Source organism: Nyctibius grandis, chromosome 7 (assembly GCF_013368605.1).
Source record: "Nyctibius grandis isolate bNycGra1 chromosome 7, bNycGra1.pri, whole genome shotgun sequence".
Taxonomy (NCBI): domain Eukaryota; kingdom Metazoa; phylum Chordata; class Aves; order Nyctibiiformes; family Nyctibiidae; genus Nyctibius; species Nyctibius grandis.
Genome location: NC_090664.1, coordinates 30,333,177 through 30,405,265, shown reverse-complemented (window position 1 = coordinate 30,405,265; position 72,089 = coordinate 30,333,177).

The following is a 72,089-nucleotide window of genomic DNA, read 5'->3' as shown; positions in this document are numbered from 1 at the left end:
TGCCTCCCCGAGGAAACGAGCATCGTGCACACCGTGCGACTCAATGGTTTTCTCACCAGACAAGATCTGTGGTCAGTTGCAAACACAGATTTGCAGAGGTAGAAAAAGATAAAACAGCAAAATGTGTTCTTACAGTTCTATTTAACAAGGGAAACTCATCTCAGCCAGCTGGCGGGCTGTGCCCATTGCAAAAGGTGGTGAGCCATCCTGCCCTGGCATGGAGTGGAAGGAAACCTTCCTTTCCCTCCTTATCTATTTGTCTTTCTGTTTTTCCCTCTGACTGAACACAGGAACAGTATCTTATTTTACTGTAGCGGATTATATGATTCTTTTTTATCCTCCTCCTTAAGGTTACATGATTAGGCAGGTTACATGCCTGTAATATACTATAAATAGTTTTTCCCTAGTGATACAGAAAAATGATCAGCACCCAAAGAATGACTGGCTTTTTCTTCTCAGATGTGGTGGTAATTTCAGAGTGGTGAGATGGGGTGCACCCATGGGTACCATCAGGGCGATGACCCCCTGCACATCCCCAAACCGCCTGGTGGGCACCAGTGCTGGCAGGTTGTCTCCTTTGGCCAGGTACCACCATCCTTTTCAACCAGAAACAGAGATCTCAGAGCAAACGTCAGGCTGCTTTTCACCACTATTCTTCTGAAATAAAACCAACAGCTTTCTCTTGCTGCTCCCAATCATGCTGTGAGCATGTCAGCACTGGCCATGTCATATACATATATATGGTATATCTATACTTATATCTGGGTATATCTATTTTCATAATTGATATTTATTTTAAGTCACAGATTGTCAGGTGATTGTGCTGATCTCTTTACCTATCTACAGTTTTTAATCAAAATGGGTATTTTTAAACATCTACAAAAATAGCTGGTATTACCAACCAATGAAGGCAAAAATGAAGAAAAAAGATATTTTTTTGAAACTGTTCTTGGCTTTCATGTTAAATTTATTGTACTAGAAATGTATCAAGTGAACTTGATATATAAAAAAACAAAGACCCAACAAACCTCTGGTCACTTACGTATGTAAATATCTCTGTGTATCTCTATTTTGCACACATACATACACACAGGACCAGGATCATCTGTAGCTGTTCTCCTGTGTAATTTTTTTATGGTAGGGATGTGGAACTGCTGACGCAAAAGTGAAGAGAAGTGAGTGTGCTCAGATGGGGACAGGAGGCCTGGCTTTCAAAAAATTGAAGCTCTTCTCTCAGTAAAAGCACAGTAGCAGTAAGAGCCCATGCCAGCAAGTACATGCCCTGCACAAACAGCTGCTTTCAAGGGAACATCAGATTTCTGGGAACATCAGATTTCTGCAATATAAGTCCACCAAAAGGCATTTTGAAAATGAAAAGCTGGATCCAAATATAATTGTGATTTTTGCTGGTGCCTTGAGAGTCCTTTATAATGTGTATTTCTGAAAACAGCCCATTTTATCCTAGTAGGAGAGTCTGTCACCCTGTGCTGACTGGTCAGTGCTGTTTGCAGAAGGGATGCCTTTTTGCTTGGCACTAGCTGAGTATACAGAACAGGGAGAATGGTTTAAATTGTACCAGCTGTTAGCAACATCACGGTAATGTATCTGTTGCTTACCCTAGCAGAAAAAACTCCAGCCCTCAGTGGTTCAAAGTGTTCCTATTTTCTCTTCTACTTCTGTCCTATTGCCCTTCATGATCAAAACATCATAAGTCAGATGTCATAGATGGGCTGAAAAAGAGGTCTGATTTCTACAGTAAAAATCATAGTATTGCAAGCTAAATAAACTTTGCTTAATATTATGGTAGGGTGATTGCTGGGTCACTGATTCTACGTACACATCCCCTTTCCAAAAGGCAGTTTATGCTCTGTCCATACCATTTTTGTAGTACTTTTCTTCTTAACTAATATCAACTGGGAAAGCACGTTTTCCGTGAGAAAAAAGGAAGCTAATTTCCACAACACGCTCCTTTCTTTGATCAGAGGCATTGCTTGTAACAGCTCAATCACTTTTTACTGTGCCGTGCTTTAGCATGTAGGTCCTGCTGGGCCCCAATATGCAGGAAGAAGGCAAGTCTTAAATATCAGAGACATTATATTTGAAATAATATAGGCCATTACACATTAAGAAAGAAGAGCAGACAGTTTTTTTAAGAACATTTGTTCTCTCATCTTAGCAGTAATTTTTGTCTTTTTTTTTTCATACAGGTGAAAATCCGTATAAAAAGGATCAGATATTAACAGTTCCATGTCTTAAGTGCCTGTTATCTTGCTTATACTTAAGCAATGGCAGGAACTTTCATTATTTCTAAGACCTCCCCTGCTGTGAAGCCGTTAATTTTGACATTGTCAAAGAGGTGACAACCCCTTTGAACAACGAAAATCTTTTGATTCAGTGCACCGAAGAGTGAATCTCAGGGTGAGACACATTTAACACAGCAGAAGGTCTTGATGGGATATTGGTTGGAAAAACTGTTTGCATTGTCTAGAGAAGAAAGGGTTTTGGGAAAGAAAAAGTGAGGAACATCAGGCAGCCAGGATTGCTTGTTACCTTCTGATCCCCTTGGGCTCTGTTGGTCCTGAGATCTCAAGGGACAGAGTTAGTGAAGTATCTGAAATACGTTTTTATACTATATGTAAATTTCTTCTTACAGGGCTAAAATCACAGATTTTACAAACCTGATTTCCTCAGCATTTCTATTAATTTTTACGTTATCTCCATCATCTTGTGACTTAAATGTGTGGCAAATGCACACTTGATCTGTAAATCCATTAATTATAGTGTGTTTTGAGAAAACCTCTTACAAAAATGCCTTTTGAAGTCTGAAAGATTGAAACAGACTTGGTTCCTCCCAGTTAGTGAGATAAGTAGTTTTCTACCTGGTTAAAGTGTTTTTGTTTTTCAGAGGTGAGAGCGGACAGCACATTTGGTGGCGAAAAGCTCTGGGCCTTTTCCAGTAAAAAGTAACTGCAGTCTAGAGGAGAGGTTTGCAAGCAGCTCACGGCTGCCACGTGTTAGGGTGTTCCCAAAGGCATCTTGCAGATAAAACCTAAGGAGTACTGTAGATACAACAGCTCCACAGTTACAAGGGGTATATGCCTAATAGATATGTCTCTCATTGGACTTCCAAAGTTGCCTGCACTTCATACAAATTCAGTATTCACTCAGTTGTGTTTCACTGAAAAATATTTGTATCAGCAATGAGAAAAGGAATACGAAAAACTGAAACTTTGGTTACTAGATTTGTGCTAATTCAGTGTTTTCACGGAAACAGATTAAGGAGCATTCAGAATAACATTTGTACTTGCACATCTCAAAGGATGGATAGTCCTTGGCGGCCAAGAAGCCTTGTGTTATCCTACAGACATCCCTTTGGGAAGGAGCTCCAGAGCAAGAGCTGAAAGTCAGAGTTATGAATAGTGAGTCTGCTTTTGGCTTTCATCTGAATTTCAGGTCTGATCACCAGATAGCAGTATATTTTCATTACAGGGGAGAGGTGGCCAGAGAGACTTGGAGAAAAAACCGTGAAGAACATTATGAATGCTGTGTTAACACCGCCTGTCTCTGTTTCTTAACGTGGGTTGGGACTTACAATCACAGAATCACATAATCACAGAATCAACCAGGTTGGAAGAGACCTTTGGGATCATCGAGTCCAACCTTTGCCCTGACACCACCCTGTCAACTAGACCATGGCACTTAGTGCCATGTCCAGTCTTTTCTTAAACACATCCAGAGATGGTGACTCCACCACCTCCCTGCGCAGCCCATTCCAATGTCTAATAACCCTTTCTGAAAAGAAGTTCTTCCTAATGTCCAACCTGAAACTCCCCTGGCGAAGCTTGAGGCTGTGTCCTCTTGTCCTATCGCTAGCTGCCCGGGAGAAGAGGCTGACTCCCACTTCACTACAGCCTCCCTTGAGGTAGTTGTAGACTGCAATAAGGTCACCTCTGAGCCTCCTCTTCTCCAGGCTAAACAACCCCAGCTCCCTCAGCCGTTCCTCGTAGGTCAGACCCTCCAGACCCTTCACCAGCTTGGTGGCCCTCCTCTGGACTCGCTCCAACACCTCACCATCTTTCTTGAAGTGCGGGGCCCAGAACTGGACACAGTATTCAAGGTGCGGCCTCACCAGTGCCGAGTACAGAGGGACGATCACTTCCCTACACCGGCTGGCTACACTATTCCTAATAGAGGCCAGGATGCCATTGGCCTTCTTGGCCACCTGGGCACACTGCTGGCTCATGTTTAGCCGGCTGTCGATCAGCACCCCCATGTCTCTTTCCGCCGGGCCGCTTTCTAACCACTCTTTCCTCAGCCTGTAGTGCTGCGTGGGGTTGTTGTGACCCAAGTGTAAGACCTGGCTCTTGTTCCTGTTGAACCTCATGCCGTTGCTCTTGGTCCATCTATCTAACCTGTCCAGATCCCTCTGTAGGGCCTTCCTACCCTCCAGCAGATCGACACTCCCACCCAGCTTGGTGTCATCTGCAAATTTGCTGAGGGTGCACTCAATCCCTACGTCTAGATCATCTATAAAGATATTGAACAGCACCGGCCCCAGAACTGAGCCCTGGGGAACACCACTAGTGACCGGCCGCCAGTTGGACTTTGCCCCATTCACCACCACTCTCTGGGCTCGGCCATCCAGGCAGTTTTTAACCCATTGAAGAGTCCACACATCCAAGCCCCGCGCAGCCAGTTTGTCTAGGAGGATGCTGTGGGAGACAGTGTCGAATGCCTTACTGAAGTCTAGATAGACTACATCCACAGCCCTGCCCTCATCTACTAAGCGGGTCACTTTGTCATAGAAGGAGACGAGGTTGGTCAAGCAGGACCTGCCTTTGATGAATCCATGTTGGCTGGCCCCGATGCCCCGATTGTCCTGCATGTGCCGTGTAATGGCACTCAGGATGATCGGTTCCATCACCTTGCCTGGCACCGAGGTCAGGCTGACAGGCCTATAGTTCCCTGGATCATCCTTCTGGCCCTTCTTGTAGATGGGTGTTACATTTGCTAATTTCCAGTCAGCTGGAACTTCTCCAGTTAACCAGGACTGCCAGTAGATAATAGAGAGTGGTTTGGCAAGTTCATTTGCCAGTTCCTTCATAGGAAACAATGGGAAATAAGGAAAATAAACCTCTACTGGGTCTGCATTTTACTTTTGTCAAGTCATCCGCAGCATTTGTGCTCAGCAAAATCAGCACAAAACCACGGAGTAGTGAGAACATAAAAGGGACTGATATGGTGTTGGGAAGGAATACACAATAAAATGAAGATACGCAAGAGGAGCAGCGACAGCCAGAGCTGGTGAGAGTTTTCAGTGGAATAGCCTGGATCACGGGTGTGCAACATCTATATGTCATCTGCTCAGGTTCCTCTGCCTTTTGCAAGAGAGAACCATTATTTCTCAAGGTCTTCTGTGGCCACCCCTCATTTTCTGTACTACCTGAGCTCTTGTTGCTAACACAATTTATTTCTCAGTCTGCTCCATTGCATCCTGGTGTTATTAAAGGCTCCAACCAGGACCAGGGCTCTGTTGCACAAGGCTATGCACAGGAACAGAAGGGAGGACAAGCACAAATGTACTGATACACAATAGTACTTTCTCCTACTTTTTGGTTTTCTGTAACTTGAATTTATGCTCTCTATTTTATAGAAGCTTACCAGTTTTGTAGACTGTGTCACCATGTGACACTACTGAAATTTCAAAACATTTCTGGAGCTGTGTGAAAATATCCCATTTAGCAGGGAATACCTAAGAGTTAATTATCCATAGACCTCCAGGCCATGATAGCAGAAAAGATCTACTAGATACACGTTGCCTGCCTATCAAAAGAGGATATCCAAATACCACAATTTCATGTTTTGTTCCATATAGGTTCAAAAGCCCCAAGGAATACTGCTCTGTGGTGAAAAGGAAATCGCTGAGGATATTTTCATAGCCAACTGTTCACCTCATAAATTCATTCAAAGTGTTTTCTGCTCCGAGGATGCTGTTAGGAGAAAAAGCTCTTTGCAGTATTGATTCAAAACATTTTGTCCCTTCTGACACTAGACTGGCAATGAAAAGCAATTAATTACACCAGTTAATAAAGTGCACAAGGTAAAGCATAATCTCAAATTAGGTGATGAACAGAAATTAGAGAGAATGTCAGGATTTCAGATAAATAAACTGAATTCTGTTCCCACATTTTAAAACGATGAGGAAGGCTACCTGCTGCGATGTGTTAGAGGAGGCAAAGGCTTTGGAAGAAATAAAGTACCTTACCAAGCACAGAGATTACACCAGCTCCACTTCAAAGTTCATTAATTATTTTTCGCTTCTGAGGACATCAGCATGAAATACATCCTTGCTGGGATCCTCATCTGATATTCACTAAAAAGAAACCTTTGGAAGAAATGAATGTTAAGAATTTAATGTACTAAATTTTTTTAATTTCCTTGTGCCTGGGATTGTTATTTATTTCCCTTAAAGTATGTTCTGAAAGTCTGTCCTTTGATGTATTTGATGGGAAAAAATACAGAGATGGAATTGTTTATTGTTGTCCTAAAAAGTCATCACCTGCAGAAGAGAGATACGTTCATTACAGCTTAGTACTGACAGCTAAAATTTAGGATGTCCTGCTCATCTCACGATACCCACTCACGTGGTGACAAAGAGCATATTATCTCCTGAAAAACAGTGCTAGTGAAATGTTCCTGCTCTGAGGTCGTCTCTCAGGGAGCTGCCTGAAGCTCAGCCCTGGGCTTCAGTTACTGCGTGCTCACATGCATAACTCTTCCCTCAGTCAGTCGGTATCCTTTTTGAACTACCAATCCTTGAAAATAAATCCTCAGATGAGAATAAATTAATCAGGGCAGTGGATGCCCTGGCAGAGGGATGAGGCTATGGAGGGTCAGCAGCAGGAAGAGAGGAACCTGACAGGGGGCTACAGTGGCTCTGCAGTCAGTTTCCCTTGGCATTAGCTGCATCGATCAAACCAGGAGTGCTGCAGAGAGATCTTTTTTTCCATAAAGAGCTTGTGAGCATATGCATGGAAATGCATTCCCCTTCCTTTCCCCTGCTCCTGCTACGGAGGACGAGACAAAGCTCAGGTGCAGTCTGGGGCTCCTGGAGCTTCACAAGGTTTAAGCTCTCTTCCTTACCGCTCTATTTCAGTTCTGGTTATCTTTTCCAAAGCGAGAAAAATAGTACATCTGACTGATTGAATCTTGTGCTCTTTTTAGCCAATGAACACCTGGGTACAATGAGTGGGAGTAATTCCTTTGAGGTTTCAGGTCTAAAAAGGAATACAGAAAAGATGCTTCAAAGGTAAACGATCCCCAGTGATGTGTTGACTGACCTCTTCTTCACTGTGCTCATCCCAGTGACACAATTTTGCAGAAAAAGGACAGAAACATGACCATGACAAACCAGAAGCTGTTTGCCAAACTTTCTTGGACCTCAGAGTTTTAATTTAGCTTCTAGCTTTGGGTAGTGAGCAAGGAAAGGACAGCCAGTTAGCACCCAGGGAGAAAAAAGGAAAGAGAAGAAGAATTAATCTCCAGGGACTAAATACACTCACAAGCAGTTCTTTTCCTACCCTCTATTTCAGCACTGAGATGTAAATCTATGGATGCAGCCCATCATAACAGCTTCTCAGCACATTAAGGAGTCAAGGTTGCTGAAGAGTCTTGTTATCTCTAAGCTCCTTGTACATTTGGGCTCTTTATGTCAGAGATGGGATCACATGAAATAGGAGTGTAAATGCATTTTGTCCTATTTTCTCCTTGCCCTTGCTAGCCTACTTCTCTGACCCTGCTAGATTTGATCCCCTTGCAGTTTTGACCTCATGGCTGACACCTTGCCTGTAATCATGCATTCCTGCAGCTGAGTTTGCCAGTATGGATAGAGCTGCCAGATCCCTTAGGTGAAAGAATAGGGAGCAGCCCACACAACAGTGTGACTAGGATGCATCTTCCACATAGCACTGGCTTCAGGATGTTTAAACATGGTGTGAAAGAGACTGAAACACCATAGTGATGACACACTATAAGGACCAGCATACAATCAGATCTGTTTCTGGGTTTGTAGGCATCTATTGAAAGACAGGTATACAGTTACTGTTACAACAATTTTGTTTGCTGTTATTATTTCCATCTTAAAATGGAAAACTTAATCCTATTTCATCTTTGACTTGGTGGCTCTGAGCATCTCATGAGCTTCAGTGCTGATACGCTGAAGACTTTTGCAGGAAGAGCAAGGAAGATTCAAGGACATGGATTGAGCTTAATAAGCTGCTTTTGTGCTTAATAACCTGCTTAACCTGCTTTTCATGTTGTGCTTCCCTGATAAGCTACCCCATGCCTTCAAAGGCACCCTTCTGTCTGTAACTGCTTTTCAGGCCTCCCCCTTATTTTATTTTTCAGGCATTGTATTTAAACACTTTGGAGCAGGTCCCACAGGGTGCTAGGCACTTCAACATGCTCAGCTAGAGAATGGCAAGGCACGGTACTGAACACTTGAGCACAACTCTGGGCAAAAGCAATGTGATTTCAGGCTGTTTGGGCATTTTGGCTCTAAGATATGTATTTCATCAATAGCTGCACAGATTGGAGTTTATTTCCTTTCCATTATTCAAGTGCACTAGAGACAGGCAGCCTGAAGAAGGCTTATTGGACAAAACCCCAATGTGCGCAGCGTAGGAACAGTCTCCTGAGTGACAGAGGAGTATACAAATAAAGGCTTGGCATTAAGCTGAATTTTCTATTTTTTTTTGTTCATGCTAAAATAAAATGTGGTGGGATAAGGTGCTTTGGTTTTCTAAACAACAGTTTTAGGACATCCTCGTAGAATTGCTTTTTCTTTTTTATTTTTCTTATACTTTTCTGTTATTGCTGTTTTGTTTTCTTGTTTCTCAGTGGAGACACAGATCTCCTTGACTTGGGCACCTAGGAAGACAAAGAGGTTTATGACTGGACAAGATAACCTGAAGTAGTGAAAAATACATATTACTACACCAGTTTCACAAATGGGAATTGCAGTGGCCTGCCGAAGGCTGTGCAGAGTAACCTAAGTCAGGAGCAGCTCTTGGGGTTAGATTTCAGACAAGTCCTCGCAAGGCATGTGTTGGTTATTGTCAGTCTGATGGGCCACATCCTTATCTGGTTCTGTCTCCTGAACATTAGAGAGAACTTCAGGAGAAAATCTTGCAAACCCTGTTGTCAATGAGGATTGTCAAGGTGTCCCTCTCACCACCTCTTCTCCTGTCTTTGTTCATGGACAAGACGCACATTCTTTTCAAAGACCACAACCCGCTTAGTGTTTATGCACCGAGGAGGCACAGAAGAGATGTGAAACAAAGCTGGGTGTGGTGGTTCCTAGAACAATCTCTAGCAACCTAGAAAGGAGGCTTTAGAGTACAGTGAACCATAGCTGTTTCAACACATGGCGAAGCATCCGTTTTCTCTTGCACAGCACATGGAGTCTGTCTTTAGCTACAGACAGCATCGTGTCTCTGGGACATGGGTTTACTAGATCATTTGTAGTTCAAACTAAAATCTCTAAATCATGTTACCTAAAGACAGAGCACATAGTTGCTCTATTCAGTTATTAAGAGCTATAAACTATTATTAAGTTTCTAGATAATTTTGAAACTTTCATAAACCTCAAACCAGAGAGGTCTCATTTCCTGCAGCTTCCATTAATTTCTTTTCAAAGTGTTTACATTCAGCAGGTCTGAAATCCAGGCCACTTTTAACTAGAAGTCAATGCAGGAGCCTAAGTTCAGGTGTTCACTTCAATTTCATGTCATGCAAAAGATAAACCTCTCCCTTGAAATCTCCTGGTTGATAGTCAGATGAAGCCTGTCCCACTAAAGTAATTTTCTTCTACATAGTGTTAGAAAAGGTCCTCCTTTTCTGTCTAGAGTTCTAGACAAAGGGCAAGCTCAAATGTAAAGCACTCCTTTCTCTACATCAAAGTAAATGTGACGAGAGACGCTATCATTCATCACAGTTCCATGTAAAAGAATTTCTTTACTAATTTGAGCACAGGAATCTTCAAATGTCTGGCAGAAATTCCAAATTATGTATTATATTTTCTGCATATATGAATAAGCACACAAACTGCTAAAAGTGATTTAGAAATATTGTTAGCAAGTCAGTAGGAGCTGTTATTCAACATGATCTTGTCCAACTTGCATGCACATAAGGTTTCAGCTTCTTCCCAGCTTCTGGGCCTCACAACTCTTTATGGCCAGTAATCTCTTCATCAATATTTCCAACAACATTATCTGCCCAATACATTAGCACAGCCTTCTCTTACTGTGAAACACTTCTGTAAAGAAATACCAGGTCTCAGTCTTGTCTGTTCAAGCTTTTGGTAGCAACAAACAATATGTTCTTATAAACTGCTAATAAAGTGACCAAATTGTGCTCTCTGTCGTGCACATGAAATTACAGATGCAAATGGATTAACTCTGGTCTGGCGTTACCATCTGCCTCATTGAATATTTAAATTTCCAAAGGCAGTCCAGCTCTCCTTATTCAGTATACATTCAGTATTTTATACAATCCTCTAAACCAGGCACCCAACTCAACAGGAAGACATAGAAGGTTCAAAGATGCCAGCAGGCTTAATATCTGACCCTGAGATTATCTTGGCCTGTTATTTTAAACCAAGATGCTGAAGTTTCCACACATTTGGTGAAATTTGTTCATCTATTTATCATCTGAATCAGACATATTTATCCATTCATTCATGCAAATTTCCCAAATATCAAGTCACTGGACAGAAGCAAAAGATTTTAATAATTGTAGCTATGTGACAGCTTTTGCTGATGCAATGGCTGGGCAAAAGTTACAAAAAGCATAAAACCAACAAGGACTGAATGTAAAACCCACAAATTTCAAAAGTAACTGAAGCTTTTTTTAAGAAAAAAGCTTTAGAAAGTTGGGGTGTGGAAGCAATGCCAAAGCTTCAACTAGAATAATCTGGAGTACTTGTGGCAAAAGAAAATACATCTCTCATCAGATTAATCTGTGTGAGTAACAGAGCCTGGAGGAGGGAAGCATTGCTCACAGTAGAAGATAATTAAGTTAGGGACCACTCAAGCAAATTAGATATGCATAAGCCCGTGGGATCATCCAAGAATGCTGAAAGAGCTGGTCAATGTCAACCTGAAACCTTTCTCTATCATCTTTGGAAGGTCACGATCATCAAGGGAGGGTTCTGATAATGACAAAAAGGCAAATGTTACATCTGTTTTCCAGTAGGGCCAGGAGGGAATCTATAGGCCAATCAGCTTAATCTTAGGCCCTTGAGAGATGAGTCCATGCACAGCGTGGACAAGAAGGTAATCTGGATATCAAGCATTGATTTACCAAGCACAAATCATCCCTGACCAACCTGATTGCCACCTTGGCTCTGGATGAGGGGAGAGTAGTGGATGTTGTATAACTTGACCTTTAAAACACCTTTGACACAGTTTCCCATGATATGATCAAAGCCAAATCAGTGAAATAAGGCCTGGATAAGTGGATGATTAATTGGGTGGAAAATTGGTAGGACTGTCAGGCTCAAAATGTGGTGTTCAGCCATAAGAAGTCCCCCAGACAGCCAGTGACTAGTGGCATCCTTCAGGGATCAATACCAGGTCTGCTATGGTTTAAAAATCTTCATCAGTGATCTGAATGAGAGGGCGTAGAGTGCTCTCAGCAAGTTAGAGGGACAAGCTGAGCCTGGAGAAGCCATGTGCCCTGGCAGCAGGGGAGACCAACTGCATGCTGGGCTGCCTTGGCAAGAGTGTGGCCAGCAGGTCGAGGGAAGTGGTTCTTCCTCTCTCTTCACCCAGTGAGACCACACCTGGAGCACTGGGTCCAGTTTAGGGCTCCCAGTAAGAGAAAGACGTTGCCACACTGGAGGGAGTCCAGTGGAGGGCACCAGGATAGGCAGGGGCTGCAGCACATGAAGGATAAAGAGAGGTGGGGAAGCTCCGAGCCACTGTAAGAGCTGGTGATGATGGGAGGTTGCTGCTCTCTTCAGCTGCCTACTTGAAGGAGATAAGAGGGAGCCACACTCTTCCCAGAGGTGCACATGACAGGACAAAGAGCAGCAGATTCAAGTTTCAGCAAGGGAAGTTCCAGTTAGATACTAGGAAAAATAAAAATTTGCTATGAGTGTGGTCACACACTGGAACAGGTGCCCAGAGACACATCTGCGGAGACATCCTTGGATGTACTCAGACCTTGCCTGGACACCGGCCTGAGCAACCTTATCTAACTTTTAAATTTGACCCTGTTTTGGGCAGAAGGTTGGGCCAGGTGGTCTCCAGAGAGCCCTGTCAAAGGACAGTGTTTTGTGATACTGCATACAGTAGTTCCTCAGGTATCCGTCAGGTGTCCAGACATGCAACACTGCACACACCCTGAGACAGTCACACGTCTTACTCAGGTGACGTGCATCGATCAGTACTTTACAAGTCCTCACATTTACTGTGGGCTCATTTATATGCATATGCATAAAAATATACGTATATCTATATATATATGACATTTTCCATAGTAATTAGTTTTATAAACCAGGCATCTCACATGTGACTGAGAGATCTCACCAAACAGGCAGCCTTTCGTCACTTCTCTGTGCTGAAACACTTCTGATTCCATAAACAAAAACAGAGGGGAAACAGCTAGTTACTGATATGCGTATTTTGCCTGATAGTAAAATCCAAAATCATTGCCATGTTCTCAAGCATAAAATGTGTCAGTACTGTTCTGACACTCTCATAAATATAAATTACTGTTTCTTGACCATACTAGGCAGGGGCAGGAGGTATTCTGATTGCTGAGATTACTGGATGATAAAGGGGAAGAGTCCTTATGCGTTCTCTGCTTATTCTCTCCTTGTTCTTTATTCTCAGTGGGCAGACGGTTATGATTCATAGTAAGCCACAGCAAAGCTACAACTCCGAGACAATAGATTGTTACTGCTAGCTTGTGAATACAAGATGACGTTGTCTCTGAAGACAAGAAGCTGCTGAGGTCTCTGCTTCCACAGTTTTGCTATGATCTTTTTGCTAACAGCTACATTTAAACTTTCTGCAACCAGGAAAAATATTTGCAGGAATCTGTAACTTTTTCCCCTTTCATTGCAGTGTTTGTATCAACTGCCTAATAAACTGCTACTGAGACCATGTTAGAGAATAAAATCCATAGTTTCTTTTTGCCTGAGCAGCGATAGCAACTTTTTAACCTGATGTGCTCTCTGTGTGCAGACCTGCTTCTCTATATCATCACTCTCATTTAATCAGTGACCCATAGCAGTGCAGGTGACCAGCTGAAAGCTGCCACGCAAAATTAATGAGATATTTCAATTGTGCTGTTGAATATTGACAAGAAGGCCCTTATAGCTTGCCTGCTATCTAGATCACTTTCAGCTGCATAACCATTCCCTGAGCATGAGGATGGTGTGACAGCAGAACAGACCGCTTAGGCTGTCAGTCCCTGTCACCAGAGATTCAGCAGCAGCTTCTCAGAGACCATCTGAGTTCAGATTAAACCAGACTGGATGACCTCTTAGGATCCTTTCAATTCTTTACTTTTGTGAGTCTGTGAGAATATCTTACCTGTTTACAGAAATGGTTTAGTCTAACTCAGTGGTGTAACCCAGGTGGCAATTGTCTAAATGCACAGAAAAAAGAGCCTTTTCTGTCCCGTCAAACATCTGTACTTGTTTCTATTTTTCTTTGTCTTCATTGTTCAATTTTTTGGCTTGCCTGCCTGGTGTTCCCCTAATGCAGCCCTCTCTGCACAGTTGATATTTTTACCATTGTTCAAAATAGGAAAAAAACATGAAAAGCTTAATCTGCAAAAGGCTAAAATTCAGCAAATAAATTATTTCGCTGTATTTACTCTATGAGATACTAAAAGACATGGTACTGGGAACTTAGAACCTATGGAAATACAGGTTGAGAGGAACCTCCGGGGATTTTCTTTTCTCTTATGAGGCATCATTTGCATCTGCTGTATTTTATATTATCACTCAGATGCATTTGTTATTGATCTCAAATAGATAAAGTATTAGGCGGGTTTACTGCTACTGAGAGAAATATCCCCAGTGGTGGTTAGTACATCCTTCTTGTATTCTGGGGGTTAAATGAAATGTGAGCTCAGGAGGGAATTTTCCCTTGGGTTGGGCTGGGGAATCACTGGGGCGTTTCTGGGTTCCTATTTTGGCAGTGGAAGTGGCAGTTTCACTAAAAAAATTCCCTTCTGTTCCTGGGACAGTTCCAGGTGGTGGGGACCGCAGGTGGGCAGCCTCATGAGAGGGTGCAGCGTCCCTGACCAAGCCAGCTCTCTAGTACCACGATGTGCTCTAACAGGAGGTGATTTCTCATGCTCTGCCTTCCTCATCTTGACCTGAAGAGGAAATTAAAGTTATGGAGGCAAGGAACAGCCTCAGATGCTTCTGCCAGCATGGGTGGCATTTAGTCTTCTAGGGGGAAGTTTTTAAATTAGTGGAAATCTGCCATAATTAAATTTTCTTTCAATCTGGCTGCATTTGTAAAACAGCAAGCCACATGCCCTTTCAATACTCCAGTGGGCAGCCCCTGACTAACACTCCTGGAATATATCAGAGCCTAGAGAGGTTCAGTAGCAGAAAGCAAATATTTAGTGTGCAGCAACTCTTCCTTTTGCATCTGGTAGATATGCAGTAGGGTTCAGGGTCTGCCTTGGCTTTTGGTGCCATATACTTCAGGAACAGGAGGGGAGCAGCAATAAAAGCAGGGCTCCATCAGAGAATTCTTCCTCCCTCCTTCTCCTCTGGGGGGAATAACGCTGAAGGAAGGCTGGGGAGGGAAAGCCAAACGGGAGCTGCCAAGCCAAGCATCAGAGCTCAGGAGGGGACGCAGAGGGCTGGCACAGGCAGAGAGGGCGAGCAGGCAGGGAGCTGGGAGGGCAACCCGGCAGCTGGCCTGGATTTCAGCAGCTGGTGTACACGGACTGGGCAAGGCTGCCTCCAGAAGCGTTGGAGTGGCTCACACCTAATGCATAATGCATGCATGCACCCCACCCCAAATGAGTTGACATAGTCATACAGTAACAGTGATTTTAATTCTTTTGGGCTATTTATTACTACCTTTTGAAAGCCAAAAAATGTTTGCCATGGAGTTAGTTTATTATTAATACTTAGAGCCTTTTTGTTTAATTAAACAGTAGCTAGAGCTCGAGGCACACTGCTTCCTGAGCACGCACGCAGAGCAGCAGCCTTGCCTGGAGCCAGAGGGCAGGGCTGCTGCTGAGGATAGTGCCACAGCAAGCAGAGATGCTTTAAGGACTAACGCAGCCTGATCTCTTTGAAAACAGCATCCAGAATGATTGGAATCAACGTCAGCACAGTAGATGCTCCTACCCCTAAGACAATTAAAATTGAGGAATCTGTGGACAATTTTCCAGGGAAATCGCCAGCATTCAAGAACGTGACACTATTAAAAGAAGATGCTCTTAGAGTCCTTACAAGTGCACTGAATCAAGAAGAGACACTTCTGCAGAGGAATTGCACTTTTATAAAACAATTCCTGCATTAAAAATGAACAACATTAGGATGACCATATAATGACTTGCTGTGACAAGTTCTGATACAGCTATTACAACATAGCTGTCATGCTGAGTGAGCGAACCCACGTAGACCCAAGAGCTTCCCTGTAGCTAATGCCACCACCCCTGTACAACTGGACATAAGTGAGTCTTAGAGGGAAACAAGTTTTCCCAATGAAAATACTGGTTTTTATGTAAAAAGCAGTATGAACGTTGACATTTACAGTGCATAAGCACATTTGACTACTCAGAAAAGAAGAAGGATCAATATCTAGGAAGAATATACACACATTATTTAAAGTATTAAAAATGTAGTGGAAATACAGAAAAGCCCCAAGGCTGTGTGTCTGTATGGGGTTAAGGGCAACTACATAGGAAAACATAAAAGCCATGTAAAAGTAATAGATAGAAGGATCCATGCAGAGAATCAAAATACTAAAGAGAAGAGAAAAAAAGTCTTTTTTTTCTGCTTTATTTAACTTTCAGTCAGAAACTCAGGGGTTTGCAGAGATATATCCATAATTCACAACTCATGAGGAGTGTTCAGGAAAGTTTTTGTCTGCTCCTTAAGCAGGAAATGTGATGATGCCAGTATGGGCTTACAAATAAGCCGATCAGAACTGCTTCCTGATTTCCAGTCTGTCTCGCATCGACACAGCTTTTCCAAACTCTCTAAAGAATATCGGCTATTTTGAGAGACACTGTTCTGCATTTTGTATTCCTCTCAAAGCAATTCTTCAATTAATAGATTAAAGCAGCTGTACAGAGTGGCTGCTCAGAAAAAGCCCTTGACCATCTATTTCCTATTCACTTTTGCTATTATCAGATTTGATAATCTTTAATCTTTCCAATATCCACACAAGTTATTTTTACTATGTTTGCACAAAACATCTTTAGTATTAGCTGCAACTAGTATTTTGATCTGGGCTGCCTGAATGATCAGTGGAGGAGGAAGAGTAATTCATCCCATCCAAAGTGGGATGATCTGCTTTGTGGAAGTACCCCCCTCCCTTCCCAGGCCAGAAGAGAGGACTGCCTTTTCCTCAGTGATGATGAAGTGTGATGGCTCCTGTTTGGCAGAAGCAGCTCTGCCAGTGCCCATGGTGGCAGGTTGTCCCAGTCCAGCCCCTGCCCTTGGGGTGCAGCCTAATGGCCCACATGGGACAACTGTCATAGGGTCATTTGCAGATGCCCTGCCACTGTGCCCATGATGGATTTACGTGCCTACTGAGGTAATAGAAGTTCAAAGGACCAGTGATTCAGACAGCCCGCTACGCAGAGCTGCCACACTGATATGGTAGCCTTAGCTGCTAAACAAAAGAAAGAGCTTATCTTCTTTTAAGCCCTAGTTTCTAAATAATCCACTCCTTCACAACATTAGGTTTCAGGCTAGATTTCATTGCATCTGTCAAGGAATATTCTCACTGCTTACCATGCCATGACCGTCAAACAAAATGCTTCTCAAGTTGATATACAGGGTAGTTCATGGCATATAGGGTTATACCACTGTTATTTTGATGACATTCTCAGTGTTACTGGCTTTCAGATTGCACAGGGTCCAGTTAAAATTTTTCTAGGTTCATTTCTGACCAGTCACTTACCAGCCACTTTCGAAAGATCACGGGTTCCCTTCGGTGCAGTCAGACACAACTTGCTTTATTACTTGTATCAAAATGGCTCTCTTCCAGGAAGGCATGAGAAACAATATATGGGAATTAGACTTTCTAGCAGTTTTCTGTTTAAATCCACGCTCACAAGCATATTCCTTCAGCTTGGTGAATAGGGTACCAAACTTTGAGTTCATCATTAACACAGGAACAGCTGCAAAGAACCACTGCAAATATTTATCTTATGTATCCACTTTATATATGTGTTTTCTAGGGAATTCCTAATTCTTATTTGATTACTACATAGAAGTGTCTCATTCTTGTAACCAAGATTACTTGGATCAATCCTTTACACATATGCCAAACTTGCATCACACTCCAAGGAAGCACGTTAACTTCTCTTATACTCTATGCCCCAGCTAACTAGAGCTGGTAAAAGGGTTCTGCCCATAATTCAGTCACTTAAGTCAAACTGAAAACCTCTTAAATAAATGTATCTTTCAGGGCTCTGAAATTTCTTCAGTGTTAAACATTGCTTGATAACGCCAGTGATACACATCCATGGGCTAGAAGTTCAGCGTTGCACAGGGACTAAAATAAAGAACTAATAGCAAACTGGTTTTTGAAAAGACTATCCCCTGAGGCCTTTGTTGAGGTAGTGCATGCCAAAACATGTAGGCACATGAGGCAGCACATGCCAAACACAGGTAGGCAAGGATATTTGGAAGAAGATTATTCAGATTTCAACCAATATCCAGACAAAGATATGGAGCTGCCGCCTTATGTAGGATCTTCCAGGCCCCTCCAATCCCATGCACTGAGGGCAGGACTGACCCTGCTGCAATACTGATAGCTGTTTCCTGACGTTCATCTGATCTCAATGGGTGAGATCCTACCATGCAAAAGTGGATGTCTTACTGCACAGTAACTCCCATAGCCATTTCCACTACCATAGGAAGGCAATGCTGCATTGAGCAGCTACATCTAGATTTTGGCATTGACCAGACAGATCAAGCAGAAATTTGGGCTCACTAAAGTGCAAAGAAAAACTGAGGAAAAGCTACATGGATGAATGGAATAATCTTTTGTGTAATCACATTTTCCCCTTGTATGCTTTTTCACAGCAGATTTCCACCTTCAGGAAGTTCTCAGAGACAGTGTCACGGTTTAAAGCTGGGCTGGCGATTAAACCTGCGGCAGATGCCCTCTGTTATCCCCCCCCCCTCCCCCCAGAGGGAAAGGGAAAGGGAAAAGGGAGAGAGACTTCTGGGTTGGAAAATTAAAACAGTTTTAATAAACTATAATAATGAAAAAAAAGTATAATAATAATAATAGAAATAATCAAATATATACAAATATATATACAAAACCAAGATTGAGCTCCCCTGAAGTCAGCCACGTCACCACCGGCACTGCAGGGCAGGCTCCGGGAAGGCCCAGCCTGGGCCTAGCAACGGTCGAGAGCTGGATTCAGGAACGCACGGATCGGGATCGGGGGCAGCAGAAAAACAGACGGAGTCCTCCCTGGACACCGGCCATAGCAGAAAGAGAGCGAGACCCTCGTGATCCCCCCCCTTTATACCGAGAATGACGTGTATGGGATGGAATACCCTCGTTGGTCAATTTTGGGTGACCTGCCCTGTCCGCTCCCCTCTGCAGCTGTGACCCCCCTTCAGCTCTTCACTCGTAAGCAATGAGGAATTCAGCAGTGACCTTGGTTTCTCTCAAGAATAAGTACAGCAAGAGCCTTTCTGCACAACATCCCTACCGGTGCCTCAGTGATAACTACAAACTTCGAGCGTTATCAGTCCTGGAAGCAGACACTGTCTGCAAAAACATGCAGTTAGTTTCAGAAAATGCAGTTACTTAGAGGAGACTTAGCTGAAAGTAAAAATCACTGAAAGGAAAATCGGCCTGGTTTAGGCCAAACCAGGACATTCCACCCCTTATTCCATACCATTCACGTCATACTCAGATCACCACTAACTTTTCATTTTAAAATATATACAGATAACATTAGTTTATGATTCATCTCTATACAAAAAAAAAAAGTTCATCAAGTTCATTTAGTTCAGGATTGTGGGTTTCCATCTGGCTAGGAGTCTCCCAGGGTAGGAGAGATGATATGAGCTTTGTCACAGTTCGTGCCCACGGGTTGCAGGTTAAAGATGTCAGTCTCGAGGAGGTTACTGGACGCCACTTGCAGCTAGCTCCGGTCTCATCACCACTGCTTCAACCTGAAAGACACTTATGAACACTGTTAGTATTATGCAGCAATTAACATCATGCAGTTCAGAATTAAGTATTCTCACCCAAGATCAGATCACCTTCAGGGACACATCGGACTCCACCATCCTGCAGCATCACCCACCAAGTACATCCAGGTCCTTGAGCAAAAGCAATCCCATGAATGGGTTTACCTTTGCCCGTAGCAGGAAGAACCCAGACAGTTTTTCCCAACAGATTCCTTTCATGCACCACAGGGACTTTATCCCCTTCTATTGTATGTAAAAGGTCTGACTGAGCAGGGCCAGCTCGGTTGATAGATCCTCTGGTGTTAACTAGCCAGGTAGCTTGTGCCAAATGCTTATCCCAGTTTTTAAAGGTTCCACCCCCCATTGCTTTTAGGGTAGTTTTTAACAGCCCATTATACCGTTCAACTTTCCCAGAGGCTGGTGCATGATAGGGGATGTGATATACCCATTCGATGCCATGCTCTTTGGCCCAGTTATCTATGAGACTGTTTTTGAAATGAGTACCGTTATCTGACTCAATTCTCTCTGGTGTGCCGTGTCGCCACAAGATTTGCTTTTCGAGGCCCAGGATAGTGTTCCGGGCAGTGGCATGGGGCACAGAGTATGTTTCCAGCCATCCGGTGGTCGCCTCCACCATGGTAAGTACATAACGTTTACCCTGGCGGGTCTGAGGGAGTGTGATGTAGTCAATTTGCCAGGCCTCCCCATATTTATATTTCAACCACCGTCCCCCATACCACAAAGGTTTTAACCGTTTGGCTTGCTTAATTGCGGCGCATGTTTCACAATCATGGATAACCTGTGCAATAGAGTCCATGGTTAAGTCCACCCCTCGGTCACGAGCCCATCTATATGTTGCATCTCTCCCTTGATGACCTGAAGTGTCATGAGCCCACCGAGCTAAAAATAGTTCACCTTTATGTTCCCAGTCCAAATCTATTTGGAACACTTTAGCAGCCTGATCTGCTTGTTGGTTGTTTCGATGTTCCTCAGTTGCCCGACTTTTAGGTACGTGAGCATCTACATGACGTACCTTCACGACTAGTTTCTCTAGCCGAGCAGCAATATCTTGCCACAGTTCAACAGCCCAAATAGGTTTACCTTTACGCTGCCAGTTGCTTCGCTTCCACTGCTTTAACCACCCCCACAAGGCATTTGCTACCATCCATGAGTCGGTATAAAGATACAGCCTTGGCCACTTTTCTCGTTCAGCAATGTCTAAAGCCAGCTGGATGGCTTTTACCTCTGCAAATTGACTTGATTCACCTTGTCCTTCTGTAGCTTCTGTGACTCGTCGTATGGGACTCCATACAGCAGCTTTCCACTTCCGATGCTTTCCTACAAGACAGCAGGATCCATCGGTGAACAGGACATACTGCTTCTCATCCTCTGGTAGTTCATTATACGGTGGGGCTTCTTCAGCACGTGTCACCTCCTTTTCTGGTGGCATTCCGAAGTCTTTGCCTTCTGGCCAGTCCATGATCACTTCTAAGATTCCTGGGCGATTAGGGTTTCCTATTCGAGCCCTCTGTGTAATTAATGCAATCCATTTACTCCATGTAGCATCAGTTGCATGATGAGTAGTAGGAACCTTACCCTTGAACATCCAGCCTAGTACTGGTAATCGGGGTGCCAGGAGAAGCTGTGCTTCAGTACCGATTACCTCTGAGGCAGCTCTAACTCCTTCATATGCTGCCAGTATCTCTTTTTCAGTTGGGGTGTAATTGGCCTCAGAGCCCTTGTATCCTCGACTCCAAAATCCTAGGGGTCGACCTCGAGTCTCCCCTGGCACTTTCTGCCAGAGGCTCCAGGTAGGACCATTGTCCCCAGCTGAGGTGTAGAGCACATTTTTAACATCTTGTCCCGTACGGACTGGTCCAAGGGCTACTGCATGCACAATTTCTTGTTTAATCTGTTCAAAAGCCTGTTGTTGTTCAGGGCCCCACTGAAAATCATTTTTCTTTCTGGACACCTGATAAAGAGGGCGTACAATCTGGCTGTAATCTGGAATATGCATTCTCCAGAAACCCACAACGCCTAAGAAGGCTTGTGTTTCCTTTTTGTTAGTAGGTGGGGACATAGCTGTTATTTTGTTGATCACCTCTATCGGGATCTGGCGACGCCCATCTTGCCATTTAATCCCTAAAAACTGGATCTCCCGGGCAGGCCCCTTGACCTTGCCTCTTTTTATGGCAAAACCAGCTTGCAGAAGAATTTGGATTATTTTCTCCCCTTTGTCAAAAACTTCTGCTGCTGTATCACCCCATACAATGATGTCATCAATATATTGCAAATGTTCTGGAGCTCCACCCTCTTCTAGTGCAGTCTGGATCAGTCCGTGGCAAATAGTAGGACTGTGTTTCCACCCCTGGGGCAGTCGATTCCAGGTGTACTGGATACCTCTCCAGGTAAAAGCAAACCGTGGCCTGCACTTTGGTGCCAAGGGAATAGAGAAAAATGCATTAGCAATGTCTATAGTGGCATACCACTTGGCTGCCTTTGACTCCAGTTCGTGTTGAAGTTCTAGCATGTCTGGCACGGCAGCACTCAACGGTGGCGTAACTTCATTTAGGCCACGATAGTCCACAGTTAATCTCCATTCTCCATTAGACTTTTGCACTGGCCATATAGGACTATTAAAGGGTGAGCGAGTCTTGCTAATCACTCCTTGATTTTCTAATTGTCTAATCAGTTTATGAATGGGGATCAGGGAGTCTCGATTGGTGCGATATTGTCGTCGGTGCACCGTGGCAGTAGCAATTGGCACCTGTTGTTCTTCAACTTTCAGCAACCCCACAACAGAAGGATCCTCTGAGAGGCCAGGCAAGGTAGACAGCTGTTTAATGTCCTCAGTCTCTACAGCTGCTACACCGAAGGCCCATCTATATCCTTTTGGGTCCTTAAAATACCCTTTCTTAAGGTAGTCTATGCCAAGGATGCACAGAGCATCTGGACCAGTCACAATGGGGTGCTTTTTCCATTCATTTTCAGTTAGGCTCACTTCGGCCTCCAATACAGATAACTCTTGAGATCCCCCTGTTATTCCCGAGATACTGACAGATTCTGTCCCTTTATGATTCGATGGCATGAGGGTGCACTGTGCACCAGTGTCTACCAGGGCTCGATACTTTTGTGGTTCTAATGTGCCAGGCCATCGAATCCACACAGTCCAATAAATCCGGTTATCCCTCTCCTCCTCCTGGCTAGAGGCAGGGCCCCTCTAATTAAAGATTGGATTCGTGCTGCTCACGGGGAATGGACCTTCATTTCCCCTATTCACTCTTGGAAAAAAAGGATTTGAGGCCCATCTACCCTGACTGGGGTCCTGCTCATTGGTAACTGGAGCAGCCATCCTCCTAGAAAAATTCTCTCTGGTATTTCTGTTAGCTTGCAACTCACGTACTCGTGCCTGTAGGGTACTGGTAGGTTGTCCATGCCATCTGCTCATGTCCTCCCCATAATCACGCAGGGTAAACCACAGGATACCTCGTGACGTGTTCCGTTTCCTTTGAGCCGGTCCAGTAGGAGGGCGTTGCCTCCTAAAGGCTGCAACGCGCGCCTGTGTAGGTAGAGAGTCAAGTTTATTCTCGATCCTGGACAGTTTGTCTGACAGTTGTTTCAATGAGTCCTTGTTCTCCTTAGTCAGTTTTTCCACAGCCGAGACACGGGCCTGCAGTGGGGAAGAAATACTATCTTCATACTGTCGCATATAGTTAGCCATTTCGCCCACACTAGGTCGTGCCATAGCATCTTCTCCCCAGACTAATATTGACAATGTATGGGCATGTGTTGGTGGAGCACTCTTCACAACCTTCCGGAACATGGATCGGTTGCATTCCACTTCATCAGGATCTACAGGATCTACAACTTCCCGTGGGTGTCTATAAATGATCTCTTGCACAGCTAGTTCTCTAAGGTAGTTAATACCTTTTTCTATAGTGGTCCATTTGCTTAGGTGGCTCATAACATCATCTTTATAGGGATACCTGCTCTTTACAGCTGACAAGAGTCGCCTCCAGAGACTGATACTGTTCGACCTTCTTGGAAGCATCTTATCAATACCACCATCTCTGGACAGGGATCCCAACTGTCTGGCTTCTCTGCCATCCAATTCTATGCTATCTGCCCCATTATCCCAGCATCGGAGCAACCAGGTAATTATTGGCTCACCGTCATAACGACTAAAATCTTTTCTTATATTTCGCAGTTCTTTCAGGGATAAGGAGTGGTAGGTTATCTCTACTTCCGAGTCCGAGTCCTCCTGTGATTGTTCTGCTTTAGAAGGACCTTTCTTGTCCTTCTTGTGTAATGGGCCTTCTTTAAAAAGACGATCAAGGAAACCCCCCTCTGTGTCAGGCCCTGACTCTGACTGAGAAGGGCTCTCACCTGGGTCCCGTGCTGGCTCTGCCTTAGAAGCCTCTGAGTCATCATCCTTCACTTTACTAGCTGATTTCTTTCGGTGTTTTCTCCTGGTTACAGGGGCAGCATGATACCTCCCGCTGTTGCTGCACTGACATCTAATCACATAGCACACCAGTAAGGCATTCAGGACACACGAAAATAACGACATGCCCTGTTCGAATTTTGCAGGAATCAGCTTTGCAAAAAAGGAGCAGATACTATCAAAATCAGTTAAAAGACGCCCGGTGTGCGCAGCTACGGATTCGCGATTAAAGCTGCCCATCATTGTATCATAGAGATAAGAGATCGGAATAATAACTGCCTGGTTTATCATGACATAAATCAGTATCAAAACCCATACCAAAAAGACACATTTCGACCAGCACGCCCTGTTAAACCACATGAAAGCACTAACACACAGCGCATACGGCAAGTAAGGTATCATTACACATAACTCTAAAACAAGCTTTATAAAGAAAAGAGGTAACACAAGGCTCACAAATAACATTATCATCTTAGCTATCTGTTTTAATTTCCAACCCCTCGTAAATCTCAAAGGAAGAAATCTGATACTCTCTTGGCTGAGCTCTCCGGGTCTCCTCCCACTGGAGCTGGGATTCGACTTATCAGAGCAACCTGTCGGAGCTTCTCTCGAGCCCCACGTTGGGCGCCAATAAATCTGTCACGGTTTAAAGCTGGGCTGGCGATTAAACCTGCGGCAGATGCCCTCTGTTATCCCCCCCCCCTCCCCCCAGAGGGAAAGGGAAAGGGAAAAGGGAGAGAGACTTCTGGGTTGGAAAATTAAAACAGTTTTAATAAACTATAATAATGAAAAAAAAGTATAATAATAATAATAGAAATAATCAAATATATACAAATATATATACAAAACCAAGATTGAGCTCCCCTGAAGTCAGCCACGTCACCACCGGCACTGCAGGGCAGGCTCCGGGAAGGCCCAGCCTGGGCCTAGCGACGGTCGAGAGCTGGATTCAGGAACGCACGGATCGGGATCGGGGGCAGCAGAAAAACAGACGGAGTCCTCCCTGGACACCGGCCATAGCAGAAAGAGAGCGAGACCCTCGTGATCCCCCCCCTTTATACCGAGAATGACGTGTATGGGATGGAATACCCTTGTTGGACAATTTTGGGTCAGCTGCCCTGTCCGCTCCCCTCTGCAGCTGCGACCCCCCTTCAGCTCTTCACTCGTAAGCAATGAGGAATTCAGCAGTGACCTTGGTTTCTCTCAAGAATAAGTACAGCAAGAGCCTTTCTGCACAACATCCCTACCGGTGCCTCAGTGATAACTACAAACTTCGAGCGTTATCAGTCCTGGAAGCAGACACTGTCTGCAAAAACATGCAGTTAGTTTCAGAAAATGCAGTTACTTAGAGGAGACTTAGCTGAAAGTAAAAATCACTGAAAGGAAAATCGGCCTGGTTTAGGCCAAACCAGGACAGACAGTTACATTCATTGGAGGACAAGAAGAGAGAAGGGAGAAGCAACGCATTCTTTGTCCACACAAAGGCAAAAGCTTCACACCCCAAAAGCCAGGGCAGGTATGGCACTGATATGGGAAGATGCTGTGGAAAGTAGGCAAGCCCTGACACCCTTTCACATGTAGCAGAGCCACACTGCTGCGGGTAGGCACTTTCTCCATGTCGCCATTGGGGTTATCCTTGAGAGTCGTCTTGGCAGGGATGTACTACTCAGCTGGAGACAGTGAACAGCATCCTGATGGCAAAAACGAAGAAGCCAGACAGAGCCTTTCTAGTGGCATGAGCCCAAATAATTTCTACATTTCCTTACTGTCATTTCTTTAAGTTCTGGAACGAAAATACAAGAAGATACATATGATTTATCTCAATTTTTGCCAGACAGACTTCTAAAGAGCATTCTGAAGCAGGTCTTTCACTTTCCTACATTGATTGATATGCCTAAATGTATTCATTAGCTAGTTTCAGTGATGTAATGAGCATGGTATCTGCAACATGAAAGTCATAAAACAGTTTATTTTCCCTTGTTTACAAAAGAATAGATATTTGTGTCCCTTGAAGCCCATTTTGTCATTGAAAATCAACTTATTTTGTTAAATCTTCAGTCAAAGTAATGTTTGCTCTCAAAATGTTTAATTACATCTTTGTGAATGGGTTTGGCATAAACATGCAAACTAATGTTAAATGCTATTTGAAAAAGAAAAACAAACATGAGCCAGGTTTTCTGCTGATATAAACCCATGTTGCTCTTTCACTTTCATTACTTCACAGCATGCTCTCTCCTGTGCTTTCCAAACTACTCTGTCAACACATTACTGTACTTAGAGATTGTTATGGCCACCGCAATTGTGCAAGTATGTCTAGTTCTCCTCTATATTGTCCTTTATCTTGTGTTTAGTACATTTTCTGTCATCTTTATGTTTTCTCTTCTGTTGCTGCTTGTGTTTGGGAGGAGATCCTTCTGAATAACTGCAGAGCTGCTTCTTTCCTATGGATGTCCTTCTGGATTAGGAATTTTTCATAGTCATGAAGACCGTACAGCACCAGGATTTCCTATGCAGCGATACTAGTGTCTTCCATGGTGATTAGACCTGCCCACTGTTTTTTTGTAGTAGCTGTAGCTGCGTGTTGCCTCATGTCTATGTTTTGGTCCCAGTTTCAAGGAACTGGGATTGATGTTTTCTTCAGCTGTTATGCACAGAAAGTCCTAAATTGCCATTTCTAAATGCTACAGTGATATGAATAATATGTATTATGAATAGGCTATTAAGAGTTAAGCTTGCCCCACTCACTGTACATAATATCCACTAACACAAATGAAATTACAAACATGATGATTCCTTAGCAGTAGAGCAGTAAAAAACAGCTACTGACTTGGTTAAGATATTTTTTTCTCATATCTTAATATTATTCACTGTGAACTACTGCACCCACAAATAGCTATGTTTCTTCACTGTCAGCTTCATTCCAATGTGAGAATTTACTCTTCAGGTTTCCCGTGCCCACCTCTTGGTTAAATGTCTTCATTTACATAATCACTTTTCCAACTCCAAAGACATTTTGACTATTTCAAATATTTTTAAGACTGACAACTTATTTTCGAAGACTATTTCAAACAGGCAATCAGTAGATAATGTAATTGCCTTATTTTTGTGCCATTCAGTATTTCATTTCAGATCTGGATAGTGCATGTATTATATACATTTTTTCAAATAAACGTACATTAAAAATAATTTCTTTTGATGCCTTAAAGCACCTTCTAAAGTGTCTACTTCTGAATGTTGTATTTTGTCTCTAAACAGCCCACACCTACATGACCTCAAATACTCTTTTGCTTAAAATCTTTGAGGGGAAAGAAAAAAAGAAGAAAAGGAAAAAAATAAGAAAATATCACTATAAAAAGCACAGAAACAGTCATTATGTTTTAATGATGCAACACTAGTCAAATGCTATAGAGAAGAAAAGTAAAAATGAACACACATAATACTTTTTCTGCCTACAATTCATTTTAGCTGGGTAAATATGAACAATCAATCTTGGCAGAAACACCCAAGGTCAAAGGGCCCACAATTTAAAGGCAGACTTTATGTGACTGAAAAATGTATTCCAGCTTTTGTCTGTGTAATGCTACCTCTGCTGTCGTTAAGCTAAACGAAAACTAGGTAAATGAACATCATTTTGAGAAACTAATGCTAGCTCAGAGAGGACATCTTTTCAGCTCTTAATGAAATAGTTCACCATTTCTCACTAACAAAAACCTTTAAGACCTAATCAGAGAAATACATTTCCAATAGCCTAATAATTTTTCAGTGTGCATGATACATATGGACTGGAAAAGTTGCTTTGCTTCTTTAACATTTCCAGTCAAAGAGCAGTTTTTCCTCTAAAAACAAACATTCAGGAAAAGAGAGGGAAAGAAAAAAGAATGATTTGCCAACTGTTCCACTTTTTTTTTCTCTACAACACAAAAGGCTTATAGCTATTCACATTCTCCAATAGCATTCACTTGGTTAGATTTTAATATATATTCTGATAAAAAGAGTCAAAGATGGATTAGGGCATTTTCTTTAAAAAAAATATTAGCGAAGAACTACAGTGGAGACATGACAAATCCACAAATCAAATATCTTAATTGCAGTTTTACATTAAAAGACCAGAATCTTTTTGAGTACATTAATTATATTTGACTTCCTTACTTTTAACACAAAATTTAACCCTGAGGTTGATAGTTGACCTAGCACATTATTATCCTATTTGTTAATCAAGTGTAAACAATGTGAGGTTTCATGGGTCTCTTTTGCCTAGTCTAACAGTGAAATACATTTTTTGCCTAAGATATTAGCTACTAAAATATAGGTAGTTCCACATTTTTGGGAACTCTTCCCTAGTAACAAAACCGGCTTTCTTCTAGAGTTAACAATTTCTCTGGGGGTCAAAACAGCTGGCTGCTCAGTGACTTCCTGTTTTGTTTTAATAGAAATCCCTAGATTTTTCTTCAACTAACTTCTCTACGTTGCTACTTCATCTCCATGAACTTTTAACATCCAGAAGCTCCTATGGCAAGGGGTCCCACAAGTTAACTAAGCATTGTGGAAGGAACCACCCACCTCTGGGAACTGGAGCACAGTAAGGAGAGGGTGAGTAACCCAGTGATTGCTGAGCTGAGATTCCTTCTTAGCCCTATCAAATAAAATGTGAATGTCAATACACTTTTTCTTATGATATATTATGGTTTTTTCTTCTGTTTCATCTCTCTTTCTTGTTTCATCTCTCTGTTCTTCATTATACCAGTCCTCTTTTGAGCTGGTTGTTTTTTCTATCCCACTTTTTCTTCTGATTCCTCCTTGTATTTTTACAATAAGAAGAACATCTTCAAGTAATAATAGCTACTGAATTATAATTTTCAGTTCATGATGTCTGAAATTTCATTTGAAATCAGACAGAGGATGACTCATCAAAACATCTGGCATTTTTTGCTACTTCTTTTGCTTTCCTTATCGAATGGATTTATTCTGAAAATGACCTCAAGTTCAGAGATTTCCCATTCAATGGGAACTTCACTGTAGTAACAAGTACTTTGCATTAGCAAGAACTTATTTGCAAATAAGAGGAAACGAGGACAAAAATAAAAATAATGATCATATAGTTACTTGTTATTGTTACCACACAATTTGTTGCATCTAAACTGTGTTGAGTTTTGTCTAACAGATACATCCAGCTATCTTCAACTGACATTCATCCTGGCTCTCATTCAGTGTATACCAGTAATTTGGTACTGCCTCTCCAGTAGTCAGCCTGACATAACACTGCATGTCAGTCTTTCACTTTGTGCCTCTTTGAATGCATGTCCTAAAAACCAGATTGACTCAATTGGAATAAAAAATATCCTGGAGTAAACAACAAAACCAGCGGCCATCCGATTGTCCAATATTGTTACAGAATTTAACATGCACAGTACTGTCAAGATTTCATTAGCTTGTTGAAATTCCTTATTTCTACAGATACAAGGTGTCAGAACTAACCCCACAGATGTGTACCTGCTGTTCTATATGCTAGTCAGAGAAATTAAAGCTGATGAGTCTGCTGAATGTTTCCATTAAAATAATGAAAAAGTGAATCCAACCCCACCAACTGCCATGGGAGAAAGGGTCCTATGGGACCTGAGAGGTTTATGGTGATCTGAAGACATAGCTCAGATATTTGTTTTTTGGTTGTTTGTGGCAATTATATACACATACTAGGGGTCAAGTTTTTGAGATGTCTTTACAGAGGTAGAAAATGCAATGATTTTAAATGGTATGTGCTACCTGACTATTCCAGTGAGATTTGGTCAGACAGGCGAAATAATTCAGGGAGGCAATCTTTAGTTAGAGCTTGATGATGACCTCTCAGAGTTCAGAGGATCCACAGTCTGGGGCGGGGGGGGGGTGAGGGCAGGAGAAAGGACCTCCAAACCCAGGAGCACTGGAGTCTCCAACAACAGGGACTTGAAATCAGGTCACCTGGGACAGACATTTATCATGCCTGATTTTTGGCCCTAAAAGATGAGGCTAGTCTCACCAAATCCCATATACAATTAATGCAGACCAAAATGCACACCACAGGATTGCACAGGACCCCAACATGGGGCCCTGCCCTTGACCCCCATGGAGAGGCCTCTCTTTTCCCCAGTAAGGACTGCTGCAATGTTGCTCTATCACTAGCTACCCATCTGGGCTGGATTTCCCTTCAAAGTGCCCTTCCCAAATCCGCCACCTTCCCACCTGAGACCCTGCCATTCTCACCTTGCTCTGCAGAGCTGAAGAGGCTGAGACAGTTGTTCTTGTGAGACCGCTGAGGCTAAAGTCAAAGTAGCCACTTTCATGAACTGAAATGATGAAATCGCATTTGTCACCTTAGTTTTCTGTTATTTGACTGCTGTTTATGTACATGTGGCTGAGCAGCTCACTTTCTATTCAAGATACATGGTTTATCACCACTGATGAAGCTGCCAACTTGGGCTTACTTGACAGAGCCTGTAACGGCTTGTGAAAGTATCAGGCACCCTTGAGTAAAATCTGCGGAAAAGTAGCAAAACTTTGCAGTTGCAGCCTGGAAGGAAAAACATACTCTTTCTGCTTGGGAAGGATTGGTACATCAAAACCACAGTGGTTACAGTGGGTTTAATGAAACACCCCGGAGGATTATCCATATGACTTGACAAGTAGAGGAAATGCTGGATAATTACCACCCACAATTTTGAAACGATGGATGACTAACAAACTCAACTGCCAGTCAAGGAGACAGTTTTGTGGGAAGGATGATTCATGTGAGAACAATATAACTTTTTCTTCTTCTTTTTTATTTTTTTGGCCTACCGACGAAGGTGGTAAAAAACAGGCGAAATAGTCACTGGTAGCTGAAACAACCATGAGTTATAAAAGGTCATTCCAGTCTTTCTTGGTGGCTGCTGTTTTTTTGCACTCTTACCGGAAAGCACAGAAGCTTTCTGAGTCCTCAGGTGAGAGTACCAAAAGCATGGGACAAACAGTGTCTGGTATTTTGCTTGGTTTGGTAAGGACCCATATGGTTTTAGGACAGCCTTGTGCTTTTCACCATATGTCTTTACCTCACATGTTGGAGTTGGTCCAGGTCACAACTCCTTGTCATGTCCATCCAGGATGAAGCACTGTTGTTTTGAAGAAGCCACTTTCGTGGCAAGTATGCAACAGCTACACCAACCACTGTAGCTAAAACTGGAGCAAACTACTTCTGGTTTTGAATAGCCTTTAAACTGTGTGCAAGAGCCCCCAGCAAAGGACCACGAGTGTGGCTTGTCCATGCAGGCAGCCTCCTGCCTAATCCTTTCCACAATTAGTGTCAATTCACGTCATCGACCTGCAGGAACCTCACAAGGCTCTTGTAAAAAATTTGAAGTTTCATATCTGTGGCATGAACCGTTTCATTCAATGTTGGCTTTACCAACATTTCTAAATATTGGGGTCAAAACCTGGAAACCTGTATCCACGCTGAGATGCTGCAGTAAATTATAGTCTCTGCTGCTGAGAGGAGTTTCACTCAAAAAATCAAACCGTTCTTAGGAGGTAAGAAAAATTCCCACAACTTCATCACTCTATAAGTGATGTGTCTAATCTAAGCTAATTGTCCAGGTGGGAGGAGTTGGCTCTCAAGGTGCCCATTTCTGTCTTGACTATAAAGACTTTGTGTGACAAATTACATTAAACACCTAACCTGTAGCAAAGAGAAATCCCACTTGCTCTATCTGTCTTGTAGGCATGTGGATGCTTGGGGGATACATTTTAAAGTGTTGACTGCTGCCTTTGTCTGCTGTTAGGCAATAATGGACAATAGTATGTTTTAACCCTTTTGCAGTGATGTTTCACATTGAAGCAACAACATCCCCTCTGGACTGTAGTCACAGCCACAAGATTATCTGTATCTTTGACCCCTGCTGCAATCTCATTTGGAGTATCATTTTCAAGTGACGAGCCCCCATCTGCCCTTCTAGCAATGCGGGGTCAAAAACTGCTCCTGTGCTAGCACACACAGGCAAGTCTGATGCTCGTAAGATACTTTTCTTTAGGGTCCATGGTCAATAAAAAATGCTGTAAGGTGTAATATAAGGAGTATATTTGGAAGGCTGTAAGAGTCATCAAAGAACATTAAAATGGGGAAGGGCCTCCACAGCCCTTTGTTTTACCTAACTCATATTATATTCTTAAGATTTATGTAGGTCCTACTTTTTCCAAGTATTTTCAGCCATGGGACACACAGTTCTGCCTCTTTTCTTGTGGATTCTCTGCCTACCATCTACTGGTCTTCAGGATAGAGGTTTTCTTAGTATTTCTAACAGTGTTAGGTTTATGGTTGGACTAGATGATCTTAAGGGTCTTTTCCAATCTAAATGATTTTATGATTCTATGATTCTGTCCTCATGCTTTGACACATACAGCAGAAGAAAGATTATACCCATGTTAAAGACAATATTTCAGAGGCTCCAACACCTGTGAGCTCAGCTAAGCATCAGGTTCCTGAGTATTCTTAGAACTACATAAGACTGTCTTAATTCTTAAATGCCCTTTGGTACACAACAAAGTAAGAGGAAAAAAACCCCATCATATGATATAACTATTACTGATATCTCCTACAGTGTTTTTATGCTTTTTCCTAGTCTCTGATCCCAAATTCTTGTATTTACTACCCTTCCTCCAAGCGAAATATGCAATCATCTCATAATTCAATGAGAGGATGTGATTAGAATGGGGGTCTGAGAACTTCATTTCTACTGAGTTTCAATTATCTGTGGTACACAACCAGATGCTCAAAACCTGTTATTGAATATAAACACTCTATTCATTTCTCTCTGCCAAAATTATTTGCATGACACTCAGAAACAAGAAATCAACTTTTCAAATAGGAAAGTGGGTCTCCTAAAAAGATGTTTTAATTTTCATTTTGATGAAAACACTGAAGAACTACAAGAAGTGAGACAGCCCTATAAGATATAAAGAATCCTATTTGGATGTTTCTATATTTTTAGAAAAGCAGAGAAGAGTTTTCATTAAAGTCAATTTGCATAAATTGCTTGCTGAGCAGATTGTTCCTCACTACTGACTATGGAAATAAAGATTCTCCACAATTAAAATATTTTGTTGCCAGCTCAGTAAAACCATTAACTATATGGTTAAATCCATGTTCTCTGATTATATCCATGTAAAGAATGGATTAAGAATGAGTTTTCAGTGTTTAAGCATGTGATAATCGCTACATGGATTCAAAGCTTGAAATTAAGATTAATATCTGTGTTTTGAAGCTAGCTATAGTTAAAACTTTATTAATATTTTTTACTCCCAGTGCATTAAGCTTATTTCTGTGAGCCTTAAACCATAACATTGCATTCTTGTATGCCTTGTATTTTAATCTAATTGTTTGTTGTTATACACTTACAAGAACCATTCAAATATATGGATAAATTTGTCGTTAGCCCCTGTCTATTTCAAGTATGACATATGCAAATCCCACCTACCTGTTTGGCAGCGCAATCTGTTTAGTAAATTCAGGATGATGTGATATGGCAATTGCATAACAAGGAGCCAAGCTAAGACGACTGTCAGGGTTATGAGAGTCGAGGGAGGAATGACAGAGCTACAAATAACTGTCCTCAGCATGGGGTTTGTGGTTGTTTCAGTCTATTTTAAACCTTTCAAGCCTGAAGTGCAGTGAAGAAAAAAGGTGACACAGCCAAGATAGGAAAGCCTCTTTTAACTTTACTGTATCAAAGCTTGAAAGGTCCCTGGCATTCAGAGAGTCTAGTGCTCTTGAAGGAAATTGCAATGCAAGGAAAATTTGAGTGTTTGTCTTGTCTGAGGTTAATCTCATTAGGGCAAGTCATATACATTTTTTAATGTGGCACAGAAAATATTTTGGGATTTAACTGAGGATATTTTCTGGTGCCAATTTTTTTTCGGTGCTTGAAGTAAAATTATCAGCTGAATGGACCATTTACCAGGTCATTTCCATGGTAACGTTGTCATTCTTAATACAAAGTGGAAGGCATTGTATTTCTTCCGGCATCTACAGACTGATGAGAGTAATGGACTGACAGGAAAAAAGATTAATGATTTACCTCAAAAGCAGGGCACTTTCACTAGGAAGGGACCCTCTTTAAACATGTAAAGCACTATAATGTATCAGTACACTGGAAAGTCAGACCTCAAGCACTTTTATTTTTTTTTAGGTTGGAAGAGACCTCTGCGATCATTGAGTCCGACCATTGCCCTGACACCACCATATCAACTAGACCATGGCACTAAGTGCCATGTCCAGTCTTTTCTTAAACACATCCAGAGATGGTGACTCCACCACCTCCCTGGGCAGCCCGTTCCAATGTCTAATGACCCTTTCTGAGAAGAAATGCTTCCTAATGTCCAACCTGAACCTCCCCTGGTGAACCTTGAGGCTACGTCCTCTTGTCCCTCAATAACAAAATGCCTGCATTTGCTTATTAAAATCAGATGATCCCTCAAACCATCCTTACTACCCTCAGTTGTCACAAAACCAATGGTTCTTCTCCTTTAACCCAGGTGCACGTGGTGCCTAATGCCGACACCATTAACCTTCCTGCTGCCTGTCATATCCAGCAGCATGGGAAAAAGCAGCGTTGTGGCCTAATCCTTATAAATTGCCTAAGTCAGCACCTTTCAGTTGCCTGCTGTAGAAGGGACATACAAATGGATTGTGAAGGTCAGGCATTTTTTCACTCTTTAGCAAACTGCTGGATAAGATATGACGTTTCAGAGTAACAGGACCCTTGGGTACACTGCGAGCTTTTACAGATGCTCGAGAGATAACAAGTTCTGGGCCATTTTCTCAAGTGAGCACCTATCTCTTCCCTTCCCTTGCCCTGGGTCCTGGTGATGCTGAAACCAGTAGAAAGGTGCGTATAAACCAAGGATATACGGTTGCACGGTGCAGGCTGCAGGAAGTAGTTTGGCTTCTCTTGAAGTCAAATAGAAGTGAACAGGCAGGATGCACACTCTACCCCTGGTAGCCGTAACTCCCCTTTTCCTCCTTTAGGATGTATCCAGTGATATTAGCTGATACTAACCTGCTGGGCTGAATCTCTCCCAGAGCTACAGTTCAGAAATATATATTTGTTGCAGTAGAAACAGCACAAAACAATTACAAGAAACTAGTTTAAAAAAGAAATCAGTGAAAGCACAGGGAGCACAAAAGAAAACTTGTTTTTTTCAGCCTGCAGTGCCACTCATAGTGTGGTGAACCCACGGGGAGCCTACCCCCACCCCATCTGGCAAAAGCCCAAGGTCCCCAGAGTGACGAGTGGCTTTGATGAGAGCAGCTGTTTGATATGAGCCCCCTTCTCATTTGGCACCCAGCTAGCTCTAAAGGGTGGTCAAGGGCAAGCTGCTTTCCTGTTCCAGGGTATGAAGGGCACTGGCACGGGCAGCTTAAATTGAAAACAGCTCCCCTCGCACATGGGCGGTCGAATCATGGAAGTGCTTTATTTTCAATATGAAAACCAGGTGGAGTTCTGGGAGAAGACAACCCTACACCATGTACTGCTTGCATTTGTGCTGTGAAGATATTAAAGCAGTTTCCTTGTTGTGCTCTTCAGAACAGCTTCTTAGAGAGTATTTCAGTGCCCTGGGAGCCAGCTGGCTGATGCATTGTAATGGCACGACACAGATGGAAGTACTCATACGGCACCACTTATATTATGATGTGCAAGTATGCATCTGAATGCACTCTGTATGGAGGAGAAACATGGTTGTCTAGCAAAAGACACCATCAGATGGAAATATTTTGCAGATATAATTTGTCAGGGTTTAAGGATCTATCCATTAACTTCAGAATCTGACCATACAATGCCCCGGGTGATTTTATGTCTTTCCTAAATTGTTTTCAGGCACTTTCTCTGCTACTTATTGTATTTCCCAGACTGAATTATATTACACTGATCACTGATTACTTGGGGGCTTTTCCCTGCTCAGGGAAAACCATTATCTGAACAGTTTTAACATGCAAAAATGAAAATGAAGTTAAGAGGTACATCTTATTATAACATAGCTGTATGATTTAGAAACAACAACTATGGATCATGTTAAAATAAATTAATATGTGACTTCCAGAGGTCTTATCAGGTGAAGGATGATAACAGTTCAGTGTATCTTTTTAATTTCATTCAGGGTTTATAGCTTTGCCAAAATGTGAGTAAAGTTTGTGAACTTCTGATTTGTACAAGTTTCAGTCAAAATTCTCAGTTCTGATTTTGTTTGACAAGTCTTCTTTTGACATGCAAAAGATAGGAAAGTATGGGCATCACACACTTTCATTTAGTATTTTAATTGCTGAGTCTAAATTTGGCAGTGTCTCCACCTTAATGGAATTTAATGGTACTGTAATTGCTTGGTGGTGTCAGGGAGAATCAATTCCTAATTATCTTCAGGAATAGCACTTTCATGTCTCAACTGAATTCAAACACAGAGACATTCCTGCCAGTGGAGAGATATGCCACAAAACACCTCTTCATCATCTCTGATGATAAACAATGACACTAATGTCTTGATAATAACTTTTATCTTTTTTTCAACAAACATTTTCTTTATATTTTAGCACATTTGATTAAACTGCTCTCTGGAGCCTGAGAAGCAATTTTATGTTTCTGTTACAGTAATTAGCCTGTGTATAGTATTAAAAATTATGTGTGCTTGAGAAATTCTTAGCTTTATTATAGTGTACGTAAATCATGCTTTACTATTGCTTGCTTTTAACCAGAGTGATTGCTTACGAAACCAGCTTCTCTAAATTAGAGTTGTTCTTTCCAGAGGAATTATCCTCTGGAGATTTGCTCCACAGCTGAGGAGGGCAGTGAATGTTAAAGTTCACAGCTACCAAGAGGAGACCTCTGAATAAGAAAAGCTCTGAAATGTTGTTTACACAGAGTCATACATTTGGTGGCTTGCCTGGGGGCATTGCGCTGGATTGAAACATCCTCAAGTGCAGACAGAAAGGGATTCAAGCGCCTGAAAGCAGCCTGAAATCCAAATCATGTAGCATTAGTGATGCCCTCAGTGGTGCACTGACCTTTGTAAATCAGCCTTACTGGTTGCTGGGACATGCAGGTTCACATGGGGTCCCTAAGACTATTCACATGGGAGAGTCTCACAGCCTGCTTCCTTCCCAGATGCCAGATCCTTTCCTAAAGAAACGCAGTATATGGTGTTGCTGTAGTCCTCTGAACCGACTTGGCTGGGGACAGGGATGAACTGCATTCGTGACCTGGGAGTTGAGGTCGCACAGTTGTTGTACCTCTGGGAAAGCTGGCCACTTGGCAGGTCAGCTGAGCAAGGCAGCACTTGTTTTGGTGAAGAATGAAGATGCCAATGGAGGGGGAAAGACTGGAGGTGAAGACATCAGTCCGGTGTGCAAACACTTGGCTAGGAATAAAAGGATACCAGAGCACACTGAAGCTGGCCATTGCAGTTCAGAAGAAGAGAGGTTACTGGTGGAAATCCTGTAGATCTGGCATGTTTGTCCAAAAGTGGTAGGTGGAAAGAACTGCCAGTGCCCCTTGGGCTGCTGTTAGCAGAACACCTTCTTAGCAAAATCTAGTGTCCAGGGGCAGCTGGTGGGAACCAGGACACCTTCTGGTCCTGGGGTCTGGGTAAGCCACAGGCTTGGGCTCTTCACTTATCTACAGTTACTGTTCTTATCAAAGAAAAGAAAACAACCCCCCAAATTAGAGGTCAAGAAGGGGAAAAAAATAGGTGGAAATCTAGTTTCCTCTTTCTCGTTTCTCTCTTTACGTACCAGGAACCAGCCATCTGTAGGCCAGGTCAGTTCCTCATATGAGTGAAGTGGTCCTTGGAAGCAGCTGACATCCTGAAAGCACTTTTAAAAGGCAAAGCAAAGCTGGCGTTGTAAGTGTCACAATACTACTTGCAATTCTGACATGCTTTTTCTTGGTGACATCTCCAGAAAATGAAGATAAAAGATGGAAAAACCCACAAAACTGTGTGTGAAATGCTTCATGTCCCCCTCTCCTCTGGTGGTCTAAAGATGTGTTTGTTCATTTTGACAAGCCTAGTAACTGAGTTCAGGTGTCTCAGGTGTTGAACAAAAGAGCTAGAGCTGATCAAATACTCTGAGCTGAAATTGTCACTTCTTATGAAGCCAGCTGACACATTCTGGGGTGATGATCTAGGAGTCTTTTAGCACTCCCTGTTGGAAGCCTGCTGTTTGACTTCTTGTTGAAACATCTTTATTGTCTTATCTTTTCAAAAAGCAGCTTTTTGTTCTCTCAGGGGATGTTATCTGTCAATCATCCAAACTCTGTGCTGCTTTGGTGACTGGCTAGTTTTTGATCAGAGGCCAAGAAATAAAAAGGTGAACCCTGCTGTGAACTGAAAAGAGGAAGGAAGCTACAGTGGAATTACAGATGAGAGCTGGATCTCCAACTGCCCATGATGGGTCCAGCGTCAGTGCTAATAGACATTTTCAGCCTACATGGACTGAGAAGCTGGTGCCTAAGCTGGGGCAAAAAGGATGGGTGGAAATATATGTGAGCTAATTTTTTCCCTGGGTTAAGGAGCACTTTAGACCATCATTCAGGTGGTCTCTGAAAAGATCTAGAAGATCATGTACATGACTTTGTAGAATTCATCCTTTGGCTCTCTAACGTGAAAATGGTCTTCTGCCTCTGACTACCCTGTCACCGACATCTTTCCTCCTGTGCATCAGGATGTTTAATCCTGTTGCAATCCAGGTATCAGAATTGCAGCACGATATCCAGCATCTGCCGTGTCAGGCTTGACTTTGGTCAAAACAAAGGAGGATCTTCATACAAATGAAGTATATGGCATTAGTCCTGTTCAGCAAATTGCAGTCAAACGCTTTGAGCTAAGCCTAAGGTTTTCTATTGCATATTTAGCTGTATCATTGAGAAATTGATGTCTCTAGATCCACAGGAGTCTGGGGGTTAGATTCCTGTGCCAAAAGAGTTTATTGAATTTCAAGAGCTAAATTTAGTCTTGGCCCAAATGGACATAATTGAAGTTACTTCAAAGAATGAAGGAAAAACATTTCATTTAAAATAATGTTTTTAGCTGGCAGAAGAGAATTAGGATAGATCACTCCTCATTCTTATACCGTGTAGTATTCAGAGCATTTACATTTATCACTATTTCAGATTGTCAAGTATCCCAGATGAGAGGCAAAAAAGGTGATGAGCTGATGATAAATTATATTCTCTAATTCACTCATATATTATGTGTGCATCTACAGAAGCATTTGAATATGCTTATTCTACTCATTAGTTGCAAGTATTAATACAAAACAACATGTTAAACTGTACATTTATTCTGATCCTGCCATCCACATTCAGATGGAGAAGGAACTCCTTCCCTGTAAAGTGCCCCAGGGACTGATCAATTGTATGAACTTTAGTCAACTTACCTGGAATCAAATCTGGGAGATGCAATTACTTTGCAGAGGGTGATTCAGAGTGAGAGTCATGGCCTTTTTCATGACTTTTATGGTATATAATGAGAACACCAAGACTGAGACACTGTGCGTCCTGTAGGATCCTCCCGCCTGAGTTTCTCTTTCTTAGGTCAGTGCGGAAAGTCCTTCCACCATCTCATAGCACATTTCCAGTGCATGGGTTTTTGAAGTGGAGGAAAATTTATTGTTACATCCTTGGATGTAACAATTACCGCATTGCATTCATTGTGGAAACTATCTTTCCCTCTTCTTACAGTAGAACTGTCTGCTGTAAGAGCCAATTAAAGCCCCTGAAGAAGATCCTTTTATTCACAGACCGCAGCTGCTTCTCACAGTAGTCCCATTGTGGAACTGTTCCTGCAGCAACTAATCCTGAAGAAAAGGAAAGCGTACACTGGTTATCCCTCTACTCTACTCTGCTCTACTCTGCTCTGCTCTGCTCTAATCTAATCTAATGCTGCTCTTCTCTACCCTAATGCTGCTCTGCTCTATGCTACTCTACTCTTTACCCTTTGATGTACTTGTTATCCTTTTTAATCTGAACACTTTTTTAACTTGAAACACCTACCAGATCTACCTCTCTCTTTGCTTTTGTTTTGTTTTTTTCCTTTTTTTTCATAGTTTAGCCTGCATGTGTAAATCTAAGAATAAGAACAGTAATGAAGCATTTTCTCATTACACATATATAAGCTTTATTTCTCACCATTGGAAAGAAAGCAAACATTTGCAAACATGTCTGCAGGTGATCTGTCAGTCTGACTGGTGCGTAGCCAGCAGGCAAGAGTTAGTGCAATCCTTTCTACAGACCTTGTTAAGTCTTCGGGACAGTACACTGGAAAGCACCTGAGTTGTCAAGACAAGAATAGCCTCCATTCCTGCTTTGTTATGATCTCAGATGAATATGGGATGCTTGAGAAAGAAATAGGATGTTGTATGTAGTGCAAAGCCTCTCCTCTTTCTACAGAAATGATAATAATTGAATAACTAGACCATTGCCTGCAATGACTTCGAGTTACAAAAAGCTGTCAGTGTGTGGGAAATACCGTTGTGTGGCTGCACTGTTGTCATTTACAAGAGATGCATTATAAAGATTCAGCAAATGCTTTTTTGCTCTCCTACATCTGTATTGCTACAAGCAGTGGAAATTTCCTTGGAATGAGTAAACTCAGAAAGGTAATGGGATTCCTCTCTGTGGGCTTGGTCAATTCTGATAATTTAACAAGTTGAAGCACTGTTTTGCAGTTACTGTTGAGTAGAGATTCTAAACCTGGACCTACATTTTAATCACTGAAAAAAAACTGAAAAGCACACACATATTTTACATCAACTTGTGTATGATTGATATTTATGTGGGACTTGTTTACATAGCAGGAAACTGTCAAGGATACCAAATAGTTTCACTAGTGAATATTTGTTAAATGAAGGAGACCAGCAGGGCTTGCTCCACTGAAAGTGGTTGTCCTTACAACTTGCACCATTTGAAGATAGCTTCTGTCTAAAAAGAATTTTAATGAATATATCCTTTGCAATGAATATTGCTAAGTGTTAGTCTTTATGAAAGTTCCTTGATGTTATTCTTGAGAACGTATCAAAAAGAGCAAACCTGGTATAAAAGAAAATAGTATGTCAGTACTTTCTGAAGTGTATGATGTTGATTACAAACTGCAGATGGACAATTCATGGACAATCCATCAAATATGCATTTATGAACCCCTCTCCTTAGGTTTTACTGTAATTCAAGAAAGTATATACTTCACTTGTTGCCTAACTTTAAGTATATATAAAAGCTCCTCCAACCCCAAATCAGCAACTCTTTCACCTTGACTGGACAAAATGCCTACAGCTACATTATTGGATTTTCTCTGTGTAGATTATTTAGTTCAATTCCTGGTATAACAAGTTGTACTGCAAGTCCAAAACTAGAGCTGGATGAAATATGATCATTCATTTCATAACGATCCCACGATTTGGAATATTTCTATTCTGAAAAGCAACTGAGAAAAGAAATTTTCCCCAGTGTAATAAAGTGCTGAACAAACAGTAGCAGAGGCTAAACACAACCCTTCCCTTGAAAAGATGAAAATAATTAATTCCAACTTTGATTTATATCCTGCACTGTAAGATAATAGAATCCGAAGGTATATAATGACCTGTTATTTTAAACAAAACATGTAATTTTTTCAGAACGCTCAATTTCTTTACGTTCCTGGAGTGAATTTTTGAAAAAATCAACCTGTTTATACAAAAAATTATTTGCTTTCAGCAGAAGGCATTTTTCCACTAGAAAACCTATATTTCTAGTCAGTCAGTTAAAAGTTCTGTGCCAAAGAATATAGTCTAGGAAAAAACCCCTTTATGTAAAAATGCCATTCATGAAAAATTTACCACATCATATATCAAGATGGTGCATTGCTTTTCTATCCTTTGCTGTGATAAGTAATTTACCTAGTTTCTATTATGATTTTATCTAAGTTTGACTTCTCAAGGTTTTTGTTTTAAGACAAGTTTTCTTGCAGAATGTTAGTCAGAAACAGACAGCAGAACTGGCCATAATATTTGTATAATTGTCTTGTCGATGCTGTTATTACTGTTGGTATTTCCCATATTATTATTTTTATTATTAATAATGTTAATAATAACAACAGCTGTAACAGCAGCAACGAAATGTATCTGGCCATTTGGTCAATTCAATCTACTCCATATAAAGCGATTTTTAAGTAATAATGAGATGAAGAGAAGAAACATTTAGAAGACCACCTGTTTTTTTCAAATCTTATCCAGACCTCTCGAATCATCAAAATGGGTCTGGAAATATTATCAGAACATACTCCCTAGTGCAATTTGCAATCAAGCCTGAATGTAGCATCACCAGTAAATTAGGAACTTTCTTATGATAGCATAGGACTTCTGTTTCTGAAGAATGCTGAGGGAGATAGAAAAGCATTTTGTAATTAAAGTTTTGAATGTCTATAATGTCCATATTTTAATAAAAGACTTGGGCAAAAAAAGGTTCTTATTTTATCAGTATTCCATTTCTTTGCTGACAACTGATTTGTAGCAATTGATCAATATGCTTAATTTTGCTAAAAACACTTTAAAAATGTAAACTTCTCAAAGAAAATTAAGAAAACAAATGCTGCTTAGGAAAACCCATTGGGTTCATTGGTTTCAAATTTGATTTTTAAAATACTTTCCTTAATTTTTCTCAATTTTTCCAAAGGGAAAGGTGAAAAGTCAAATGCAGAAGAAATTGCCCTGTTTTTCAATTTTCAGAGTTTTCTGCTTCTTAAAGAAGAAAATGGGAATTTTTAAAAAAATAAGCTATGTATATCCAGAGACAAACAAGTAAATACAGACACATATCTTACAAAACAGTATCCAAATATTCATTAAAGTAGACTAGCACTGAAACACAGAGTCCTACAAGGAAAAATATTCACAAAATTCTTGCTGTATTTGTTCGCCAGAATGAGAAATACACCTCATTCTTTAGTTTAATTGGTCTCAGAACATGCATTTTCAGTTGGGAAACAACAAATCAATGTATATTTGATTTAAGAATTAATAAACCTGTGAGATGAGGAAAAAATTAAAATCTTTCATCAATAACAATGAAAGTTAATGAATCAAGCCTAGCTTTGGTGCATGTAAGGGTTCTGTTATCATTAGGAGAATTAATCTGTTAAAAACATACACCTTCACTACATTTGGCTTTTCATTCCATAAAACCATCTCATTTTTTCAGGCACCTTGCACAGGCTTAGGAGAAGCTCTGCCACTGCATCTGTTTTTCAAGAGCTTAACGATTAAAAAAAAAAAAAAAGGAAAAGTCCTGCTTTTAGCATACAACACAGAAAGAGACTGTGGACAGACAAAAAGCTGATAGCCATTTGATGGAGTAATGGTATCCCTTGTTCTGGGTTCCTGGTCAGATAATGAAATGCAGCGGAGGTAATCTGGTCCCCTTGCTGAGTCACTGCCTAGACTTGTCTGGAGCTGAGACACTCGCCTGTGACCTCTGACTTAAATCACCAGGCAGGAATGAGCTGAGCTTGTTTGCAAGACTGTGCTGCAGGATGGGGTGTGGGAATCATCAAGGGTCTGCAATGTACTATGTCAGGACAGTAGGCGTAGGCTTCTCTTGCCTGAGTGCTATGAGATTTGCAACCTCCATTTAACTACTCATGAAGATAGCCTTTTGCATGCAAGGTTGAAGTCTCACCTCTTTTCAGGGACTGAAGATCTCATGAAAGTTTTTGAAGTAATAAGGTTGTTCATCTGCAGATGGATTGGTGAGAATCCTGCCACACATTTATTACTGTGGCTTAGTGTAAGTGTGTAATAGTAAAAATTTTAAAAGGGCAACACCTGAGAAGTGCAGCCACCACACCACCTCTGCTGCTCTCCAGGACGTGTGCAATCCCAGCTGCCATCCAGCTATGCTGGCGTCATTCCCAGAAGAGATGGTTGGGGAAACTCCCAGTGGAAAGTGAGTCAAGGACAGAGGGATTTTCTGACAACCAATAAGTAGGGGCTGAGAGGAAGACTGATAACCTCTTGAGCAGTTCTGTGACATCCCTCAATAGTTATTTGCTAGATTTTAACCGTTACAGCATTCAGCTGGAACTAATGTGCATAAATCTTGGAAAGTCAATCTCTTGAAACAACAAACTAAATAGAAAAAAGGCTTTTCTTATAACATGTTTGATATAGTTTTAATTTCTTTATGTTTTAGAATTATGTAGAAAGTTTAACTTTCAGTAAGACACCAAAATAAAACAATTTCAGCACTGAAGAGATAAAGACAGAATCTGGAAGGATGTATAATACCAGCAATAGCAAGGGAGTTAATCTCCAAATAACATCTTCCTTCTTGTCCTCATTTATCTTCATTGCCTGTGTCACCAGCATATTTAGCCCATTGTGTAACACCCTTTTATCCATATGATAATGGTCTGACACATACCATAAGAGTACCACAAGAGAGAAGAACGTTCGCAAGCCTTGTGCCTGGTTCTTAACATTTTCCTTTTCTCTTATTGGGGATGTTTAGGATACTTTAAAACACACACAGCACGTACCACTTCTTCCTCTGTGATCCTGGTCCTTCTTCCCCAGTTATGAACTTCCCCAGCACGTGCAATCTGTAACAATATTTTTCCTTCTTCAGACTTTTTTTGTCATCAGAAAGGCCTCTCCATGACCATCTCTGCTCTGCATGGGCCAAGCAGAACCTCACACTGACTTGCAGGAAAGAAAGAGAGACAAAGGAGGTGCAGAGCCAGGCTGTGAAAGCACAGACGTCTTTCTTGAAGCTTCATCTCATGAGTACCTCGACCCTCCTTTGGCACCAGAAACACAGACAGGTGCTCTACGGACCTTCAGAAATTACTTACCCAGGTATAACATCTTGTCACGAGGACTGCCTTGTCCCTTGAGTGCTGAAAAACTACAGCTAGCGGGAGACGACCCTAGGTCCTTGCTCTCTAAACATGGTGGTGTTGTCACAGACTTTCCTTCTGCTTAGCTGAGGCAGAAAATGGACAGCGAGAAATGGCTGTCAGCCTTGATGCTCAAAGCCATGCCACCTGCCCATCATCTTCCCATTTTATCGTGATTTATCACTTATTTTCCGTGTAAGTCCAAATCTTCTATTTCTTTTCCCACAATTTCTACTTGTCTGTGAGTTTGAGTCTGTACTTTTGAAAAGAATAAGTTCATGAACAGCTTTATTTCAGCAGTCAGACTGTTTATTGCGAAATATAAATAAAAAGTTCCAGAAGAGCACATTTTCACGTCTTTATAATGTGAGACAAAGCTGGAGTGAAACAGATCTCATGCACTGGAAGGCAGAGCCCACACACTCATAATGATTCATTAAATCATCCATCGTACTTTCCTGAGAGAGTCTAGAGCCTTCCAGTCACCCAAGCATGTATCCACCTCTCACCTGCTTGGTTGGGAGCTAAATGTCTCCTTCATAGATTCATGGAGTAATTTGGACTGGAAGAGATCCCAGAGGTCACCTGGGCCAACCCCGTTCTCTGTGGCCCAAAAAGAGGTTTTTACAGGGTGAGCAGCAGAGGATCATAAGGTCTTCTGAAGCACCAGGGGACTGTCAACACCACTGGTGATAATATTGACTGTGGGAGCAAGTTGCACTCTTTACATTGAATGGAAGAGACACAAGGGCAATATGAAAGAAAATACATCAAGAAAGAACTACAGTGGGAAGCCAAATTGCAGAAAATAGCACTTTTCATCTGTATCCAAATCCAAGTGTAAAATGCAACAAAACCAGGATCCTTCAAGCTACCCTGTCTCCTGGCCTGCCTGTTGCCAACTACATCATCATCTCTGTATGTGGCTGCCATCTGCTCCCACTGTCTTAGGGTCTTGTCCGCAACACAAAATGTTAATTTATTGTAAGGAGGTTACTGTCTTCATCGAGGGCTGAGTGCTGCATTAGGTCCCAGAATAAGACATTTACTTGGGTCTTCACAGAGCGCTCAGAGAGGGCTAAAGCTGATGGATTCAATACCAGCTGTTGCAAGTTGGTGCAGATCCAGCCGAGGATCCAACCTGTAAGAGAAAATTGAACACACAGACAGTGGGATATTGCTTTGTTAGACACAGTGCAGCTGAAAAGACAGTTTACAAAAAAAGGTAGACTAAGGGGACAAGAAGTCTTTAAAGCCAGATACTTACTACAGAGCAAAACAAATATTTATTCAGTCTGAGTGACCTGATTTTGCTCCAGCAATCTAATGAGCCACACACTTCACACCTTTAAACAGCCTGTGTTTTAATAGCTACTACAAGATTTGGCAGAAACTATCATCATGCTAACACCTCTTTAATTTTCTTTTACAAGACCACACTTAAACTCCCTGGCTTTCTGAGCTGGGCAGCATTCAGGGGTCTTGCAAGAAGTACAGGGAAAGGCATAGGAAAATTGATGGAGTTCCTCATCCACGTCCATGCTGTTCCTCCATGCCAGCTAATTTGAATGCAACTTTATGCAGTAGATAATGTCATTGACAGAATTACGGACAGACTGTCTGCTTTGTTCTAACTGTCATTTTAGTACCAAGCAAAAATACAGTCGTTTTCCCTTGGCCTTTGAAGCTCGTAAAGATGTTGTCTATGCATCTGAACCTCACAGAGACAATGTCAGTGTTTCAGTAGTGAAGTTATTTTGGAGAACAAAACAGTGCTTCCACCCAAGTTGCATGGATTTCATATGTCTATACTGTACAGTAGATATTCCCATATAGCGCTGTGGACTGCTGCAGCAGCAGAGTCTGTATGGCAGATCCCTACTGGTAAGCCCACCCACCACCAACCCCAACATGATCATCAGAGGATGTGTAAGAGCTTGCTGGCTGCAGTGAGTAGTACCCAGGTAAGCTCAAAAGGCTTTTGATTGACAGAAACCGCTGTGCTAACCCTCCTCATGTGAATGACTTCTCTGAAACCTATGGATCAACTCACCCTCTGGTAGCTCTGTTGATGTTGATGTTTACTTTTGCTTCAGTCTATCAGGGATCTACAGTCTCTTCTCCTGCTCAGTTAACAGGCAGTCTGTCTCCCTGTTTCTTTTATTTAAAGAGTGCAAATGTTTTTTAAGCAGTATTTTAAGAGTGCAAACTCACAGCCAGGAGCAGGCTTGGCTTTTACAGAGAGGTGTCAGGTGAGTAAATGGTTAAACTGGCTGGCTGGAATAAAATAATGGTGCATGGTGGAAATAATTTGTTAAAATCTTATTTTTCAAAGCTGCTTACTGAAACATTTCAGCTTGTCTGAATTTTCTTCTCTTTCCCCAAAGCACTTTTTGGTTTTTGAACTCATTTCCTTTTTCCCTCCTATGAAGGCAAAGGTGTGCAGAAAGGGCCGTGTCCGTCTGTGGCAGTTGGAGGGGAGCCCCTGGAGCAGCCCTGACAACCCTTGATGCCTCTTGCTACCTCTGTCTCCCTGGTATCTGCCTGGGGAATGGAGGGGCAGGTCTAGGGGTAGAGAGCCGGTGGCAGCAGCAGCGCAGTCCGTGGATGAACCTGGTGTCTCACTCCTGCTCTCTGTTATCAACAGCAAAGCAGGGAAAGATGTGTGGAGACAGGGAGGAGAGCACGACCTAATTTTTCCAAAGAACTCTCCTTTGGCTTTTATTTTTATTGAAAGATGAGGAACATTAATGGAAAACTCCCTTTTTCAAAAAAAAAAACCCCAACCACTACATTTTAAAAGTGTGATGTTCTGACCAGTTCTCCAAGATAGATTATATTAATTTGTGGCATTTTAAGGCACATTAAAAGAAATGAGAGATGTCTGAGTGGATTTTTCTGATTTCTCATCTTTCTCCTATGTCCTTTTGAGCTAACTGGCAATGCACTGAGTGTGGACGGGAAAAACTTTAGAACAGCTTTTGCAAAAGTCACGCTATCCCATGGGAGTGAAGATCAGGAGAAGAACGAAGAGAAGAAGGAAAGAAAGCCAATGCATAGATCAATTTAAATTCAGAACCTGACCTGACATCCAATTAAAATTGAAGTTCAGATGTTGAGTGGAAATTATTCAGTCTTCTTTCAAGTATCCCGTCAAAACAGCACAGGACAGAAACGCTGGAAGCAAGAAGAAAACTACCTGCAGACTTCAAATACAGTGAAATATTTACAACAGCCAATCACTGGTGAACTCTGACACAAAAATGCTCTTGAAAAATAGCTGTCAGAGAGAATAATTTAGAAAGCTGGAGTCACAGGCAGTGCCACAAAGCCTGAGCATTGCAGGACTGGGGAGTGCAGTCTGTACCTGAGAAAGTGAGGCATATTTGTACTAAACATATTGACAGCTTCATGGGTGGATGCTCTTAGAGATATTTGTGCCCTTGTGGAAGACATTCATAACCCCATCAGGCAAGGAAGTTACCAAATGCTGATAACAACTAAAGGTCCTGGAGAAAGCAGGCAAAACCAAGTCCGGCTGCAGGAGGAGAGGGGAGAGGGAGGAAGGGACTGCGGAGAACAAATGGATGCTGTTTGCCAGGTGAGGATGGACAAACGCCTCCTGGGCTTTCAGGGAGAGCACTAACACCCAAGGGAGAAAGGCAGCTGTGTGGGACACGACTGGGGTGCATGGCCACAGTGGGTGGAGACTGGTGTGTGTGGATTTGCCCTGAGGATGGTGGGATTATGGCCGGGTGCAGAGCTCATGGGTGGACATGACTGTGTAGGGCTATGTCAGCACACCTTTTATCAGGAGCTGTTAGTGGTACTTTCAGTAAGTGCCTGACAACTGACGATAGATCAATTTTTCACATTTCAGCTTCACAGAGTAAAGAAAAGACAGAAAATATAACTTTATATTTCCTACTCAGAAATTTTCCATGGAATTGACTTTTGGAGTAAGGCATAAACTATTTGCTGTTTCACCTGATCAGCTCCATGCAGCTCCAGATATATCCACCTAACAACATGCTATGTGTCCATCTCCCATCAGGACACTTAACAACTTGCATGTACCCTGAGTCATGCAAACTCTACCACTGGTAAAAAAAAATCCTATTTAATGAAGCAGCTAGTTTTTCCAGAGTTTTACTGGCTTTTGAAGTAAGAATTAATTCAGAGCAGAAATATCCTACAGAACCTGTCTCTTATCCATGCTAGCCAGTTATACCAGCCCTCCTGTGTGCACGGGGTCCCTGGCTCTGGGATCAGTGTTGCAGGGTGCTCCTGAGCCAGGCACCAAGGCTGCCTAGGCTCCTCCATACTCAATATGACATTGAGTAGAAAACCAGGTAGATTTCCCCAAGGAAAAAAGGCAGAATGTGGTTACAGCAAAACTTTCACAAAATTAATCTATTTCCCATGAAACACCTAATTTCTGAAGAGGCGGCATCTCCTAATGGAAAAACACTAACATGAATATACCAAGAACCTCTGCCGCTCTCTGCTTCTTATGGACACTCCTTATGGACTTCATTTAGAGCAGTCTTAAGGCTCCCTATTTGCTTTGGGAAACCATCTGCATACACAGCTGTCCCATGGTTTCAGAGGCAGAACTGTAGCTTCTAGTCATCCAGATCGTCTTCATTACCCTTGATTTTCTTGAGGGTTAAATCAATGTTAAAATGTTTAAGGCATGATCTGCATCTACTGAAGTCCAAGAAAAAACTGATTTTGATGACTTTTGACCAAGTCCAGTTCTTTACTCACCTGCCAATTCTGTTATTACTTTTTTGTAAGATGATTTTTGCATATTGATGTTAAAATATTTTTTGAAAGATTCATAAACCCATTTTGGCTATGATGTTACCCATAAAATGTATCAGTATGACAGTGTGAGAACAGAGGAACATTTACGTTTACAATGATTCACTTCCTACTTTGTATACAAATCCAGTGAACTAAGTTCCACTTATTTTATGTGTAAATAAGCAAATAATTTTAAAATAAAGATAAAATTGTTCTATTTATTCAACATCATTCAGACCTACCTTATATGTCTTTTCTGATCCAAATTTAAATGTGAGTTGAGTTGCTTAAAATATTAATCTAGTCTACAACTATGAACAGGATTGGGGATATTAAATCTGAACTAGCAATTTGATGGTAAAAGTTGCATTAAAATTGACATTAAAAATATTCTCTCTCTTTGTAGTATTTTTAAGAAAAGTGGAATATGCTCAAATACAATTTACAGGTGTAGTTGTATGTCCTGAATTACTAGCCACAGCTCTGCCTGAAGAGGATTTGTTAAATTATACTCTATGCAAACACAGTAAAAGAAAGATCTTGCCCACGACAGTAAACAGCCTAAATTAGCCAAACAAAGCCATTTAATATCTGAGTATTGTTATCTTCATTTTTCAAATAAGGAATGAAGACAAAGAGATATTAAGAAACAGAATAATCAATGTATTCACTGAATAGTCTGCCCAATTTAATCACCACAACATCTTTAAAAAGTTCTGCTCATGAATGATTTGTCACAGGTTATACAAGAAGTTTGTGTCAATGGATTATGAATCCAGAGTAAATGCAATACATAAAGCATATAGTTTTGAAGGACAGATACCAATAAATCACAGATAACAGTGATACAGAAGGCAGGATGCAGCTAAAACTTCACAGCATCCAACCTTTAATGTTAAATACAGTTGCTCTAAAGAAGAGAAGATTGGTTGTGATTCACTATGGTTCATCTCTACAGTAATGAAAGGCAAAGGGTAAGGTGGGTGGACCCCTTGGAAGGTCCCTCATAAGCCTCAGTCCTGCCATGCAAACTGAAACATCTTTGGGTCTCAAAAGAAGAGGAGGGCACTTTTACTAAATAATGCAGATGAATAATATGGACTGCACAACAGCTCCATCTTATTTGTTGCTTCCTGAACCATCTTATGAGCTGTTGGAATTGCCTCTTCCAGGAAAGAAGGCACTGTGGCATCTGTAAGGCAGGGAGATGTGGTGTTTGGCTACTGGGAAATTAGACTGGAATTTAGGGTGAAGTAGCTCAGCTGGACTAAGACTATCTGTGCTAAGAAGCCTACTTCTGCAAGCTACTGAGCACCTCTTCTAACATGCTGGGGACAAGCAGTTTCACTGGTATGCACAGAAGTTTTACGGGAATCGAAGCTTTCATTGTCTGACACCGAGTCTCAAGCCATCTTCAGTTAAGTACTACAGTAGAAATTAAAGACAGGGCATCACTTTGAAGTTCTCCAATGACTGACACCACTCTCTTAGCACACAGGCTGGCCTAGCCTGGTGTGAGTAATGCTCAAGGAGCAGTCTGTCTTCTCGTTTATGGCTAGGACTTCTGGAAACACAGCTGCTCTTTGCATGGGGATCAACTGTACTGCTCTATCATTCCTTCAACGACACATGGCCCTCCATCCTGTGGAGCAGAGCCGAGGCCACCATCCCGGAGGAGCGGAGGAGAATGTGCTGTGAGGCCTCTCCTGACTTGCGGTGTGCAAAGAAAAACCTTGTGGAGAGGAGACAAAATGCCAGGAGGCTATGGCCAGTCATTTGGAGGCCGGGTGGCTACTCTGTTGGTGCAGCTTTGCTGCTGACCTGAAGAGCAGGAGTCCTGCCCCAGAAAGCTCAGCCCTCACGGCTGCAGCTGGCTCAGAGAACTGCTGAGGCGTTGGCAATCCTTGGTCATCCAACTCACTCAACGGACCCTCTGGTGTAGCTACACCCCTTGTTATATGTTTGCCCAGTGCTAGGTGCTCCTAGACAACATCCTCAGGTCAGAGTTCTGTCTGCTTCTGTGTCCCACATATGTGCCATTAGATGATGTGCTTGATTGTGGTACGGGAGAGCAACCTCTACCCCTGGGGCAGATACAGCTTTCTGTGTGATGCAGCACCCGGACCAGCAGATATCTCATCTTTTCTTCAGGGATGCCAAAAAATTATCATAATCCAATAATAAATAAGCAAAGGCTATTTTTCAATCTTAATTCCAGTCCACAACTTCTCCAGGACAGTGGGCTGAAGGAATTAGTACCCCAAACTCAGTAAGTGTAAAACCACCGAGCATGCCTCAGCTTTTGTCTCTATTTCTATAATGAGCTTAACCAGAACTTTGTATCTGAAGCCTGCTGACCACTGGATAGTGTGATTCTGAGGGCACAAGCCTTAGAACTTCCTGAATAAAGCCTCATGTAAACTGCAGCATGATTTTCAGAAAGATACTTAATTTTGACTAAAGAAATTACCAGCGGATTGCTACTCCCCTAGGAAATCACTGCAAATGTGAGTTATCCTCAGGGATAAATATGCATTTAGTCTCACTTCTGCTCCTAGCTGTCAGCTTCTACATCCTTGTTGGCCGTTTTGAAACACTGAGAAATATGCATTCCTTAGCCATGCTGCAGAAACTGTAAATAAGACCACTTTCAGTCTTGTAATTTTCACTGTGTCTTTTCTCTGTCTTCTATCCTATTTATAAGTATTTTTCTTAAACAGGGGATACTGAAATTAAAACAGCCTCAGTGCTTATTTTCCACAATCAGTTTTGCAGGAGCTTGCATGGACACCATCGTTTTCCTGGGGGAGCTACAGGGAGACATGATTGCAATCAGTTCCTTAACAGTTTGATGTATATTAGAGGATACAGTATTACGCTTTTTTGGTTCTGCTTCTTCATTTGAAATATCCTCATACTCAGAAGAGCTATCCATATATAGAGAAGCTTTCTGTTCTGCTTTCTCATTCCATTATAAATAATATTTGGCATTTACATGAACTGACTGATTTTTTATTTCATTTTATTTCTTCATTATTTTCTTACAAACACCCTCCTTTGAAGAAAAATATTTACCTTGTGCATGTCGGTGTTTGTGACATATCAAATGAAGGGATAATCATTTGGGGCTCATGTATGAGGAACCTTGTCATGTAAAAGAACAGATTAGCATGGATTTTCTATTTTTACTGTTAGAAAAACACTATGATTTTTAACCAGTGTTACAGAATCTTGAGCTTTCATTCACAGATTTAGGATTTTTTTTCCCTGTGACAAAAACCCAAAGTAAATAAAAACCAAAGCTCCTGAGAAAGCCTGTTCACAAAGGAACCCCACCTCCCCTGCAGAAACTGCCCTCTTCCATCCCCAGCCCGGTGGGTCACCGAGGGCTGCTCTCACTTTAGAATCGTATTTTATTAGTTCCGTCAGGAGAAAATATCCTGAAATGACAAAAAGAGTGGTGCTACGTTATACTGAAGGAAACAGGAAAAAAAAGCACAGGAATTGTGTTAGCTGGCATTACAAAATTTTTGTAGAAAGTTAAAGGAAGATGAATTCTGGCTTACAGCTCAAATCATTATGACTTTTCATATGAAAAGCTGACGTTACAAAGTGTAAAAGGTAAACTAAATTCTAGAAAAATCATATAGCATTAAGACAGACAGAGAAATTTCAATTTTATGTGATATTTAGTGCAGTCAGTTGTACAACATGACATTTAGGTTCTGATTCTTCATATTGCTGGATTTCCGGCTTCATCTTTATACATAAACTTTCTGCTTAATCTAAATAAATGAAGACACAGCAGCTCAGAGAGCAGCCCTGGTTTCAAAATAATTACATAAGGGAAACAGCAATGCAATTTCTTTTCTCCTGCTAATTGAGTTTGGGTCTATTGCTCTCCCCGACAAGTGTGACTTCACGATTGCTCCCCTGAGTCGGGCTACCACCGACTGGACATCTCAGGTGTGAAAGCTCCTCCCCAGCCCATCTGCCCTCTTGCTGTTTGTACACTGCAGTTATGAGGAAGGTTCTTTCTGTTCTTGGCCTAACAGATGAATAATAAAAGTTGCAATAGGATTTGGGGGAAATGTTTTCAGCATTTGGATTTTTTTCTTACCTATTTCTTCCTTTTTTTTCTTGTTTTTATTTCCAGATTCTCATTCATTTCATACCATTAGGTATCATATGGTTAGAACTTTCTAGGGAATATTGGTGTCCACTCCCAGACACTTGTTTCAGGTCAAACAGAAATTCCACTGGGTCTATGCTTGCAGTTATTTTACATTTGATTTCTGGTATTACTTGAGCAGTCAGGCCATACTAATCCTTAGATTAGTATAGAAAATCCAATATTATCTTAATTATCTGTTACAAATAAATTTAAAATGGCATATCTGGAAACAAAAATTCAAAATTTGAAGTTTGTTAGTTAAACAAAACATGTGCCTTTGTTCCTTTTTCCTAATGCCTTACTGTTATAAGATTTGGTCTGACAAAGTACGTAATATGTTTTAGCAGGACAGGCCTCACATTTAAAATTGAGCTTATGCTAGATTGCACTGCTGGCTTCCGAATCATATTAAAATAAGCCCAAAATATTATTGTAATGCTTTATCTGTCTTTCCTTTATGCTTAACATGATTATTATAGGCATATATTTTTCATATTAAGAAATTATGATTCTGGACCAAATTATATATTCTGCCTGCACTGAGGACTGAGAAGTCATTCCAAGTCTCAATCTGCAGATTCCACATTATGATAGAAAAATTCTGATCATATATTCTAGGCAAAAAAGCCACACTAACTGTTCCCTATTTCTTCAAAATGCATTTTACTAAAGGCAGAAATACTCTGTAAGTGCTACAGAATATAATCCAGCAGGAGACAGAATATTTAGACAGAAAAGTAACAGCTGGAGGATAATTTTGTGTATTTGTACCAACATTTTTTCCCTTAAACAACTGTGGTTACAGATATTTCTATTCTTTCTCTGGGAAAGATATTCCAGAACTGTGAGGAAATTGTTCTTTCTTGCCATCTTGCATCATTATTTGATTAATTTAGCACCTGTTTTGCCTTCCTGGGGTGCTGGTGCCAGCGTGATGCTGTGGTGGTGGCCCCAGACAAGGCTTGCCTGCCCAGCACAGACTCTGCTTGACTTGTGTGCTTAAAGAGCTCACGCCCGTCAGGGGACTTAAGTGACTGGGACTCGGAAGTCCTTTGGGCAATTTTGACGTTTTCCTGCAGGTCTCTCTGTGACAGGAGTTGGAGACAGATCAGTCTGTGAACAGCAAACTCAATGCATTTGCTGCAGCCGTGATGTAATGCCTGTGCAGAGCGGACGTATTCAGTGCATCAAGATCTCCATCTAATTGGATCTGGTTTTCCAGAACATCAGTTTCTTTATTGAACTTGGTAGTCCTCATTGTCATAACATTTTAACATCACTTTTTAATGCATATTAGCAATCAAATTTCCTGTACAAATAATCCTAGCAGAGCCCATTCATTCTTCCACTGCTGGGGAAGGCAGCACAGTCCTCCTCTGATTACATTTTCCTGATGGAAATGCAGAGACACTCGCTTTGAGGAAGAAGTAATTTGATTCACCATGGGGTTTTGCCATGGATCTGTACAGGCTATCAGTTGGGGAACATTGTTAACTGATTTTTAAACTTTTTTTATAAGGCACAAAACCTTCTCAACTTTTTTTTCTCCCAGGTTTTACTAAAACACAAGGAGTCACTTCAAGCAAATTGAAGAATGGATTTGTTTTGAAATCTTTCACATAAGATATTTCCGAGTAGCTCGGATAGCACCACGTAGCCTTCTGCTCCCTCTAGAAGCTAGATACTGCATGTGGCACAGCAGGCAGGACTGATGCAGGCAGGGTAAGAAAGCTCCCTCTGCTAGACACAGTTGCCACCACTTATAGCGGACTTTAATCTATATCACACCTAATGGAGAGACAAAATTGCCACAGCGACACTCCGCTTGACTTCATCCAAGGCAGGTGTTCACATCTAAAGCAACACCACACTGAAGTACATTGGCTTCAGGCATGTATCATCTCACCAATCACTTGTGATTGTTTCAGAGGGCTCAGTACTTTGCAGAACCAAGTCCTAGGGCATTAAGACTTCATATAAGAAAAAAGTTACAATTCCAGGAATCCATTTTACATTGCGATACCCTCCAAGCTGAGCCCAGCCAGACTGCAAAAGTAAGATCTATAGGTATTATCTCTCAGTGTCACTCTTGTTTCTGATGCCCAGAACACCTGCTGTCACCATCAAGGAAACAGAAAGAAAATATCCAAATTTCCCTGTAACTGACAATCTTTAAACAGGGATGGACATCTAAACTTGCTACTGAGAACTTTGAATTTCCAAATAGATGTCAATGAGAGGAGGCATTGAGAAAATATCATAGACAGATGTTCAAGTCCTTTGCAAGATCTAGTATAGAAAATTACTGCTCAACTTCAAACTTCACATTGTAATAGCCCCCCCAAAATACTACTTTTTAACAGAATTTCCTTTATGCTTATAGAAAAACAACACAAAAAGTATCCACAATAAGACATCTGAACTAATTTGTGACTTTGGAAAATTTAGAATTAAGTATTTATGTCCTTAAAGAAGGTTGCACTTAGAGAAATCTGAATTAAATATACCCTTTAAAAACTTTCTTGGTTTTGTTTCTTTTTGCATGTGAATGAGTTCTTTTTGCTTGTAACAGTGAATATGGGAAAATATGTTAGCTGCAAGATATCTCATAGCAAAGATGTCTGATAGTTATTCAGGAAACCACAGCAGCATTAGATTTATAATAAACTCAGTACACTGTACAGCTTAGCAAACAGGCAGCAGACCTTTAGGAGCACAATAATTGCACGGATTCTAATTAATTTATTCATATAAAATCAGATAGAAGAATCCTTTATGAACAGATCCTTTTTCCTCAGTCACGTGCCGTTCTGCCAGTATTTTCCTTCTGCAAAACATTTGTTTTAGCAGCACCACTAAGCAATCTTCTGGAATTAATTCCAGCACTCAAAATAGCATAATGCATCTGCCTAAAGGTAGGCTGTAGCCTTCCAGTAGGCTTAATTCATGTTTGATTTCATTAAAAGTAATAGATACATCAATCATTGATAGGTTAGGTACCTTATACTTTTTAAATTTTTAATCTCAGAAATGTTTGACTGAAACATCTAATAATTTCTTTGTGTGTGTGTGTGTGTGCACGCCTCAGGAAAGGCATAAATCACATGCTTGAAGTCCCTCTATTTCATAGGGTTAAGCAGAACAAATCACCATAAACCCCACATTAACTAAGTAGTGGCGATATACCTTGCTATAGCAGTGCTTGCTCTCTCAAGACGTGTGGGAAAAGCCTGCAAAAACTACCAGAGAAAAAACAAGAGGATTGGAATGGAGGATGCTGCAAATCACCCAGGGGTGTGTGTGTGACCAGGGCAGCCTCCCTGACTTGCACAGGGGCTTCAGTGATGCATGCCCCGGGGTGCTGAACTGCAGCCCCCACAGCCTTGGCACCAACCGGGCAAACACACAGGGAAAGGCTCCATCAACAGGAGTTTCACTGCGAGCTTTGCAGAAGGCAGGTTTTGCCTCCAAAATAACTGAATAATCCATGCTGTAGGGTTTTGATTTCTGAGGTAGAGACTCATGTTTGATATTAAATGGCTTAGAATATGGACAGTGTTACATATTTTGATTGGATTCTGTATTATTTTTGGTCTAGAGAGACTTTTTTCTTGACTTAAATATAAATGAATGACATAATATTGTTGGATTATAGCAATTTCAAGTTTGGTCAAAACTTAAATGCATTCAAGGTCTTCACTGATAAAATTATAAATTTTTACGGTTAGTCTTTTTTTTCTTACATGACAACTAATAATGGATAAGTGCAGTTCCTCCCCTTCTAAAAAATTAGTATTTTTTATATGGTTGAAGACCTGCATTTTAGAGCTGTTGATGTAATAGTTTTGAAAGTGTAGCTTAACCTGTACAACTGTAGCAAGTCGGATACATTTTTCAAAAGATGGGCCTGATCCACAGCCCACTGAGAAATGTGCTGGGCAGGAGATCCATAGACCCTGTGCAGAGCCAGGAACTATGCAGAAACGAAAAACTTATCTTATGTATTCTGCCTCTGTCTCAAAATACACCTTTTCACCTTCCTGTGGCCTGCAGCAGTTGTTTCCACACCAGCCTTAGAGGGACAGGCTTAGATGGGAAAGTGGGCACTGGGTGAGGACTTTGAGAGATTTGAACTTAGATATGTATGTCGTGGATACAGAGGAGCAAAGGTGAAACAGTCATTCCAGCCAGCAAGCAGGAATAATTACACTAAGAAAAACGTGCTGTAGGTACACATTGACTGTGGAGACAGGTTTCCATGTACAATGGAAAACTACCAGTTTTTGGAGGAAGGGGTTATGCTGTGCTGAGTCAAATGCTTACTTCAAATGCACAGCAAAAGAATGTGTGACACTTAAAATACAAACAGGAGGATGGCACCTGAAAATTAATAAACTACAGGTGCACACAAATATTTAATGTTAAGTAAAGCAATCCATGTGTCCTCTCAGCTTGGAAGGATCACCCTTTCCTTCTCCTAAGGTAGGAAGGGAGCTGGTGCTTTGTTGGCTGCAAGTTGGGTTGGAGGCTGGCCTGGTTTTGCTTCGCATTAGCATTTCCCTTCTTGATTTCTGTATGTTTTGCCTAGAAAATTTAGGGAGAAGAAAAACTGCTTCACATTCAGCCTAATCACAAAAAAGTTTATGATTTGAAAAGCATTTTGTTAATACAATCTCACCATCATGGACCCAGATAGGGGCTCTGCCATGTGGCAAGTGTGTTGATATTGAAACCTTCTTCTATAGGAACTGGGAGGAAAACCTTCACTCTAATTGCGTGTGTTTTTACAGCCCAGAGATGATCCTGCTGACTACTCCTGACCACGACTATTGGTAACATCCTGCAGTCTCCTAAGGCATCTGATCTCTTGTTAATGCAATTTAACTTTAGTTATTCTTATTCACACACATGATATATTTGTGAATAGACTAATTAACACAATGTCCTGGTTTGGCCCAAACCAGGCCAATTAGTCTTAGAGAAACCAAGGTCACTGCTAAATTCCTCACTGCTTATGAGTGAGGAGCCGAAAGGGGGTCGTACCTGCAGGGAGGAGCAGACAGGGCAGGTGACCCAAGATTGACCAACAAGGTATTCCATCCCATACATGTCATTCTCACTTTCCTATTTATCACTAACCCACTGCCTCCTGGAGGTGGGGCCCAGGAGGGAGGGGCCCTCCTGTCTCCCACTGATTGGTACCAGCTTTGCCAAATCTCCAGTTAAAAGCCTGCAGGTGTGATGGCAGGGGAGCTACTGCATTTCCCCCTCTGCCTGTGCTGTGGGGAGCAACTCTGCCTGAGGAGGATTTCCAAGCTCTCAGTCTTGGTTTTGTATATATTTGTATATATTTGATTATTTCTATTTTTATTGTTATTATACTCTTTTTCATTATTATAGTTTATTAAAACTGTTTTAACTTTCCAACTCATAAGTCTCTCTCCCTTTTCCCTTTCCCTTAGGGTGGGGGGGGGAGGGTTAACAGAGAGTGTCTGCCACGGGGTTAATAGCCAGCCCAGCTTTAAACAGTGACAGATTTATTGGCACCCAACGTGGGGCTCGAGAGAAGCTCCAACAGGTTGCTCTGATAAGTTGAATCCTGGCTCTGGTAGGAGAAGACCTGGAGAGCTCAGCTGAGAGAATATCAGATTTCTTCCTTTGAGATTTACGAGGGGTTGGAAAGTTAAAACAGATAGTGAAGATGGTGATGTCATTTTTGAATGCTGTGTTATCTCATCTTTTTATGGAGTTTCTTTCACAGTTGAGTATTGCAATGATGCCTTACCTGCCGTGGGCACTGTGTTATTGCTTGCTTCTTATGAATGTTTACATGCAGTTTAGCAGTGGGCGCTGGTTGAAATGTATTATTTTGGTATGGGGTTTGATACTGATTTATGCTGTGATAAACTGGGCAGTTAATATTCCGATCTCTTATCTCTATGACACAATGATGGGCAGCTTTAATCGCGAATCAGTAGCAGCGACTTCATCTGCACGCTCCAGGCGTCCTTTAGCTGATTCTGTTAATGATTACACTTCCAGTTTTACTTTGGGAAATAGTATCTTCTCCTTTTCTGCCAAGCTGATTCCACTAGATTTTGCGAAATTAAGATGGTGCTGTCTAGGTGGCATGTTTTTATTTTTGGTTGTCCTGAATGTGTTTCTGATGTGGGATAAGATTAAATATCAGTGCAGGGACAGTTGTACGTGTTATGCAGCCACCTCAGACCCTACAGCATGTACTGCCGCTACAGCCACTAAACCCACTGAAACCTTGGCAGCCTGTACCACAGCTGCTACACCCCCCAAGATGGCCACTGCAGCTACTCAGACTCTCAGCACTCCCAAGACAGCCACTGCATCTACTCAGACCCCAGCATCTATCGAATCTGTACCAATTGCTCCTGTAACCAGGAAGAAATACCCAAAGAAATCAGCTCGTGAAGTGAAGGATGATGACTCAGAGCCTTCTAAGGCAGAGCCATTATATGACCCAGGTGAGGGCCCTTCTCAGGCAGAGTTAGGGCCTGACACAGATGGGGGTTTCCTCAATCGTCCTTTTAAAGCAGACCCATCACAGAAGAAAGGTCTTTCTAAAGCAGAACTATCACAAGAGGACTCGGACGTAGAGATAACCTACCACTCCTTATCCCTGAAGGACCTGAGAAATATAAGGAAAGACTTCAGCCGTTATGACGGTGAACCTATTATTACCTGGTTGCTCCGATGCTGGGATAATGGGGCAGACAGCATGCAATTAGATGGCAGAGAAGCCAGACAGTTGGGATCCCTGTCCAGAGATGGTGGTATTGATAAGGCGCTCGCAAGAAAGTCAAACACTATCAGTCTCTGGAGGCGACTCTTGTCAGCTGTAAAGAGCAGGTATCCCTATAAAGATGATGTTATGAGCCACCTAAGCAAATGGACCACTACAGAAAAAGGTATTAACTACCTTAGAGAACTGGCTGTGCAAGAGATCATTTATAGACACCCACGGGACATTGTAGATCCTGTAGATCCTGATGAAGTGGAATGCAACCGATCCATGTTCCGGAAGGTTGTGAAGAATGCTCCACCGACATATACCCATACATTGTCAATATTAGTCTGGGGAGAAGATGCTATGGCACGATCTAGTGTGGGCAAAATGGCTAACTATATGTGACAGTATGAAGATAGTATTTCTTCCCCACTGCAGGCACGCATCTCGGCTGTGGAAAAACTGATTAAGGAAAACAAGGACTCATTTAAACAACTGTGAGACAAACTGTCCATGATTGAGAATAAACTTGACTCTCTACCTACACAGGCGCGCGTTGCAGCTGTTAGGAGAAAACGTTCTCCTACAGGACCAGCTCAAAGGAAACGGAACACATCACGAGGTATCCTGTGGTTTGCCCTGCGTGGTTATGGGGAGGACATGAGCAGATGGCATGGACAACCTACCAGTACCCTACAGGCACGAGTACGTGAGTTGCAAGCTAAAAGAAATACCAGAGAGAATTTTTCTAGAAGGATGGCTGCTCCAGTTACCAGTGAGCAGGACCCCAGTCAGGGTAGATGGGCCTCAAATCCCTTTTTCCCAAGTGTGAATAGGAGAAATGAAGGTCCAGTCCCTGTGAGCAGCACGAATCCATTTCTTAATTAGGGGGGCCCTGCCTCCATCCAGGTGGAGGAGAGGGACAACCGAGTTTATTGGACTGTGTGGATTCGATGGCCTAGCACATTAGAACCACAAAAGTATCGAGCCTTGGTAGACACTGGTGCACAGTGCACCCTAATGCCATCGGATCATAAAGGGGCAGAATCTATCAGTATTTCAGGAGTAACAGGAGGATCTCAAGTGTTATCTGTATTGGAGGCCGAAGTGAGCTTAACTAAAAATGAATGGAAAAAGCACCCCATTGTGACTGGTCCAGATGCTCTGTGCATCCTTGGCATAGACTACCTCAAGAGAGGGTATTTTAAGGACCCAAAAGGGTATAGATGGGCCTTTGGTATAGCAGCTGTAGAGACTGAGGACATTAAACAGCTGTCTACCTTGCCTGGCCTCTCAGAAGTTCCTTCTGTTGTGGGGTTGCTGAAGGTTGAAGAACAACAGGTGCCAATTGCTACTACCATGGTGCACTGACGACAATATCGCACCAATCGAGACTCCCTGATCCCCATTCATAAACTGATTAGACAATTAGAAAATCAAGGAGTGATTAGCAAGACTCGCTCACCCTTTAATAGTCCTATATGGCCAGTGCGAAAGTCTGATGGAGAATGGAGATTAACTGTGGACTATCGTGGCCTAAATGAAGTTACGCCACCGTTGAGTGCTGCTGTGCCAGACATGCTAGAACTTCAATACGAACTGGAGTCAAAGGCAGCCAAGTGGTATGCCACCATAGACATTGCTAATGCATTTTTCTCTATTCCTTTGGCACCAAAGTGCAGGCCACGGTTTGCTTTTACCTGGAGAGGTATCCAGTACACCTGGAATCGACTGCCCCAGGGGTGGAAACACAGTCCTACTATTTGCCACGGACTGATCCAGACTGCACTAGAAAAGGGTGGAGCTCCAGAACATTTGCAATACATTGATGACATCATTGTGTGGGGTGATACAGCAGCAGAAGTTTTTGACAAAGGGGAGAAAATAATCCAAATTCTTCTGCAAGCTGGTTTTGCCATAAAAAGAGGCAAGGTCAAGGGACCTGCCCGGGAGATCCAGTTTTTAGGGATTAAATGGCAAGATGGGCGTCGCCAGATCCCGATAGAGGTGATCAACAAAATAACAGCTATGTCCCCACCTACTAACAAAAAGGAAACACAAGCCTTCTTAGGCGTTGTGGGTTTCTGGAGAATGCATATTCCAGATTACAGCCAGATTGTACGCCCTCTTTATCAAGTGACCAGAAAGAAGGATGATTTTCAGTGGGGCCCTGAACAACAACAGGCTTTTGAACAGATTAAACAAGAGATTGTGCATGCAGTAGCCCTTGGACCAGTCCGTACGGGACAAGATGTTAAAAATGTGCTCTACACCTCAGCTGGGGACAATGGTTCTACCTGGAGCCTCTGGCAGAAAGTACCAGGGGAGACTTGAGGTCGACCCCTAGGATTTTGGAGTCGAGGATACAAGGGTTCTGAGGCCAATTACACCCCAACTGAAAAAGAGATACTGGCAGCATATGAAGGAGTTAGAGCTGCTTCAGAGGTAATTGGTACTGAAGCACAACTTCTCCTAGCACCTCGATTACCAGTACTAGGCTGGATGTTCAAGGGTAAGGTTCCCACTACCCATCATGCAACTGATGCTACATGGAGTAAATGGATTGCATTAATTACACAGAGGGCTTGAATAGGAAACCCTAATCGCCCAGGAATCTTAGAAGTGATCATGGACTGGCCAGAAGGCAAAGACTTCGGAATGCCACCAGAAAAGGAGGTGACACGTGCTGAAGAAGCCCCACCGTATAATGAACTACCAGAGGAGGAGAAGCAGTATGCCCTGTTCACCGATGGATCCTGCCGTCTTGTAGGAAAGCATCGGAAGTGGAAAGCTGCTGTATGGAGTCCCATACGACGAGTCACAGAAGCTACAGAAGGACAAGGTGAATCAAGTCAATTTGCAGAGGTAAAAGCCATCCAGCTGGCTTTAGACATGGCTAAACGAGAAAAGTGGCCAAGGCTGTATCTTTATACTGACTCATGGATGGTGGCAAATGCCTTGTGGGGGTGGTTAAAGCAGTGGAAGCGAAGCAACTGGCAGCGCAAAGGTAAACCTATTTGGGCTGCTGGATTGTGGCAAGACATTGCTTCTCGGCTAGAGAAACTAGTCGTGAAGGTACGTCATGTAGATGCTCACGTACCTAAAAGTCGGGCAACTGAGGAACATCGAAACAACCAACAAGCAGATCAGGCTGCTAAAGTGTTCCAAATAGATTTGGACTGGGAACATAAAGGTGAACTATTTTTAGCTCGGTGGGCTCATGACACTTCAGGTCATCAAGGGAGAGATGCAACATATAGATGGGCTCGTGACCGAGGGGTGGACTTAACCATGGACTCTATTGCACAGGTTATCCATGATTGTGAAACATGCACCGCAATTAAGCAAGCCAAATGGTTAAAACCTTTGTGGTATGGGGGGCGGTGGTTGAAATATAAATATGGGGAGGCCTGGCAAATTGACTACATCACACTCCCTCAAACCCGCCAGGGTAAACGCTATGTGCTTACCATGGTGGAGGCGACCACCGGATGGTTGGAAACATACTCTGTGCCCCATGCCACTGCCCGGAACACTATTCTGGGCCTCGAAAAGCAAATCTTGTGGCGACACGGCATGCCAGAGAGAATTGAGTCGGACAATGGGACTCATTTCAAAAACAGTCTCATAGACAACTGGGCCAAAGAGCATGGCATTGAATGGGTATATCACATCCCCTATCATGCACCAGCCTCTGGGAAAATTGAACGGTATAATGGGCTGTTAAAAACTACCCTAAAAGCAATGGGGGGTGGAACCTTTAAAAACTGGGATAAACATCTGGCACAAGCTACCTGGTTAGTTAACACCAGGGGATCTATCAATCGAGCTGGCCCTGCTCAGTCAGACCTTCTACATACAGTAGAAGGAGATAAAGTCCCTGTGGTGCATGAAAGGAATCTATTGGGAAAAACTGTCTGGGTTCTTCCTGCAACGGGCAAAGGTAAACCCATTCGTGGGATTGCTTTTGCTCAGGGACCTGGATGTACTTGGTGGGTGATGTTGCAAGATGGTGAAGTCCGATGTGTCCCTGAAGGTGATCTGATTCTGGGTGAGACTACTTAAGTCTGAACTGTATGTTGTTGCTGCATAAGTGTCTTTCAGGTTAAGACAGTGGTGATGAGACCGGAGCTAGCTTCATCAAGTGGCGTCCAGTAACCTCCTTGAGTCTGACATCTTTAACCTGCAACCCGTGGGCACGAACCATGACAAAAGAGAGACTGCTAGCCAGAGAGGCTGCTGAGAGACTGCTAGCCAGATGGAAACCCACAATCCTGAACTAAATGAACTTGATGAACTTTTTGCATAAAGATGAATCATGAACTAGTGATATGTGTATATATATTTGAAAATGAAAAGGTAGTGGTGATCTGAGTATGACGTGAATGGTATGGAATAAGAGGTGGAATGTCCTGGTTTGGCCCAAACCAGGCCAATTAGTCTTAGAGAAACCAAGGTCACTGCTAAATTCCTCACTGCTTATGAGTGAGGAGCCGAAAGGGGGTCGTACCTGCAGGGAGGAGCAGACAGGGCAGGTGACCCAAGATTGACCAACGAGGTATTCCATCCCATACATGTCATTCTCACTTTCCTATTTATCACTAACCCACTGCCTCCTGGAGGTGGGGCCCAGGAGGGAGGGGCCCTCCTGTCTCCCACTGATTGGTACCAGCTTTGCCAAATCTCTAGTTAAAAGCCTGCAGGTGTGATGGCAGGGGAGCTACTGCATTTCCCCCTCTGCCTGTGCTGTGGGGAGCAACTCTGCCTGAGGAGGATTTCCAAGCTCTCAGTCTTGGTTTTGTATATATTTGTATATATTTGTATATATTTGATTATTTCTATTATTATTGTTATTATACTCTTTTTTTCATTATTATAGTTTATTAAAACTGTTTTAACTTTCCAACCCATAAGTCTCTCTCCCTTTTCCCTTTCCCTTTCCCTTAGTGGGGGGGAGAGGGTTAACAGAGAGCGTCTGCCACCGGGTTAATAGCCAGCCCAGCTTTAAACCGTGACACACAACAATTTCACCTGATGGATTGTCACTTTGTGGAAAGTAGTTTTCTGTCAAATGGAAATAAATTATATTCTGGGTGCCCGATAATAAGTAAAAGTTTAAAGAACCTGATAATAGGGATTGCAGTAATTAAATCACGGACATAAACAAAGGAGAAATTAAAACCAATCATTTCCGCACCAGCTGTTCTCTGCCTACAAACTTATCTACAAAACCAAATTTACTTGTCATTGGGCAAAACCAGAGTGTGCAAATTTTGCTTAGCACTGCAGATTTGTGTCAGAGATGTGTCTTTATAGGAAATAATGGAGACTCTCAGACACAGATTTCCTGGGGATGTCAAAAAGACCAAAGACCACTTTCCCTCTCCTCCCCCCTAAATCTTGCCCAGTTCAGCACATGTTCTGTGTCATCTGACACAGGAAAATCTGGGAAAACACAGTGCAGGTCCCTGCCCTCTCCATCACCCCCTGACTGCACCCACTACATTTCTCCAAGACAGAGGCAGACACAGGCTTGGTTAATGGCCCGAGCAGCAATGACAGTGCGGAGTTATATAGCACAGCTGACATTACACCATTGCTTCTTCACATGCCCAGGCTGGCTGGACCTGCTTTAAAGCTATATCTACTATGCAGGCTGGGTGTAGCTGCACTGAGGGAATGGAAGGGACAGGGTTTTATGATCCAGTCCATATGTTTTGTCCCTGGGGGGCAGTTAGCCTCACCTGGTTTGGACTCATCCCCTGCACAGATGATACACAGTTTTTTCATAAAACCATCCCTTCAACACTTACGCTGCTCTAAAAATTTCAATAACCACAGTCCATACCACAGGTAGGACCAGCCAGGGTCTTGAAACCCTCTCCTACATTTTCTAGCCATGTTTGTAGCTGACACTACATCCTACCTAACTATCAAATGCTTTAACTATAGTCAGCGAAGCTCCCGATGCAGATTGCAGGGAAGCTGCCACCACTCAGTGACCAAATGACGATATGGTTTTAATGCCTCTGGCACTCCCTTTCTGCTGCAGCAATGGCACCGCCAGCCGTGGACACTGGGCTGACACTGGTGTGGTTGAGACCCAAAGTGAGCCTCCCTTCAGCCAGCTGTGCTTGGCACTCGAGGAGCATGTACACGAGCTCTTTGTGGACCTACATAAGCCTGGGAGAAAGACTTTATCACCTGGCACTTCCCGAGACAGGACACAACCTTGGCTTTTGCCACAGTCACTGAGGATGCACCACTGGGTGACTCTGAGGAGTTTGTAAAGGGACATCGCAGTGTTGGAAAAGCTACTGTATGCTTGCTCCTAAGGGGAGAAATTGGAGAAACTTGGGGAATTTAGAGGAATATGAGCACACCCACAGTTCCAGAAAAGCTGATAAAAAGAAAATCTCTGACTTTTGGTTTAGTGGTGTGTTGGTATTTGTGCTATTAGTAGAGAGCATAGACAAGCCTTTTCATCAATAATGGCAAAGATGCAGGATTTGGGCTAACTTTAAACACCCTGAAATTGTTTGTGTTCTCTTCACATGTTCGCTGTGAGATGTCATTCAGGAAATGTGGTAGGGTTAGCTAGAAACACATTATCTGATTCTATCAGGAAAGATTTCTATAGGTTTCCTTAATTGCTATTCTGCCTCAGACTAAGTGCTGCTTTAAGAGACAAAATTTTCTGTTAAAGTTGGGACATGACACCTGGGTGAGTTGGGTGGGGTACAAAGGTTTACCATATGACAGGATCTCTTTAAACACTTGTGCCCCAAAGCCACTGTTATCTTTTAAAAAGAATTAATCTCTTCCTAAATTGCAATACAAAAAAATACTCAGCCAAGTGCAAAGGTAGATGGCGTTAGCTGCTGTGTAAAACCATTGAAATTAAGGTAAGAGCCATTCCTGTGTTTGACTTGCTGTTGTACTGGAAAAATGCAGCTAAATGCAGCCCCTTTCCATTGAGAAGGGAGGTGGGTGGAAACATCCCACCAAAGCCTTTGAATGAGGCAGGAGAGGTGAGGTCTGACACCCTGAACTACTCCAGAAAGACAAGGACAGCAGTGATGAAGGTTGGCTCATGGCAGGTGCAGTAGGACAAGCTACATCACCACTCCTGATGTGCACCACCCCAGGACAGACAAACGTCTCTTCGGTGGTGAGCACACAGCTGCGATTTCTCAGGCACCCTGGAGTTGATGAGCTCTTCATCTCAGTGCTGAAGTTTTAAGCGAGCACTGCTCGCCCCAAGGGCAGGAGATGCTCCCCAGCCCCTCTGAGCTCCAGGGCACCTTGACGGAATCCAGCCTTCTCTGCCCCAGGGCAGAACCTCCTCCTAGCCTCTTCTGTGCCTGGCATGGATCTCTTCTGAAACATCTCTTTCTGTAGCATTTGTGCTGACCTCTGTCCTCTCTGGAAACTCTAGGTTTCACAAAGCTGCTGGCTGCCTAGGGATTACATTTTGCTCCTCTATGCCTTGAATACCTAAATCCCTGCGAGAAGGCAGCCCAGCCTGGAGAGGCAGAGGCTGAAATGAACATCTTTTGTGTAATGATAAAACTAAAAATGAGAAAGAGTCTGAGAGCAGCTTGACAGCTGCAATTGCTCACAAAATAGATTTTTTTCCTATTTATTTTTCTTTCTCTAATATATTCCTATCACAGGCTATTGCTATTCAATAGTAAGAAGGCCAGACTGACTCATTAAATGGAGCCACTGCTCATTTTGTATTCTCTGAGCTATGAGAAACCACTTCTTGCCCAAGCAACGTCATGCATGGCTCATTTTCCCCGCTCTGTGCAGCAGAAGGCAAACCCAATGACAGGCAAACCCCCAAGCCAGCATACTCCACGATCCTGTTTCGTTTGTGACCCTGCAAATTTTTGGTGTACTAGATAATTGATCAGACAGCTGACAATTGGTAGTTGTTGTGCAAGGTGAGAACTCACAGGTTGTTACTGCACTATCACACTCCATCCATGTTATGGTGCTTTCATGTAGAAGATGCACATAGAGATGAAAGCAGTTGGCGTTTAAGTTTGTGGGTAATAGTTTTTGTGACTCTACTTGGGCTGTCCTGCAGAGACATGGTCACCCTGCCCTAAAGTACCAACAGCAGTGCCATACAGGGCTCAGCTGGATGGACTGGTTGACCAAGACCTTAAATGCCTCGTGCACCTCTTAATATTTGACGTGAGGATGTGTCCACATAAGGAGGATATCAAGTGAACCTCCTTCTGCTGCAGAGAGGCTCTGCCAGTGAGCAGAAAGCAGGGACCAGTATTGCCCTCCCTCCCATGGGAACCAGCAGTACCTCCAATGCAGAGCTGTGCAAATGCAAAGGTTTTGTGGCTTTGGCTGCTCTCTCCAACTTAGGTACAACTCTGTTGAAGCAAGGCCAGGAGATCGCATTCAGATTAAATCAGACTGGCTGATGAATATCATCTCACCTGGTCTTGAGATCAATTGATCCATTCTGGAGCACAGTTTCTTCCTTACAGAGATATCCTCTCTGCTCAGTTTGAAATTGGGGAAAAATAGCAACCTAAGAAAAGAAGCTAAAACAAAACTGCTCTGCAGCATGTATCTTTCCTTGTATTTCCAGAAAGATTCAGATAGTGAAAAGCAGCTTTTTCCGTCTTTCCTCCTCATCCTTTCAAAAACAGAAGTTTGGTCACTATTTCTCCCATTCCTAAGAAAGAAGCACGGACAGATGTAAATGCTTTGTGAAGGGGTACAGTCATAGATATTTAATAGATGAAGCATAGAAAGATTTACTAAAGATCACTATGCTACACACACTTTCTACTCTTTTTTTCAACTAATAGCCGCATAGTTTATACTAAGTGGCCCAAAGGTGAATGCTAGCAAGCTTTTTAGTGGCTACACTTGAAGTGAAAGTATGGGGGTTAGATGGTCTTGACCAATGTCAGAAAGCCCCAGTGAAGAGGTTTTCTCTAGTTTCTTCCTTGAGACACCAAGGAAATGCTGTGTGCCTGTGACAGACAGTGTTGCAGACCTGGGTTCTTCCCACAAACATTCACCAGTAGCCATGTCACATGACTGATTCCATTAAACTCAGCAGGACTATTCCCATGAGCAAGTACCCACCATATCAGCACCATCATAGAATTATAGAATGGTTTGGGTTGGAAGGGACCTTAAAGATCATCTAGTTCCAACCCCCCTGCTATAGGCAGGGACACCTTTCCACTAGACCAGGTTGCTCAAAGCCCCATCCAACCTGGCCTTAAACACTGCCAGGGAGGGGGCATCCACAACTTCTCTGGGTAGCCTGTTCCAGTGTCTCACCACCCTCACAGTAAAGAATTTCTTCCTAATATCTAATATATATCTACCCTCTTTCAGTTTAAAACCCTTACCTGTTCTGTTCAATACCTTTATCAGTGATCTGGATGAGGGGATCAAGTGCACCCTCAGTAAGTTCGCAGATGACACCAAGCTGGGTGGGAGTGTGGATCTTCTGGAGGGTAGGAAGGCTCTGCAGAGAGATCTCGACAGGTTGGGTCAACGGGCTGAGGCCAACTGTATGAGGTTCAACAAGGCCAAATGTCGGGTCCTGGACTTGGGGCACAACAACCCCATGCGCCACTACAGGCTTGGGGAAGAATGGCTGGAAAGCTGCCTGGTGGAAAAGGACCAAGGGTGGAAAAGGACCTAGAGGTGCTGATCAACAGCCAGATGAATATGAGCCAGCAGTGTGCCCAGGTGGCCAAGAAGGGCAACAGCATCCTGGCTTGTGTCAGAAACAGTGTGGCCAGCAGGACTAGGGAAGTGATCGTCCCCCTGTACTCAGCACTGGTGAGGCCGCACCTTGAATACTGTGTTCAGTTTTGGGCCCCTCACTACAAGAAAGACATCGAGGTGCTGGAGAGAGTCCAAATAAGAGCAATGAAGCTGGTGAAGGGTCTGAAGAACAAGTCTTATGAGGAGCAGCTGAGGGAACTGGGGTTGTTTAGCCTGGAGAAAAGGAGGCTCAGGGGAGACCTTATTGCTGTCTACAAGTACCTGAAAGGAGGTTGTAGCGAGGAGGGTGCTAGTCTCTTCTCCCATATAACAAGTGATAGGAAATGGCCTCAAGTTGCACCAGGGGAGGTTTAGATTGGATATCAGGAAAAATTTCTTCATGGAAAGGGTTATCGAGCATTGGAACAAGCTGCCCAGGGAAATGGTGGAGTCACCATCCCTGGAGGTATTTAAAAGAGGAGTAGATGTGGTGCTTAGGGACATGGTTTAGTGGTGGACTTGGTAATGTTAGGTTAATGGTTGTACTCGATGATCTTAAAGGTCCTTTCCAACCAAAACAATTCTGTGATTCTGTGATTCTGTCCTATCACTACATGCCCTTGTAAAACATCCCTCTCCAGCTTTCCTGTAGGCCCCCTTCAGATACTGGAAGGCTGCTATAAGGTCTCCCTGGATCCTTCTCTTCTCCAGGCTGAACAACCCCAACTCTCTCAGCCTGTCTTCACAGGAGAGGTGCTCCAGATGATCAGAGGATCATCTTCGTGGACCTCCTCTGGACTTGCTCCAACAGGTCCGTGTCCTTCTTATGTTGAGGGCACCATTAGAATATATTTGACTACTCTTTTTGAAAACCCCTACTGCTTTCGGAATGTTAAATAAGTCAAATTATTTAGTATATTACAAATCTTTACTGTACAGAGAAGCTGTTAGTGCTTTCAGAAAATATACATTCTATATAATTTTGTAAATGTTCTAAGACTAATGATGAAAATAATTTAACATAAAACATTAATAGGTTCTATGTAAACCAAATCTTTTAGCAATATTCATTTTACTCTATGGATTAAACTTACAATAAATTGGTTGCTTTGCACATAATACTTTGCATCACTTAGTTTTCCTATAGGGACTTTAATTAACTGCATGCATTAGCAACTGTGTATCTATCTTAAAGCAAAGACTTTCAGTAATGTTTGGTGTAGTTTTATATATTTTTGAGCTGTCCAGAGTGACATTTTTCTCAGCTCAAGTACCCCTGATGTTCACCACCAGTAACCCCTGCTCCAGCTTCTGCCTCGATAAGCTGGTAGGAAGCAATGTGAACGCTGGTGAAACCAACAGGGCTACGCCAGGCTTACAGTGGCCAGACACTGATCCTTACTTGCCCTTTTGTGTTTAAACAGGCATGACTGTCTCTTGATGGAGCTCATCTATAAGAAGTGCAGAAAGGAGTCTGAATGTAGAGTAGGAAACAGGCTGCAAAATTGGATGAGACTAAGGGATCATCTATTGCAATGCTGGAGAATAGGTGGCATTAGATGCCTTAGACAGAGACACTAGACGCTGCCCGCTATGCTCCTCAGAGTCCAGCCTCCCTTCAGCCACACCATGTCTCTGCAGTATTACAGGGCAGGAGGTTTGACATGGAGAGAGCAAATAACTTTGTGCACAGGCCTGTCCCACGGAAGAGCCTGGTGCAGTTCCCAACTTTGCTCACATTTGCTTATAAGAACAAGACGAAATCAGTCTGAAGGTAAAGGATCCTCATCTG